General features: G+C 47.0%; 1 protein-coding gene across 1 annotated transcript; it reads right to left on the bottom strand.

The window, feature by feature from the left end:
* Positions 1–7,841: 7,841 nt before the first annotated feature.
* On the bottom strand, positions 7,842–56,610 carry LOC8052093 (dynamin-1-like protein). The gene is made up of 15 exons (XM_040207563.3): positions 56,329–56,610; positions 55,526–55,670; positions 49,215–49,336; positions 48,010–48,096; positions 41,493–41,655; positions 38,525–38,778; positions 35,558–35,671; positions 33,900–34,112; positions 27,210–27,362; positions 24,356–24,448; positions 21,452–21,634; positions 15,776–15,973; positions 11,897–11,954; positions 10,550–10,761; positions 7,842–8,329 (listed from the first exon to the last, which is right to left on the bottom strand). Exons 1-15 carry the CDS (start codon positions 56,428–56,430, stop codon positions 8,273–8,275), a joined length of 2,154 nt encoding a protein of 717 aa, XP_040063497.1. The 5' UTR covers positions 56,431–56,610; the 3' UTR covers positions 7,842–8,272.
* Between the last annotated feature and the right edge of the window lie 9,312 nt (positions 56,611–65,922).

Raw genomic sequence — 65,922 nt, 5'->3', positions numbered from 1 at the left:
GCAGACGAACTTGTACTCCACATTAAAACTCTGCTGGCATTTTTTTTTAAGTGATATTCTTGCCAACACAGGTTCTCTAAAACAGCTGTGCACCCAAGCCCAGTAAGGCGTGCTCTGTGCAAGTACAGCAAGCACTGCTGATCGCCCATTTACTGCCGACATGTTCCATCCTCGAGATTAAAAAATTCCTCCGAGAAAACTTCTGCCTTTACTCAAACCCATGGGCATCCAAAGAAGCAGTTTCTCTCAACCCAGCCCTCTGGGATAGACGGTAGCAAGCACAGTGCAGCTCATAGACGAAGCATTTCGTTCGACCACGGCTGGACTGCCATGGATATCCAGTGTAGCAGCCAACCCTAGTTTATAATTCATAAAAGCTTTCCTGAGCAGAGCGCAATACAAAATGTTTGGGGGCGCAGTCGACGCTAACTTTTTTTAAACAGGACCCAGAAATTGCATGAGAACACAGATCCCCTCCATGCGCCACCGAAAAGCGCCGCGATCATCTCAATCTCGGTGGGTCTATTCGATCCGACAGCGAGCAAAGGGCAATCGGATAATAAGAGGAACAAAAAGTACTTATGGAGGTTTTATCGATTACTGGCACTGGTGAATGTCGTCCTGTAGTGATTTCGAAACTGTCAAACATACAGACAGTGATGAAAGTGGCATTTGACTTCTTGTATACCAGGTTTTCTAGCAGGCGAAAAGTTGGTTTGGAGCAGCCATTTACCCTTTGGAGCAGATGCCAACATGTGTTAGCGCATCACTTGAAAATTAAACGATGATTGCATCGCTAAATAAGTCAATCCTTGATAATAATTGAGGGTTCATCTTTGATTTTTCAGGCATATTACTTTTACCTCTTAATCATAAAAAGTACACGACTTTTTAGAAATAAGGCTCCGTCTACAATGGGGATTAGGAAAAATATATTTGAAAACTGAATCGTAGCAAGACACTCCAGTTGAGATGAAATAACTCTCCCACTTCCTCTTTTACACTCATAGTTAAGGTAGCTTGTCAATATCATGCATTTAAGTAAAATGTCACAAAAACTAGTATATCTGCTAAAACGTCGATCAATGAAGATGCGTTCTACCAAGATTTATGAACCTACCAAACTCAAGTATCTAATCTCATAAACTGCAAAAAAAAACAAAAAGACATCACCGCCAAATAATACTAAAAATTAGTTAAACTTTGAAACCAACCCTACGACTCTGCGAGCAAGTGGCACCGGAGCCAAAGTTTAGTCGGAGGTCGGTGCACTTTCGATCAAGTGCTGCATTCTTAGTGCATGTTTTCTCGTGTTTTTTTAGATGCGGAGCATCTCTTGCTCGGGTCTATGTCCCGCGGTGTCGGCGTCCGCACTCGCACTACGCATGCGGAACTCTCCTCCTTCCCTCTCTCCAACAGCTGTGTGTTACTCTCTCCACTCTCTCTCTCTACCAGCTGCGTGCACTTCGAGTGCGTTCGCTTCTACTCACACCGCGCGCGCATGCGCAACTCTCCTCTAGTCTCCTCTCCTTCAAGTGTGAATATAAGCAGCGGTAGCGCGCTGCGCGCGTTCAGTTCACCCCGCTGTTGACTCCACTTCACTCCATTCTTCCGATGAAGTGTGATGGAAGCAACAGACCCGTCAGTTAGTGGGTTGGCGCAAGCAAGCGTCAGCACCACCCCACAAACTAACGTAATAACACGCAAGTTAACGTTACTAACACCGTTAATAACGATCCGCGATGCTCCGCATCCCCCCATGGTTCCCCTCAAAAAGATGGTGTAATTTTTTTTTTTTTTTTTAGTTTGGCACATTATGGCCATCTAAGCTTGCGCCATAATACCCACAAACAATGAGCGATCGACTGCTGCAGGGGAGCCACCTCTACTAATTGTTATATATAGGTCAGTTTCTTTTGTCGTTTTTCCTTTCTTGGCACAGCTCTTTAAAATCAGGTCTGCTTACAATCAAGATTAAAAAAATTACAAGACACTGAAGACTGCTTACATGTAGGAAGGCAAAAGCATTATAGTCTTGTGGGAGAAATGTTTTCCAGTAATGTTTCTACACGTATTAAAGTTTAGGAAGTATAGGACGACGTCCTAGATTGAAATCAAGTATGGCATCTAGGATGACCTCTAGGACGACGTCAAGGACGAGGTCAAGAACGGTGTCTAGGACGACGTCAAGAACAACTTCTAGGACAACCTTAAGGATGACGTCTAGGACGACGCCCAGAGGACGCTTAAAGGGGCCCTGCAACAACTTTTTGACTGGGTTTAAATTTGCACCGATCCTGAGCACACTGAATGTAGTAACTTAATGAAACTTTTCTTTTCTCAATTTTCGCTTTACTTTAAAAGTTATAGGCAAATTAGAATTAAAAAAACAAGCAAAAAATAACCTTCTTCATGACGTCGTAGGTCCTGGCTTGAGTGGCCGTGAACTAGAGGAGGGATAGCGATAGGGTGACCAGACGTCCCGTTTTGGCCGGGACAATCCCGTTTTTGAGGCCCGTTTCGGCCGTCCCGTCTTTTTGTCTCAATAAAGAATCATGTCCCGTTTTCGCAGGAGTGCATAATTTCGAAATTTGCACAAAGCGAGTTGAAGCAAGCGGAAACTATGCCAACTTGTTGCAAGTATATTTAACAAAAAAAAAAAAAAAAAGACGTAGGTACTTTAAATTATTTACCCACTAAAATTGAGAGGGCTGTTCTTGCCCACAAACACGGCTTTTTGTATTGACTCGTCAATAGAAATATTTTTTTTAGTTACTGAATACAGCAGGCATGTAATACGTTAACGCTTTGAAATAGCAGTTCTTGCATTAAATTTTTTCTCTAAATCTCAATCTAGTATGCTCCCTCCCCTCCCCCTCCCTCTCCTCCTCCTCTCTCTCTCCCCCCCCCATCCCATCCCCCCCCCCCCCCCCCCCCCCCCGCCACCTCCGGGGTGGTAAGTCCCGTTTTCTGCCTTGAGGAATATGGTTACCCTAGGTAGTGAGCTCATGGAGCGCTCATGGCTGCCGCACTCCGTACTTTTTAAACTGCACTTGTTTCTTTTCCGATTTAAAATACTGAAAAACTACTTTCATACATAATTGAAACGGTTTGCGAAACTTATATTTTGTGTCTTGACTAAAAAAAATATTTTAGCGGTTCTGACCAGTAGTAAGCACAGGACCAAAGATGTCACATATAGCGCGCTTTCGGCAACACAGGTCGCCCTCGTAGGTGCAGGAGGTTTCCGCGTCGTCCGATTATATTATGACGTACTGATATTTAGTTACTCTCTCCGTGCCCGCTGGCTTGCCCGAACCCCAAGAGACGTGGACACCGCAAAAAAGGTAGACGCTTAAATATGATTGCAGGGCCCCTTTAAGGAGGCTGCGGCATATTTGCGTGGGCAGCCACATTTGCCTGTGGAAGCCGCCGTAGGTGTAGACACTGCTGCCGGTGTCGAGGCCGTAGATGTAGACGCGGTCGCCTCACAGTCCATCGCCCGAAGCACACGGGCACAGATGAAGTTCAAAGCGCACCTTTAGCACACGGCACTCTGGCAGCGACATCATGCTCCTGTACTTGAGCGTGAGCGGCGCGTACTTGACATTTTTATGGCCATCGTTAGGGCACGATGTTGCCGCTCTTTCGCGTGATAGGACAAGTAAGGTCATCCTAGAGGTCTAGGATGACCACAAGGACGATGCCAAGGGCAGCGTCGTCCTTCATCATACAACTGAGTGGGTTGTGCCGCTCAATCATTATTTTATGGCCATATACGCCGCTTTTTTGCTCAACAGGACAAGTAAGGCTTTCGCCTTAAAAAGGTCAATCGTAATTTCCAAACCCATCACAGTAAACAATGGGTGTCCCCCTCGGAAGCCGCTTACCCTAGCACACCAATGAAAAGCGGTGAAGCTTGACGCACCCACGCCTGTGCAAGGTGTGAAGGGCCGATGCGTGTGGCACGTGGAGAGGCACGTGGCCAAGGTTATGATCGAGTGATCTCATTGGGAATTCAAGATTGGTACTGCCTTATCACAACCAGTCTTGGGTAGTAATGCGTTACTGTAATTTTGTTACTTTTTTGGTAACTTGTAACTGTATTCAGTTACTTTTTTAAAATGTAACTTGTAACTGTAGTTCTATTACTTTTTTCTGAGGTAACGATGAAAGTAACAACAGTACTTTTGTTGTTACGTTCCAGTGTTTATGAATAATATGTCACTGAACGAGTACAATTAAAATGTTTCCTTGCACTCTTCAAATAGTCTATTCCGACATTTACAGTGTCAAGTTGGCCTTGCACAAACTTGTGAGTACGTTCTTTCTCGCGAGTCATGACCCGAATATAGCCACGTGTAGATTTCATGAAAAAAAAAATCTACAGGGTGAAACAAGGAGACGCCAGGCTCTTGAAATCAACCGAAAAATTTGGTTTCTTAACCTATCGCACTACGACTTTGTGCAGCGTTGCCCGCAGATGGTGCATTTTTTTTATAAAATTTGCAAAGAGCGAACTTACCTGAGGAAAAAGTAAACAAAGAAAAAGGCTTAGCGCCTATGGAAACACAGCGATGCCACCTGTCTGCAAACAACACGGCGCCATTTCACACGGGAGACAAAAGATGGCGCAAGCGGTCGCGACGCCAACTGCCGCCAACGAACGAGCAGACGACGCCGAGAGCCGGCGTATTTAGCAGGCAAGGAACTGCAGTTCCTTGCTGTTACCGCGCCAGTCTTCTTTGTTTCTGCGACTGTCGCCGCCTGCGGAACGCGCCGCTTTTGAGTCGAAAAGATTGTCTGCTAAAAAGGCCTGCTCTCGATGCCGTACGCTCGTTTGTTGGCGGCGTATGTTGCGCCATCTCTTGTCTCCCGTGCGAAACGGCGCCGTGTTGTTTGAAGACCGGTGGCGTCGCTGCGTTTCCATAGGAGCTAAGCCTTTCTCTTTCTTTACTTTTTCCTCAGGTAAGTTCGCTCTTTGCAAATTTTACAAAAAAAATGCACCATCTGCGGGCAACGCTGCACAAAGTCGTAGCGCGATAGGTTAAGAAACCAAATTTTCCGGTCGATTTAAAGAGCCTGGCGTCTCCTTGTTTCACCCTGTAGTTATCTTTACGCACGCACTTCTACTCTGTGACTGAACACTTACATCTTAGTGTCTTGGAGCACTATCTATGCTGTGGTTTTTCTTTTTTTTGTAAAAACGCTTTTTAATCGGATGAATCAACCGTGAAACAATACACGCAGAGGGCACTGCGCATGTTTCGTATTTTGATTAGCGCCACAACTCCGCACTGCGCACGTTTCATATTTTGATTTGCACCACTACTCTGGTGTGGAAGCGTTCTAACATTAATTTCGAGAAGCAACTTCTGCTAAGTTACAATATGAAGTAAAGAGCATACTTTTTAATTTTATGCAATAAAGCTTGGTGAAAGGCGTTTTCTAGCTTTTCCCAATTTTTTTTTTGTTATAGAAAAGTAACTGAAAAGTAACGTTACTTCTTAAACTAATGAGTTACTCTTTTGTTGCAGTAACTGTAACGGTAACTTCGCTACTTCTTTTTTTAAAGTAACTGTTACTGTAACAAATTACTTTTTAAAAGTAACTTACCCAAGACTGATCACAACCGCCATGTTCCCTTTTTATCAATTTTTGCTCGCGACTTTTAGCTTTGTAACAAGACTGACATAAAGGCATGATTATCTGGAAGTTTAAACCCTACACATACGCTCTGTAAGGGCATCCTCCGGAGCAGATAAACGAAAAACATGGTAGTGCGTGGCTGTTGTTGATGTTAACAACCTGAGCTTCGAGCAACTCCCGCGGGTTGAACGGTGGAAAACACAAACAGAGCAATACTGGACATGGGCAGGCTTCGAAAGTCGAAGTGCCAAGCCTTTACTCTGAAGCTAGATCGAGAAACACGGCTATGCCTTCGGCGAGGACGCCGCAGGCGCATTAGAGTGGGTCAGAGCGGACAGCAATTAACTAAGCGGTGTGTCGCACGCCACAAAGGTGTCGCATGCACGCAATTGCCTTCCACGATCCTGGTGGCGGAGCAGGGGCAGAGGTGGATACGACAGATGCCAGTTCTGCCATACCTCACCCCGCAGCCAGACAGGCGACGGAAGCCGGAGCAGATGCGAGATGGGGCGCCACAACGACAGCGACCCAATACTCTGTCTCATGATAACTTGGCGAACTGCAGAGGCAAGGATCCCGCGACTCAATAAGAGCGTCGGAGCGAGGCACGTGACCCGGCATCACGGGAGCGTTTATGTCACTATACCAAATGCGAGGCCTGAGGCCTGAAGGAACCGGCTGTCGTCTGCTTGCTGAATCGTCTGCTCCGAAACCAACCAACTTCGGACGAATGTCCACCGCAGCAACATTTCCATCCACTAGAATAGCTAGCACTTCGGGAACAGTTCATGAAAAAACCATACTCCCAACTTAGCCACGAATCTGCGATGGGTACTAATGCCAGGGCACAGTGCAATGTTTAAAGAAAAAACGGCCGATTACATGGCTGTGATTGCCAATGGCCACGGCACTACAAGGAGAAAAATATCGGGAGTTCATACAGATGTGGCACCACTTTTTAGGGGCAAACCTCCTTAGGGTCTAGCCTTGTCCGTTTGGCGTCCGTGCTCACATCGATCTTGCTGGTGCTCGTGATCGTACTCGTGAGCTCACGTGCTCGTGTAAGGAAAAAAAAAATGATGAAAAAAAATGTTTGCACAGTCAACAGGATTTGAATCTGTGCGGGGAGACCCCAATGAAGTTCTTGCCCATCGCCTTAACCACTCGGCCAGGACTGTGGGACGAGTAGGGGGCTCCGAGATGTGGTAGTAACTCGAGAGCTGGGGATGTTATGGATGAAACGTTGCATGTAGCCGCTCAACGTCTATAAAGGAGAGGGCGCTGCGGTCAAATGCGTATATAATCGCGTTAAACTTTGCATGCATTGGCTCAACGTTTATGGAGAGGGCGCTGCGTTCAAATGCGTATATAACCACGTTCCATACCACACATTCTCTTTCTGACATGGATGAAAACGAACGAAAGGCTCGGCATGCTGCGGCTCAGCGTCTACGCAGACAAGCACCACCAGAGCTTCGCCCCAATCAACATCATTCACCACGTGGATATGCTTGGTTTAGATTTAATTGAAACTCATTAATTTGTGTAGTATTTATTCTCTATATCTTCTCAATAGAGATGGAATCGTTCAATTTCCGTTAAAAGAAAAAGAAGACTAGAACTATTTTTTGTAGAGGACGGCACTGTTGCTGTGGCAGTAACGAGGCCCCCGTGGCCTTGACCACGTACTGTTCTAATGTGCCTTGCTCCGGCGCCCTTATTGGGTAGCGGGGGCAGCAGCCTCCACAGTTCGCCAAGTTATCGCGAAAGAAAGTATAGCACTTAGCACTTTTACGACCAAGTGCCAGGGTCGCGACATGTGACGACACGACACGCTGGCCCCTGTGACACAGCTGGCTGCCACTTCGGAATCACTGCCGGTGCATGGGTGGGACAGGACAGAAAACCCACCAGTTAGACACATTCCACGCACCATAGTAGAATGCCCAGCCCTTTGTCCTCAATATGCAAAGTCCCCCTCCCCCCCCCAAAAAAAGTCCCACATACACTCATGCTCAAACCCCATGACGCACATTGCCTGCAAGTGAAGCGAGTGCTCCCCAACCCACTGAGGTTTCTGGCAGCAGCCCAACCCATCGAGTCGGCTGGGGTTGCATGCTAAGAATTGCTGGCAAGTTAACGAAAATGCCGCTTGCTGAAAAAATGACGAGTAAAGCACACCACGCACTTGAAACGTTCGGCGAAGTTTCGTCTTTATGCAGCAGGGAGCAAAACAGCCGCACCAACTTCCTTTCTAGCCACTACACGGCGCAAAAAGGAAACAATAAAAAAACAAATGGTGCATCGAATGCTCGCGTGCACACGGTGTCCACTGACAGACGAGATGTTTGGTCCGGGGTCCGTCACTAGCTTGGAAAGGAGGAATGCCCCAAAGCGACGGTGGTCGCGCTTCCTCTCGGCCGTTGCGGAGGCAGCCACACTACCTACCCCCCAAAGTCCCAACAACAAAAAAGAAAGAAGAAAACTGCACTAGGAGGCGCTGCCAACAGTTCCTGGGGCCAGCGTCGGCAATGGACGACAAAGCGACGTGTTGCCGACCGCAGTTCGCAGGCCCCCATCCAATGGCATGTCGCTATGCCGCGATATCACTGCGTCCTGACAATCACCACATGTGGGTCTCGCGAATCTCGCCTATTATCTGGCTGGCCTTGTGGAGTGCCTGCGAGCAAAAAGAAAATAAAAAAGATTTGCATCACTCGAATGCAAGGCCTTCACAAATTGATGAACAGCAAGATATGTGTAAGGCGAGCAATTCTGTCTTTATGGGGGGGGGGGGGGGGGTTGCAGAGGTGAGGGAGACGTTGTCCTTGCAGGGGTTGCAAAACTGTTTTCCCAACTGCCCCTCCTTGCAGAGAGGTTCAGCGATGTCACGGCGAGCTCCGATTAGAGGACATAGCGGCTAGATGTCGTGTCTACCCACTATTTCCTCCAATCTGAGTGAGCGAATTTGTCCGCTCTTTGCAGGGAGGGTGCAGTGGCGTAGGGAATCGGGATGGCGTCATCTGCCGGTCGTGGCAATGACTGTCTCGTTTTTCCTACGGCTTTAGAAAATCCACTGACTTTTTTTTAATCAAAACTGAGCCTTTGAGAAAGGGGAGTCGAAATAACGCGAAGAGGGTACACAGTTTCTGTTGACTAGCAACCACCAGATGTGCTACAATGAACAAAGGACCCACGGCCGAGACGCTGTTTGCACGTGCGATCCCCCTCTCCCCTTTTTGTCCCTCCTTCCCCATAGGCAGAGAGACACCTCGCTTTTTCATACCTCTCCTCTCGTGTGCGAAGGGACGTGTATTGGTAAATTTGTATGCCAAACATGACTTTAATTGCACTACATCAGCACTAGAATTTTTGAAATTTTCTATGTCTGATCTGCACCCTGCCCTGGGGTCTGGCAGGCAACGTAGAAGGTGCAGCCATAGCCTCCTCTATACTCACAAAGCCTCGCAGTTTGACAACAGAGCCATAGAGTGCCCGGTCGCAGATTTAGAGCGTGAGGATCTGGTAGCACAGAGCATTTCTCAGGGAATCTGGTATGGAGCGCAGAGCTTTTGAGTGGCGAGGACCCGAAACACACCCGTTTGCTAAGGAGAAATTGATGCGACTGGCTGCAGATGTCGGGGCTACGGCGATTGCGGCCACCGAGGCCTGTGGCAGAGGCTACATTGTCAGCGTGCTCAGCGGCTCAGCCTCGTCGTCGTTATTTTGTCTTTAGCAGTACAAGTGCGAGTTGCTCTCGCTTGTCATCGAAGTATAAAGTTGTGAGTGCCATGGTGCATAAACCGCCAAAAACTCCAAGCAGGGTATGATGACCTTTCGACGCTGTTCCCATGTACAAATATCTGTAGTCTGTAATAAATCAGCCACGGCAGTTTGCCGCACAATTTTGAGCGAAAACGAAACAGACGAAACAAAAGCGGAGGAACGGACAAAGGGGTGGCGTTCTATTCCTCGCCAACAGGAAAAAAACAAGTATAGTGTGTTTCGGCATCTTGCCGCAGCGGGGCGCCCGTTACATGCCTCTCCTCTCATCTGTTGTCTGCCGCTCTACTTCTTCACTTTCGGCGGCGGCGTCTCGTGGCGATCTGCCAGGCTTTGTCAGAATAGGAGGCTATGGTATTGCATTTCGGCCTCATTATTTAGGGCATGTTGAGCGAGCATGCTCGCACATATTGTGGGGGAGTTTGCAAGGGGGGAAGAGAACAAGCGCACACTTTGGAGGAAATGGGGAGATGCGAAAGAACAGGATTGAGGCTGGGGTATGCGACTACAGGAAATGCCAACTTACGTTCCACTAAATTTAGCGGATGGTGTTCACAATGCCACACGACACCGCAACGTGACGCCACAACTTGAAACCACAACATGATGCCACGGTTATGTGACACCGCATCATGCGACACCTTGATATCATATCATGCGACACCATGACTCGACAACATAATGCCACATGACATGGCCGCACGGTTGCTTGGTTGTGGTATGATGTAGAGTCAAGTCGCGCCACAACATGCCCGTGTGGGGCTAACCCAGCGCAACTCAAAACGTGCCGGACGCCCTGCATCTCCCAACTTCACCCGCAGGATTAAGAAGTCAATAGAACCCCTTCAAAAGTGTGCGCCACCTAGTAGCCGCTGCAGCAGTTACCCGAGTCTGCCATTGTTTGAGTACATACTGCAATGCCATTGAACACAAGGCCATCGTTCGGATTTAAATTGGCTCGGCTCGGCTCGCATTCAGAGGGGACTCTGATCCAATCGCGCGTTTTGCGCTCAAGAAACGGTGACCGCTGACGTCGCTCGATGAAGTACCGAAAAGGGCCTACGTCCCCCCCGAGACGCTGGTGCCTGCCTTCAAGCCTGCCCCCGGGAGGCCTCACCTTGACCATCTGGGCGGCCTCCCTGCGCCTGACGGCCACGTGCTCCGACTCAGCGAGGAGCTGGTCGAAGCAGTCGTGCTTGTAGAGGTGTGTGACCAGCTCGCTCTGCAGGTTGTCCTTCACGAAGTTCACCAGGAAGTGCATGATGGCCTTGGGCACCGAGTCCTGGATGTTCTTGCGCACGATCAGGAAGTACGACCGGATGAGCCGCTCTGCAACCCAGAGGCACGGGGTTCAAGAGGGGCGAGGGCCACACTGCCGTGACGCCCGACGGTGCCGCCGAACGGGCCAAGCTCGTGGCCGGTCGACATATTTGCACCCGACTGCGTCGCAACTGTTTTTGACTCCTCACAACGAGAGAACACGGTAGCACACTGCTGCCATTTGCCAGGTAACCCCCGGAATGCTCCTGGTCCGCGAATACCTAGACTGGTGTTTGCGAGATTAGATCCACGCGCCATCTACGAGAAATCCTCACCTAGAACAACGTTGTCTCAATTTCTTTAAGCGTACGGCGAAAGAATGATGCGTAAAGAAATGTACGCACGTCGGATGTGTTCCGGGCTAGACGACGGAAGTGTTATCTCGTCGCGACTGTCACGGGCAGTTGCGACGCAGCTGGTCGCACTCAAATGCAAGGGTGTGAACCGGCCCTTAGGGTATCGACGCACCATTCCCCAAGCGTTTCACTTTGGTGCCCGGCGCGGAGCGAAGCGCAATTGGCCAGAATTACGACTGGGAAGTGTGACCTCCCCAGCTCTGGATGTGGTGTCGGCACGTTCGGGCCGCTTTGCACCGTCATGCGTCGTTTTAACGTTTCTGGAGGGTGGGAAAGCATTCTTAATTACAAATAGCGCTAAGACAAAGAGAGACGAAGAAGTGGACAGGACGGGCGCTAACAGTCTTAGTGCTACAGAGTCTGCCGGCAGCTTCATTGGCAAACTCTGTCTGAACTGTCTCGTGGTGAGATTCCGTTTCGCCCGCCGCCAACACTGGCAACGGTGGTACCCACTGTAGTGAAAGTTAGAGCCACTAAATAGGCGACGCTTCGGAGTAGCGACGCTTTAGCCATCTTGTTCACTAAAACTATCGTTGCCAGCTAACCGAAACTGCGGAGAACAGTTTTTCGTCCTCCCGAAACGCAAAAAGAAGCCCGCAATAGAGCACAAAGATGTCCCCTGAGCTTCTGGACGTCATATCCGAAGCCTGGGAAGTCCCATTTTCGAATCCTAGTCGTTGCCGGCTGGGCCGGCTCTGCACTGGCAAGAAAATGGCAGCACCCTTGTCGATACCCCTAAGCGTAGCTCATTCAGTGGCTCCAAGCGGCGCAAAGCAGGAGAGTCTTACCAATGACCTCACAGTCCCGTTGCTCCCGGGGGGACAGCTTGCGAGAGCCCGCAGTCGGCTGCAACGAGAGGGTTGCCAATTCAGAATGCGTGCCAGGGTCAATGCCGTCATTCGAGTGCACGGTACGGTGCAACGTTTTTAGAACAACTCAGTTGGGAAACTGCCATTGGAGCCTGCTTTGGAGAAGTGGCTCCAACCCGTACTTAAAGGACAACTCCCGCCAAAATTCAAAATGAAATAAATTACTGTTATCGCTGTAGTGACAGAAAATACGACCCCAGCCAAAATATTACGTCCGTGGGGCGCCGCATTTTCAACTAATGCCGATAATAAAAATGCAAACCGCCGCGAGCCGCTACTCCTTAGCGGGCGGCCAGCAAGTTGCCGATCGCTAAAGCAACAGTGGGTTGTGACGTCAGGATCGTTCTCAATTTTTTTTTCTCCGGTCCGGGCGTTGCGCGCTTCTTTTTGAGTCGCTACCACTGCTACTTCGGCTTGTGATTGGCATGTTTAGCCGTTGCTTTTATCTGTAGCCCGTGTAGCTTCGGTATAGCCTTTTGTTTATTTGCTTGTGAGGACTCCAAGACTTGTTTTAGCGAGCAACTCAGTGCGCCCAAGACTGTCCAGCTGTTCCTCGAAAGATGCCGAGTGCAACTTGTAGTGCTGTGGGCTGCTCAAACAACCCGCTGCGCAGCCAGGAGGTGCTTTTTCACAACTTTTCAATGGACCGCAAATTAGAGAAGGTGTGGGTCAACGCTGTTCGACGAGTTCATTTTGGACTTCGGCTGTTACGCGCCTGAGGAAAAAAGAATGAAAAAACAGACGCGTACAGCCCAGCACACGTGTGTTCCAGTGCCGCGGCCCATGCCGGAGAGACTCAAAACTTTGTGTCTGGAACTCACAAGCAGCGCGAAAGCGAGAGGGCCCCCAGTACTGTACGTCCCTGGCAGCGCGGCGTAGAGCAACGCCGCTCCATCCACGGAGCCCCAATGACAATTTAAGCCTAGCGACGAGTACGGAAGACCGCACGCACGGCAACAGCCGCCGAGTACGGCACCGAACGAGTTCACTCGTTTTCCAGTCGCTAGCTTTTGGGTCTACAAGCGACGAGTACGGCATAGCGCACGCACGACGGCGGCCACCGAGTACGGCAACGAACGAGTTCACGGGTTTTCCAGTCGCTAGTTTCTGGGTATATGCACTAACTCTTGCTACATAAGCTGGATAACTACCACATACACAGAATAAGAACAAAATCAGCTTACCTCCTATCTTTAGATGGCTAGCACAACAGAGGTAGGTGCTGCTCGGCCTGCATACTCGTTGAACGAGAACGATCCTGACGTCACGTTAACATAGCGGCTGATTTCCAGTGTTTCCGGGGCCTCGAGCGGCTAGTTTCGGTTTTGTTGGCCGCGCCCCAAACAAAACTTTGAGGCGTCGATATCTTTAAAACTACGCACAATAACAAGAAAAAAATTACACCTTGCAATTCAGGGACGCTGACTGCACTAAAAACAGTCATAATCCCAGAATCGAAAGTATGAACCGGAGGTGCCCTTTAAAAACCAAACCATAGGCTGACATTTCTGCCGCAACAACCACATTGAAAATCAGGCGTGTCAGAGCTGTAAAACCAAAGTAAAAATACAGTTTACCAGCATCTGCAAAGTTAATTTTGCTGATCCCCTCGTCCCAAAACAGATTATGTATGTTTAACTAACCAACAATTTAATGGAACAAACTAGCTGCCAATGCCAAGTGGAGGCGCTTTTATTGAGTCTCATTTGCAGAAGCTCATTTCTGGTGGATGCTAAGGCTTCGCATCCCAAGGGCAAGTTTCTCAACTGAGTTCTAGTAACGTTGGTCAATGCAACCGGCCTCGAGGAACTTCCAGTTTTGAGGAAATCTGCACTGAACTGGGTGCGGCTTGACTAAGTTTAAACTCGCAGTCTGTTTTCCATATACCGTAAAATGCTGGGGGAATGCCTACACCACTTTTACTGAAAACTGGGTTAATCTAGACACGGGCGCTTGTCCGGTCATGTCGGGCGGTTAACGTATAATTTGCAAAATTCCCAAGTTTGGGAAATGCTAATACTGGACACTTGACCGAAGTGGGTGCTCCTGCGGTATTTTACGGTAATTGTTACCACCAGCTTGACTCCCCTACTGATTTAATAATAACTAACAAAATTCTCTCTCTGGAATTTTAAAGGAAGTTAGCTAGACTGAAATTTATTTGTCAATTCTGGTGCAACAAACTTTGACTTGAATTCTCATCCTATCTCCAGTCATCCTTGAGCACAAACTAGACATGACCCTCCCCCCAAAATAACTCTCGTATTTACTCGCACAAATGCTTCGAAATACACTTTCTTTCAGGGAACCAATACAGAATGGAACAACCTGCCTCACCATATATTATTTGCTTCCAACAAGTAGACACGTTGCAAAACATGCGGCACCGACCGCGGGGGTGAAAGGGGAATGGCGGGAACAGAAGGCACACAATTGGTTGTAGCAGACAATAAAGATGACTTAGGAAATTTAGGTAAGCGAGAGAGAGAAAGTAAGCGATTGTGCTACCGCCCTCCCTCTTCTCTTTACAGGACAAGCAGCGTACAGGACTTTACGGGCGGTGTTTTCGGATTTCTTGAATAGTAGTGCCTTTTTGATGAGTTTGTTTCGTGCCTTTATATTTTTCATTCCTTTTCTTGTTCTGGCGTTCCTGCGTAAACAGGACTGGAGTCTCTGCGTTCTTATGTAAAAAGAACCGAGTTTGGTGGTTCTGGTGCTCCCAGCCATGAGCTCTAGCTGCCCCACCAAACAGCCCGTTCAAACCAAAATCACACAAGCTCTTTGGAGAATTGCACTTCGCAGTACCGGCAATACCCAAACCGGATCTAGGCAGGGCTGCAGCCTGCACGGTGCTGCGGCATCACCGAAAACTGCCTAACCCGAGAAAGTGCTCCGCAGGAAGGAGGAAAAAAAAAACAAGAACTCAACCTGTTACAGCAAAATAACCTTCTGCTGGCAAAGGTTGATGCCGCAGCACCGTGCGTTAAGACACATACAGCCAACTAACAAGCTAACTAACCCACGCTCTCCTGCCTGGCTCATTTTCGTTCGAGAAAGCATTATTTTGTTTCAGAAAGGAAAAGCCAATTTGTAAATTTTGTCGTTAGAGATTGACACAAAATGGTCGTTGTTCGGACAAAGCGTTCGATTGCGGGCAAAAGAAAATCTCAGTGTACGTGAAATTGTTTTCATAAAACAACCCCTACTAGCAGCCAATCTGAATTGGCGCACTCAAGGTGGAGCGGCCAAAAACAAACTGCGTCAGCAGATGGCCCAAAACGGCGGCGCACTACCCAAAAAAAGGGAGTTTCGACACCTTAGAAAACTGTCTACAGCCCCTGCCAAGATGAGAACCTTGGCAGGGCATTCCTTTTCAATGTCGGGCATCCGACACACGCTTGTTGCCTTCTGACATCCTTTGGCTGCACACTCGAGGCATACGAGATGCCCAAGCGTCGTCCCAGGAGGGAAGCTTGCGCAGGAGGCGGGTCAACGAGGCTACTCCCTGGCGTTCTCATCCTGTCCGTACCTTCGCCCAGAAACTGAGAAAGAGGAGGAGATAATTAGGACATCAGAAAGCTGAGCTCTGGTTCGAATATGCATTACAACGCAGAATGCCGGCGTCCGGGCTTCGCGTTCGAATGCGTTAGACGAAAGCGGTGGAAACAAGGGCAGCTAGTTTCACGTCTACCCACTAATCACTCTAACCAGAGCTGCGCATTCCGACGACCGATCGCCTTCCCCTCTCCCTCAGTTCCTCAACACGTAGTGACTGCAGTCCCCCCCGTGCACAGTCACCTCCTCTGGCAGCAGGTTGACCGGCTTCATGGGGCTGCTGGCCGCGGCCAGCGACGGGTGGTGCATGGGGCTGGCCTGATCCGGGGTGTTGGCGCCGCTCTCGCCCCGACCCGCTGCAGTCACAGCCCCGACCACGTTGCCAATCCAGCCCAGCGCTTCGCTCGGGGCATTGGGACGCAGTGCAAGAGCCTGGGCAGTCTGATGGACGGTTCATTCGTTTATTTTAACGCAAAATATGTTTATCGATCGGAGAGAAAAAAGCGTCACACGTGGGCCGAGGCAACACAGAGCGTGCTTAGGCAACAGCAGGCAATGCAAAAACATACAAACAGAAGGCAGACTTAGTCACAATTAATCAGATGTAATCATAACTAGGCATAATTAATTTTAACGAACGACCTCAATGGGAATTGAACATCGTACCGCGTGACCTGTAGCCCAATACCTTTGCTCGACACCATAAGGAGGAGATGTAAGGGACTGCAAGCTGTACGACCAAATATGACTCGTGGAAACCTGCACTAGCTACTTACTGTTGGCACGTGCAAGTGGCTTCTGAACCATGTAGCACTTGATCTCCCGGCATCCCGGGGACGGACCGTATCGCACCGACAGAATGCTCGGCAGACAACCGACGTTCCGAATTCGCAGAGCAGCCAACGGATAGCGTAGCGGATGCAATAAACCAGAAACCCCTTGATTTGTTCGTCTTTGCCTCGTAAGTAGCATCAAATGCACCGAAGCAAGAGGCACATGTTTTGCACATTCGTGCAACAACGGTTGTTGGTACTCGTAAGAAACGCGAAGCCTGATTTTCATCGAGGGGCTTCAGCTAAAGCTCTCGCTCTCGTGACTACTTCAGGTGCTGTAAGGGTCTCCGTGGAATCTAAGAGCACTAATAAATCGGGGCACTACACTCGTCCTCGGTAGAAACGGAACGCACGGAAACATCTCCCTAAAGATATTCTCGCACGTTTCACTTCTGAATAAATTTAAACTTGTCTCAATCGCTCTGACGAACACGGGGGACACGAGCGCGTCGGGCGTGCAATGCACCCAAGTCACCCGAAGCTTTCCGTGACCAACCGTAACAAATCGTAACGCATGCATAATGTGAGCACAGCGCGTTCTGTGCTCTCCGGGTTTATCGAAATAATCGAGACAAGTTTAGGTTTCAATCACAGTGATGTGATTGGCCTAAGCCGTTTTGGAGCACCTTTTGGAGCAGCCAAAAACAGCGTTTTGGAGCAGCAGAAGTGACTTTTTGAGCAGCCGAAACAGTGTTTCGGAGCAGCAGAAGTGGCTTTCAGAGCAGATATTCTTAGAAAAATAAAAAAAAAAAAAATATTTGTTTTAAGTGACGGACAAACGAAAGGCACTTTGCTCGCCGAAATAAACGAATTATGGTCAAGTTCGACCACCTGGGAGTCTTTCAAGATGTAACTGAAATGTCAATGACATTGCACAATTTGCAATGCTTCAGTTAAATGATACATACATATGTACCCACTATACCGGGTGAAACAAGGAGACGGTAGGCTCTTTAAATCGACCGGAAAATTTGGTTTCTTAACCTATCACGCTACGACTTTGTGCAGCGTTGCCCACAGATGGTGCATTTGTTTCGTAAAATTTGCAAAGAGCGAACTTACCTGAGGAAAAAGTAAAGAAAGAAAAAGGCTTAGCTCCTATGGAAACGCAGCGACGCCACCGGTCTGCATTCAACACGGCGCCGTTTTGCACGGTAGACAAGAGATGGCGCAACGAACGCCGCCAACGAACGAGCATATGGGCGCCGAGAGCCGGCCGAGGTATTCCTCAAAGGCTCTTTAGCAGACGATCTTTTCGACTCAAAAGCAACGCGCGTTCCGCAGGCGGCGACAGTCGCAAAAACAAAAAAGACAGGCGCGGTAACAAGGAACTGCAGTTCCTTGTCTGCTAATTACGCCGGCTCTCGGCGTCGTCTGCTCGTTCGTTGGCGGCAGTTGGCGTCGCAACCGCTTGCGCCATCTCTTGTCTACCGTGCAAAACGGCGCCGTGTTGATTGCAGACCGGTGGCGTCGCTGCGTTTCCATAGGAGCTAAGCCTTTTTCTTTCTTTACTTTTTCCTCAGGTAAGTCCGCTCTTTGCAAATTTTACGAAAAAAATGCACCATGTGTGGGCAACGCTGCACAAAGTCGTAGCGCGATAGGTTAGGAAACCAAATTTTCCGGTCGATTTAAAGAGCCTACCGTCTCCTTGTTTTACCCGGTAGATAGATAAGAACCAAACTTCACATATTAAAATTTATTTGAAAATGACAAGCATAGTAGTAAATATTACAGCTTTAGGTTGACTAGTTATATAATATAATAAATGGAAGCAGTCTCCGACTGATTAAACACATAACTACTCCAGCGCAATGCGAAATTGTGCTCAAGAAAAAGGTGTATTACGAATGGCAAGTACTTTTTGCTTTACGAAACTTTCTGCAAGGCTGCTGCAAGCTTCGCTTTGGCTTGGGCTAGTAATGAATGTCCACTTCCAATATCTCCGAAGAGACATTGAGATATCCCACAAATGTAGAGTGCTGTAGGCATTGCCGAGCAATTACGAAAAACCGCTTGCCACCGTTTTACTGATTCCAGACGTGCCAGATTTTCGTCCAAAGTAAACGTAAAACAGTGAATTGCAAGCGTCCCAGCTGATGCTTCTGTCATGCAATCATGTTCATATGCACGTGAGGGCAACTTCGGCAGGCTTGCAGCTGCACGTGCTTCGTCGCACGAGCGGAAACGGCTGTTCCATCGAAACCGAAACCTAGTACCACTAGATAAGCTACGCTTCAGAGTAACGACACTTGGCCATATTGTGGCTTAAAATCATGGCTGCCAGTTATCTGAAGCTTTATCTGAAATCACAGGAAACACTCTTCCGGCCTCCACAACGTTTAAACAGTTCACGACAGAGCAAAGCAAGATTACATGAGCTTCCCAACACCGAATGTAATGCTGAGGAAGTCGCTCTTTTGAATTATGACGATCGGCAATTGCGTCTCTTCTGCACAAGCCCCAAAATGGCGGCGCCCACAACAATGTCGGGGAACGGAGTGCCGATACTCTAAGCGCAGCTCATTTAGTGGCTCTACACTAGATAAGCTACGCTCTACCAAAACCATGTCTCTCCACTCCGTCGCCAACTAGTTCCCGAAATAGTATGCAAAATGTAACTGCCCCAGCATGCGACAAAAACCAGTCCAGCGGCGCGTGCTTGCAAGGCCGGCAGGCGCGGTACAAGCCAAACCCACAGAAAAAAAAGAATCTGAGCGCATCGATGCAGGACCTCGCAAGCCAGGGTCAGAACGTTCTAGGGGCAAAGCTACTTAGGGGCTAGCCATGTCCGTATGTCCGTCCGCCGTCGGGTGCACGTGCTCCTATCCTGCTCGGGAGCTCACGCGCTCACGAGCACATGAGCACGTGCTCCCGTGCTCGTAAAAGGCAAAAAAAAGAAAAAAAGAATGCATTTCCACGTGGTGAGTGATGTTGATTGTGGCGATGCTCTGGTGGTGCTTGTCTGCGTAGAGACGGTGAGCCGCCGCATGCCGAGCCTTTCGTTCGTTTTCATCCATGTCAGAAAGAGAATGTGTGGTATAGAACGTGGTTATATACGCATTTGAGCATTTGACCGCAGCGTGACATGGATGAAAACGAACGAAAGGCTCGGCATGCTGCGGCTCAGCGTCTACGCAGACAAGCATCACCAGAGCTTCGCCCCAATCAACATCATTCACCACGTGGAGATGCGGTTGTTTGTTTTTTGAAGTGCTTTGTACAACGACTGAACCCGAGACAAACAAGCGCGCTGTGTGAGTTCAGCGTGCAGACATTGCCTTCTGTGCCTTTAGCTCACTTCACCAACTTTCTTTCGAGACAGATTTTTCAGGTTCCGGGGTTCCTCTCGAAAGGAAGCCCACCAAGAGAAATCTAGGTAATCAGTACTTCGCAACAGCAGTCTTTGAGTTAAAAAGAAATTTTTGTAGTAGCTTATGTTTTAAACAAGAACAGGAATGTCGATGGACTTGCGGCGGTCCTTATGTTTCAGTTTATAAAGCTCCATATCTGTATCGACGTACGGACTGGCTGGCAGAGACCAAATATAGTTTTCCCAAGGCCGCTGCTTTCAGGAGCAAGTGCCTCAGCTCACAAAGTACCTTCCGCCGCGCAAAAACGTGGTTTCGTTTCACAGCGTGACGGCATGGCTGGTACCCCAGCATGTTAGCGTCGGAGCGTCCGCACACGCCCGCATCTATCGTTGAAAAAATTTTAAAAAAGACGCGAGACGAGACTCACAAGACGCCGAGAGCGCGAAAGAACAGACGGCGGGAAAAACCATGCAAGACCGAATAGACGATTGATACAGGATATTTTGTGTCAGGCGGCCGCTTGCGCCACCTAGATCACGCAGGCTCAATTGCGGTACTCAGTTTAGTTTCGGTGTTGAAAGGCGACCAAAACTGGTCTTTTGGCGCAGGCTTGGCGCAGATTGCCCATATTTTGGCAAAATGCAGCAGGAAGTAGCAGGGTTGGCCCCTTGGCGCAGTTTGGCGCAATTGGCGCAGCAATCACATCACTGCAATCAATAGAGTACGCACACAGTATTTCAAACACGAATATTTCATGCTTTTGGTTAATTCAAACAAATTCAGAACGTTTTGTCGTCCCGCTACGTTTTGGATGTATTTAAAGCCGCTTAATTTGGACGACGTTTCTGTGCAATTCATACATCGAAGGATGTATCGACGTGATAGCGATGTGAATGGTTAGTTCAATGTTTTTTGCTTTTATTAAATAATTGGTCAAAGTGCGGCGCTTGTCCCGTCTATAACTTCCTCGTCTTCGTTATTTGTGCTCCGTTTCCAGTTGTGTCATGAACCAACTTGCCTGGATTGCCACTTTTATTCATACTTCTTGTTTTCGCGGAACCGTTCAGTGCACTTCTTTACGAGCGAGGAACAACACCCGCGGAGTTTTGCTTGTTTGCAAGCTAAACAAACTTCATTTTGTTTTCAGGTGTCATGTTCCGTCTATCGCAAAATCCCGCGAAGGCGTCCACCCAAAACGAAGAGATAAATGGCGAAAAACATGAGGTGGGCTATCATTGAGGATGAAATAGCGAAACCTTATCAAAAATTACTGATAAATACAGAGGCACCCGCTACAAACCACATGACACGGGAACTGACATCGCAGATCGCAAACACGGCAAATTCGGGTTTCACAATCCGATAAACACGCAGGAATTCACTACGAAAACTCCAGCGTCCCGAGAAAAGATACCACAGACTGTGGACGCAGCAGATTCCTGTTTCACAGTGCAATAAAAACGTGGAAAACGGCTACAAACTTTCGTGACACAGGATCCGACTTCGCGCGCACAGAACATAAGCAAAACAACTCAAAAACTCGCTCCGAAATCGCATCTACGGCAACCGACATTGCACGTGCAGATTGTGGACAAAAACGCGGGAGCCTGCTGCAAACTCGCCTCTCACAATCAATGTTTCTGAACTTTTATGTTGCATAAATTTAGCCAGTAAAACTAGATGGGCGATCTCACAGGGGAGGGTGCCCTTACGAAATTTTGTGGTAGTCTCGAGTACCTCGACCCGTCGACCGAAAGAGATAGGACGGCACGAACCTTGCCACTGGGTGCAGCCGGCTTGTCCCCCTCTCCCGCCGTGGCGGCAGGGAGGCCATTGACCTCGGCCACCTTGTTTCGCTTGGTCACCTCCTTGGCCAGGGTGCCGGCCAGCGCAGCGTCGTGGAAGTCCGGGTGCTTCGTGTTGATGTAAGACAATTCGATCGCCACAAGGTTTTCCACCTGCAGTCAAAGCCATTCATTTATTTATTTTATTATCCCCGGGCTTATTTATTAATTTAGTTATCCTAAAGCCAGGAGCATTACGGAGAAAGAAGAAATATATAAATAGAAAAAAGTAACAAAAAGTTGAAACTTAATTCTATGGATTAATATTTATTGAGACACAGAATATGCAGTGCATTTGGAACTGCACACTTGTTTGGGGGATCTCCAGAGCTCGGGAGTCGAGCTAAATTTCACTAAACGAGGATATTGAATCGTTCTATTTATAAACCCATTAAAGTCTATGAAGCGACGCAGGGTTTTGACCTTCATAGTGCAGTTCTTTCGTTTTCCTCTTTGCTTTCCTAGCGTTTTTTTTTTTTTGCTTGCGCTTGCAAACGCCGACTTTTTGGAGATGTCAGCTCTTGCAAAGCGGTGCCGTTGCTCTGTAAAGTGCTGCCAGATAAGTGATCACGACAGCAAGTCTTCCAGCAGCCATGTCGCCCCGGAAGATGACAAGCTGAATGCTATGTAGCCGAAGGAAATTGGGCGTTCGCATAGTGACAAACGTGTCCCAGGTATGTTTTCGTCGTTTCACTCCGGAGGCCTTCAAGATTCGCACTGGGTGCACCGAACGTTTGCGACTGAGAGAGAGCTGTTACGTAAAAGAACCTGGAACAGCCAGGTTATTACGTAACGACTGTCCGCAGAAGCCTTCGGACGTCCGAAATCTGCATAAGCCGACAGACGTTTTTTCTCGGCTTCCAAACCATCTTACGTAAAGATTGAATGTGTAGTGTACTGGTCCCTTCATACCTGTAAAGTGTCAACCTCCCACTACGAGTGGTATTCTCTCTAAAGCCGAGAACAGTGCAAACGCACTGTTATCGTAAATCCTGGCTTGTGATTGTACCTTTATAGATCATCTTATTCGTTTCGCTGCAGAGACGCAAACGACAGGCATAACAAAATCGTTTGTATGTTCCGCATACCCCGCAAAAGCCCTTCCCCAGTCACCTTGCAAAAAGCGCAAAACACAGAGTCCACACCGTCCTGACTTCCCAGTCTTTTACCTGCTTCCGAGCAGTTTGTACCTGCTAGTGGGTATGTCTAGTAAAACTGCAACTTGAAACTAGGGGCAGTCCCAGAGAGAGAAGAGGCAAAGTCAGGAAAGCTTGCTCGCTCTCTCCCCGATTTCTGAACTCTCAAGTGATTGTACCATAATAAATGCACCAATGCCTCTTCCCAAAATAAAGAAAAAGAACTTTATTCACTACGTAAAAAATGGTCTCAGTTCATGCATCTGTGGGGAGGTAGGAAATCTTGCCCAAATTTATTCACACCGCCATGATGAGCACAACAAACTCGCACAAGATTTAACAGGAAAATATCGGTGGTGACTTCAGTTTCCCTGAAATTCTGCATAACCGGTCGTTTGCAGGACCGAATCATCTACTCGAGCGCTGTGCGTCATTGTGAAAACACGTCGCTGTGCATACGCAGTCCAACATGCAAACGCAGTCCAACAACAGCATAAAAACGGCAGATTTAGGACAACAATCCGGAGTCCATTGTTCAATTAAAACGACGTAATTTTGTTTTGTCGTTTTGTCACCTTCTCGCAGTTCGTATTTAAAAAATCAAATGTGTTGTGTGATTTAGCCAAGAGTGCTGTAAATAAATGTTTGTTTTGTTCTTTTGCCCTAACTTTCCCCTGTTCCTTAAAAAAAAAAAAAGGGTTGGCTTATATTTTAATCATTTTTTTTTTATTCTCGGTGGGTTCAATAAATAGGGGTCGACCTATTTTCGGGTAAATACGGTAGTTGCGCGGACCCCCCGTAAACGCGTATTAACGTTCAAACCGCCGTCTGAACGTTTGAACTATTGACTGCTCTTTCGAACTCGTCTGTGCTTGTTCAATCGACAGGGATGCATAGATCAAACTTAGAACCGGTAATTGCAATAAGTCACAGGCCTCAAAAGACTCAAGTTTGAAGGTTGGGGTAAGTAGGCTCAATGTCAACAGTAGACACAAGGAGATGTGGATTATTGTTACCAGTGGCCATCACCGACTTGTTATGCCCATCGACGTAGAGCATTGCAACTACCGTTCACGCTTTTTTAGCCCGGGCAAAGTCGCGACTAAAAGTAGCGACCAGAATCTCATCAAGTGAATTGGGCCTTAGCGTCCATTCTGGGGCGTTCACGTGGAACGAATCGCTGCACGTCACATTATTTATGCGAAGTTTTGCGGCGTAATGAGCCTCATTAATATTGCTCGGGCCACTGAAGTAGCAAAACATTGCCAGGAACACATAGAATCAACAATTCTAACGTGAAAAAAGCAGGGGGACTCACACCGACACCGACAACGGCACATTCCAATGGTTCGCTCATGAAGGACGGCGCTCCTTGCCCACACTACATCATGCATGTGCAGTGCCGGTGCCGTGCCGCTAGGGGTGCTCCAGTTCGTTTGTTAAACACGCTAGACAAACTGTACATGCTCCTCAGGCAGGGAATATGCGGTTACCATAGTGAGGCCAAACACTCCGCTGATCTCTTTTGTTCCACCGTGCACTGAAGGTAAGTGATACCAAATTTCTCTGAAACTTGAGAGATAAATAACGCAAAAATAAGTATTATAATGGCAAAATGGGCCGTAGTGCCCATAATGCATGATGAAAGACCATTTCCTAACGCCCCGACACCCGGAGCAGCCGACGCGGGGGCACATACCATGGTGTTTGCTGCGGGCAGGCGTCGCCGAAGCAGCTGCGTCACCACCTCGACGATGCACTCGTGAAGCTTGGGGAAGCGGAGCATCTCTTGCTGAAACGGAACGAGTCCACTGCATTACAGCGTCGGCCGTCGAAGAGAAGGAAGCGAGCTCCAGCAAATTCACTCCAAAGCGTCAGTCCCGAAAAGACGACTTCGAAGTCGCTACAATTCGAGACATTCCTGTCAACGCCCCCGACACAAACCTTGGAGACAAGTACTGAAATTTGATGCAACTGTCGTGCCCGGTTGCCTACATTTCCAGTTCAAGGTCGGTGCCTTCCAAGGTGCTTTGCAACATGTACTCGGCCGAAATGCTGCGGGGCGGCATTACACTCCTGCCGCATGCAATGCCCCACACTCTAACACTTGTAAGATGGAAGCTGCATGGCTTCGGCTGGTAACAGGTCTAGATGCTCAAAGAATCGCCAGGAAAGATATAACAGAGGTCAATGGTTTCACATTTTCAAAACGCTCTCGGGCACTATTCTTATAGATGACTGGAACTTTTTCTGGCCTTTTTGGTGAGCTATGCAGACTAGAAACTTAATATGCTCTAAAACAACGGATCAGGTGCTCTGAAAACCCGGCGACGAATGACTTCACTTCGAGATATTTCCAACTCCCATTACGCTCCTTCCTACTAAGGTCCCAAACAATAGCAGAGGTTATTTCTGCGGCAAGGAAAATACGGTAGGGACGCAAAGCTATCAATAGTACTACCGCAAAATCCCGAGAGATAACCCGCCTAACATCAAGAGCAAATCAGGTGAAAATATGAAGTGGGCTAACTTTCAATGTACAATCAAGAAAAGTTAGAAAGATTGCTATTTTTAGATTGTGTCCCATCCAAGCTTGTTACGGCGGTGAGGGGCAACGAAGCAAAGATGACTGTACTTCCCAGTCGGCAATGTTCGCTTATATCCAGCCAAAGCTAATTAGCCCATTTATGCTGAGGCCATCATTGATCCCAACACTACTGTATTTACATCAATGTAGGCAGACCCATTTTTCAATTTTTGAAAATCTGAAGTAGGGGCGGGGGGGTCGACTTATAATCGAACCAAAGCATCCCGCCATCAACAAAAACGAAACAATCGCAATATCAAGAACACCTCGGCTTGTTACGAGTTCAGCCAACAGTACCTGTAGCATTGCGCCATTCTGTGCACTCATTTTACAGATTATTTTTTTTATTTGCACAAACGAGAATTAGTATTGATAGCCATTCGCGAATTAGCCCGTATGTATGGCGGTGAACAGCGCATGACGCGTCCGACTCCAAGGGGTGGCGGCACTTCTTGTAAGAGCCACTCTGGAGGCCGCTGGAACAGCCTTACGGCTCACTCCTTGTGGCTTCTCTTCGTAGTTTTTCGCATAATTCACAGTCGCACATTGTTTGATCGAGTGTCAAGATCATGCTGGAGAGCTATGTTCTTTTGTACTGACACGTGTGATCTGGGCAGCTTAGGTTTTCAATGCAAGCAACCAACAACTGCGCTGTTGGACGCAAGTTCGACACGTCGGAGCGGGTGATGCTCCGGTGGAGGCCGCAATGGCACGGGATGTTAAACTGCAACGGCAAACGAAGAGGCTTCCGCAGGCCAAAGTCTGGATAGTTGAGGATGCCTTCCAAAGTTGGAGGCCAGGCTTGCAACGTTTGCCGCAAAAGTGCACAGTCGGTCCCCACCCCTGAGGTGCAACGCAATCGCCGAGCAAGCGAGGAAGATGCGGTTGATCCTGTCATTTGCGAAGTGCGAGATTTTGGTTGACGCCGCCAACGACACGTATCGAGAACGTAGCAGCGATGACAACGGGACTGACGTCACCAGTGCGGACGAGTCATAGTCTAGTCCCGGACAAAGTGAGAACGACAGGAAGCAGCTTCAGTTTTTTTTCCTCCAGGGTGACGTTCCTAGTTTCGATAATGTCTGGCCATCTCATGCACCTCACGCGTGCATGTGCAGCCAAAGCACACTAGAAGGAATCAATCGCGTGTTGGAGGTTGGGCTTTCGGAACAGATACTTTGCCGTTCTCGCGTGTTTGCAAAAAAATGCACATCTAAAGATTTTTTAATTTTTTTGCTGACGTGCAATCCGTGGGGGTTGCCTTACAATCGAGTCAACTTACAATAGTGTAAATACAGTACTATTACTAGGAGCGGGCTAACTTTCGGTGAGCAAATCAAGCCAAAAATATGGGTGGGTTATCTCTTGGGGGTGGGGCATCTCTCAGGATTTTATGGTAATGATACTATCGATAGTGGAGGTCGAGTCCATTTATCAATATTAAAAAAATCTATCGATAGTCTACTATCATTAAAACTATACATAGTATCAATAGTGTACTATAGAAAGGGTACTGTCGATGGTGAACTATAACTATTTGTGACTAAGTGCCAATAGTTTTCGTTGGATGTCATAGTCAACGCTCGATTAATAACCTCCTGCATGTCCACCACCGTCCCCCTTTTCATGCTTTACTTCCGTTTCCCTAAGCCAGATAGTTTTTGTGAAAGTTGACGATCAATACTTCTGAAAAACCTATCGATAGTCAATTTATCGATACAGTCTAATCTCGTTAATTCAAACTCGAGGAAGACAAAAATTTGTTTAAATAAAGCACAGTTTGAATTATTAGGAGTTTCCTCCAATAGAGATGTATAGGATGGAAGCTGCATGTCAGTTTGAATTATACGCAAGTTTGAATTAATGAGAGTCGACTGTAGTTCCATATTCCTAGAAGACGATCCTCTCTTGTTTGAAACAGCCGGCGAATGCCAAGATGGCCTCTAAAGCAGGCCGGCGAACCCACCTGGACCTCCGTGCCGCAGTGCTGGATGATGCGCTGCATCTCCTCGTGCACCAGCTCCACGCAGCGCAGGCTCGGCTCCTCCAGGCGTCGGATCTGCCTTTTGACCAGCAGCTCAAAGGACACCTCGGGCACGAAGAGGGCCGGCCGGGGACCCTGGGAACGGCCGCAGGGGTCAAAACGCTCTCGCGATGCTGCACAACCCAGTTTTGCGACGGATTCGCGCTTATGTTCGTTTCGACACAGAACGTCCGTCCCTTCCCCCCCCATTTTGTGGTAATGTGAAATATATTGCACGTTGCATCGCGTCATCTCCATGGCACGTAAGAAAGCCCTGCCATAGCTGGAGCTTGAGCGAGAGTTGAACAGAAAGTTTGTGTCCCTTGCAGTCGTGCTTTCCAACTTTGGCCCGGCGACCTCGTACACTTCGAAGCACCCGCCTGTTCTCTTCCCCCTTGCCTGCAGCACGATCTGCCACCGTACGTGCGAGCGTGCACGCCGCCCCGTGACGACATTTCAGACTCGCTTTCGCCGCCTGCGATGTCGGCGCAGGTGGTTGAACTTCGGATTCACAACCGGAGGGACCCCGGTTCGAAACGGAGCGTTTCCACACTTTCTCCGGCGCTTTTTTATGCTGGTGAATTTTCATACGATGCTCCCCCGTTACAAGTGCGTTACGGGAGTCTGCGTCACGGGGAGTTGTTAGGAGTCAGCCACGTAACGGTCCTCTTCAGCGAACCAATATTTTTGCGATGGACCAAACTCTCTCAACCTGCAGCCAGAACAAGCAGCCATGTTGTCTGGTCTGCAGCCAACCCAATATTTATCGTAGCCACGCGCAAGAGTTGACAAAAAAACAAGGGACGCGCTGACTTCCAAACTTTAGGGTTCGGCTACTTCCATCGTTGCAGCGATCGGACGCAAGCTACTACCCGAAAAACGTCAACATTGCGACCCCCGTGCCACGTCCTCAAGTTCTGCGAAGACTAAAAGAAAATGCTCGCTTTCGTCAAAGAAGTTACACCGCAACAAAGAAGTTTCCGGGTCAGTGACGCTTTGTGCGAGAATACCTGGGTACCGTTCGAGCCAGTAAGCTTGCGTAAAGTGAAAAAATTCTAACTCAACATCATTCCACATTTTAAGAGGAACAATATTTTAAGTGGAATGCAAATGAATTAGCCAACTTTCTAAATATTAATTTGTGTGCAAGCCCTCCAATGCAAACGTTGAAGAGCCCATTGCAAAACATCCCGTCGAGGTAACCTCTGTATGCCTCATTTTTTCAGCTTTAAAGGGAAGATGGGGCACTTCTACATTTAAGAAAAAACGTTTGAATTGCATTCATTTGTCCTTTAGAATAACAGATACAGTGTAGACCGCATATAACGTATGTCGGGGGAGTCACGAAAATCCGCACTATAAGCGGTACCGTGCTATAACCAAAACATCAATTTTTTAGGTCAAAATGCATGCCATCAGGCAACTTACCTTTGTAAAAGAATTTATTTTACGTTAGATGAAAAATAAAGCTTAGTTTGAGGAAAGTCTTTATTTCACCAGACTAGTACACTTCTCTCTCAAGTGTATCACACATTTTGAAAGAAATGAGCGACTTTTGCCTGGCGTAGCCTTTCAGGCGGGCTGCAAATGGACGTTGCGAGCGTTCAGGATTGCTAACCCTAATCACTTTTCTCCGGCGATGAAAACGCGTGAAAATTCGCATCCTTTATACGGTACGCGCCATAACACCTTCAACTTCAGCACAGGCATGAAATGCTCCAAATAATAAATCCGGGCGATGTTCGAAAATACAAATGCTTAGAAAGCACCACTGTAGTTGAAGTAAACAAACACGACGACACGGGCGTTTCTGCCGTCTTGAGTGCCGCCACAACATCGCCGCACGAGTAGGTGGATCTTCCCTTCTAGTACGTGCTGGGTTATCGTAGCGACACACAACGGAAATTCAGTCAAGAATTGCGCTTTTACGCGGAACGATGGACTTCCACCACGCCGCCTACGTCGACGATCAAAACCGACGCCATGTTTGCGGATAGAAGCAGCCGGCCGGCCGGCCCGCGACAGGCATGCAACGCGCGCGAACACTTCTCCTTGACCCGCGATTGGTCTGTCGTTACGGTTGTTTCCAACGCACAAAGCGGAAGGACGCACGCACGTGAACGACATGTGCGTGCGTCCCTCCGTCCCTATGGCAATTGAAGCCTCACTCTTCGCTTCTCCCCGCTTCTTCGAGCAACCGCCTTGCCCTGCGAGTGCCGCTTGCGGCTCGCGCCATTATCTAGTGTCGCACAGGGAAGCGTGCTCTCTGCGTCGGTCAGTCGGCGCGGTCGCCGGGCTGTTCCAAAAACCGCACTATAACCGGTATTTCCCTTCGCGCGCCTGCAATTTAAGTGGTATGTAATTACATGGAGTTCTATGAGAGGCGAACCGGTGGTTTAAAAAAGCCGCGTTATACCCGGTCCTGCACTATAAGCGGTTACGTTGTAAGTGGTCTATACTGTATCATAATTATATTTAAATGCGACATGCCAGAGAGCCACAAAAGCAATTTCAAAATAGGGCTGAAGCCCCGCCTCCCTAGCCTTGGGCAGCCAAATTATCCGTCGGTGACGTCACGTACAGCGACTGTCTTTTTCTTTTGCGTTTTCTCGCGTTCAACAATACTTACACAGCAAATGGTTTGGTTATTCGGGTTCACGGGGTAAAAATACACTAGAATTCGCTTCTAACATATTTTAGGGGCGAAGCTCCTTAGGGTCTAGCCTTGTCCGTCCGGCTGGCATCCGTGCTCACATAAAAAGAAAAAATGTTTGCGCAGTCAACAAGGTTCAAACCTGTGCGGGGAGACCCCAATGGATTTCTAATCCATCGCCTTTATTACTCGGCCACGACTGCGGGACGAGTAGGGGGCTTTGAGATGAGCTAGTAACTCAAGAGCTGGGGATGTCATGGATGAAACGTTGCATGTAGCCGAGAGGGCGCTGCTGTCAAATGCGTATATAATCGCGTTAAACTTTGCATGCATTGGCTCAACATTTATAGAAGAGAGGGCGCTGCGGTAAATGCTCAAATGCGTATATCACCACGTTCGATACCACACATTATCTTTCTGACATAAATCGTTGACTTAAGCGGTAGAGATGCGTTCCCACGGCTTCTAGCGGATCCAAGCTAATCCGCTAGAAGAACCACTGGCTCTGCATTTCACCGACCATAAAGCAGTAATAATCAAGTCGAAACGCAACACGGAACTCAGCACTACCTATAAGCAATAAAAAAAATATCAGCACTACCTATGAACAATAAAATCAGTATCATCAACACCACCAGAGCTTCACCCCAATCAACATCATTCACCACAAGGAGATGCGGTCATTTTTTTTTTTTTTTCAAGAACCTCCATAGTTTTTTTTTAAAGATAGCATGCGAGATGTAGAGAATATATCACCAAGGGTCCTAAAGGGGTTATGACACGAAAATTAAACGGATAGATTATTCTTGAAATGGAATTCTCATAGGCTACTTAGTGTATACACCAAGTTATTCAATTTTTAGAGCTATAGTAATTGCAATAATGAATTTAAAAATTTTCATCATTTTCATCTGGCTACCAGGCAGCACTGCTCAAGCTAGTCACACCATGGTGTCCATAAACCACGTGCCCATGAACGCTCTCTCATTCTAGGCGCCCCCATGACCGGCCAAGCTCTCCTCGCCGCGGTACGATCAAAACCGCTCACGCAACTCGGTAACCTGAAAGCTATCTTGATCTCGCCCCCAGCCCGTTGACCCTCCACCCTGCATGCACCTGCGAGATATTTCCGGACGACGGTGACCACGTATATAACTCGCCGTCACTGGAGCTGGTCGCCAGCGGGTCGCAGTCAAAATGAACAGCTTCCAACATCTCTTGATAACAATCACTCTCATCGCTCCTGCGATCAATGTCAAACACTTTGACAAGGTGAGCGATGCCGTAGACGTAATCGTCATGGACCGCATGTTCAAAACGCGGAAGGTAAACGAGGAAGCTGAAGCTCGAGACGCCAAAAGAGCCAAGTCTGTGAGTGCGTGCAAGGGGATGCCACGCGGGAGGCTGGCTATGTAGCCAGCCTTCAGCTCCGCCCAGTCGGCCCCTCCGAGGGATCCGCACATAAATCGATTTATCCACGAAACTATTGCGGCATTTTTAATACAAATTTAGCAGGATTATAGAAACATACAATGGGTTTTAGCAGTAGCATTATCTGATATTTTATTTTTGGAGTGTCTAACCCCTTTAAAAATCGGTATCCTCAGCACCACCAGAGCTTCACCCCAATCAACATCAATCACCACGTGGAGATGTGGTAATTTTTTTTTTCAAGAACCTCCGTAGTTTCCCTTTAAAGATAGCATGCGAGATGTAGAAAATATCACTAAAGGTCCTAAGCTCACAGTTCACTAGTGAGATGTTGCGTGGAATCTTACTAAAATATCACGCACCATCTTTAAAGCTTCAAAAAGATTAGGCACACAAAGGCTACCTGGACGGAAACAGCACGATAGAATGTTTCTCAACACGCGTACCAAAACCGTGGAGCGGTTCGTAATAAGGCATGCGGTCAAGTCAAGATGCAGTCTTTTTCACAGGAATAAATTATTCACCTTAACAGGTCATGTGAGTACTGTAATATCTCGAGATAGCCCACCTAAAATCGAGAGCAAATCAGGGGAAAACAAGGAGTGGGCTAACCTTCGGAGTACAACCAAGAAAAGTTGAAAAAAGGCTATTTTTAGATTATGTTTTCGGGCCATACTTGATATTGCGGAGACGGAGAGTGAAGCAAAGATGACTGTACTTCCCAGTCAGCAATGTTCGCTTTATCCCGCCATAGCTACCTAGTTGTTTAAAAATTAAAACAGCGTAAGGATATGAACAAGGACAAGGCAGACGAACAAGGCGCTGTTCGTCTACCTTCTTGTTCTTGTCCGTGTCCTTGTGCTGTTTTAATTTTTAATCATGAAATACCAACTAGCCCAAACTTCTACGTTAGCCTACCTAGTTGTATTTACGCCAAGGTCATCATTGACCCAAACACTATGAATATTAGGAGTGGGCTATCTTTCGGTGTTTATTAGTAATATCTTTCAGGATATTACAGTAGTCATTCGTTAGCCTTTTAGTGATTTTTTTTATTTATTTGAAATACTATTGGTCCTACGCAGGACCAAGATAGCAGTGGATTTGCACAACGCAGAAACACACTCAAAATGCAGAAATCAGTAACATGTGTACAACTCAATGATGAAATGACAACTCTAGGTACTGCTGGCAGACATCTCTGAAACAAGGGAACTAAACTCTTTTCAAGTTCCATCGGTCATGACATGTGCTGGGAGCTCATTCCATCCTCGCATTGTTTACAAAAAGAATGAACTCCTAAGACAGTCCTTGGGAAACGTCTACTCTTCCACATACCAAGTATGCGTGTTGCGGGCTGAACGGACATGCTCTCATTGATATACTGTTGCTTTTTTTTTTACAAGAACCAGGTTATTTATTACGTTATCAAAGAGATTAATGAAGCACTGACAGGTCAAAATAATTTTTTTTTTTATTATTATTATTCAAAGCGATTAAAAACCATGCCTGGACATTACCCTCAAAATTCGAAACTTGGGAATTCAGTCTTTGATAACTAAAAAAACAATTTCCGAATGCCGAATTTTAAGTTCCCGCGCGAGCAGTGACGTCAAACATTGGGCGGCCCTGCGAGTCGACTTTCTTTCACGCCTCCGCTCCGAATGTGTGTGTAAGCATTGTCCGCCATTGCCGCCGCAACCCGAAGCAAGGAGGTAAGAAGCGGGATTGAAGGGCATCAAAAAAAACCGGCTCCCTCCGTGCGTGCCGTGCCGCCTGCCCATTGCTGCGAGCAGACGCTTGACGTCTTGCCGCTTCTGGATGAAAGGCTGCTCCGGCGGAGTCACAACCAAAACTACGATACAGACACCAAACCCAGTTGTTTTGACGATTTCCTTTTCAAAGTCTGAGAGGTCATCGGGCACCTAAAAAAACACCACTTCGTCCGATTCCCCGACTCACCGATTAGCCACGTTTTCTGAGGGAGAATAAAAATCCAGGAGGCGACATCACAACAAATCCCGAGTTTTGCAACTAAATTTTATAGAAATGTCGCCATACAGGGGGATTACGGCGCATGGAATGCAATTCCGACTAGTGTGTTTAGCGTCCCGTTCCGCCCATGCGTCGAAAGTTGACCCAAATTGACAACAAATGACATCAGAAATACCGGAGCAACGTACCATCGAATGTCGCGATACAGGCGGTTGGTTGCAGAAGTTTTGACAAAAAGCATGAGTAGATGCGAGCGTCGCCGTTGTCGCGGCTTCCCAACCCCCGGCTGCCAAAGCTTTTGTGAACCGCCGAGCCAGAAAGCAACCCGTGGCAGAACAGACGTCTGCCACATCTGCCACCGCTGCCGCGACACCCTAAGTGTCGGTGTCGCGGCCGATGATAGCACAACGCTTTTACGATGTCATCGGGCGGAAATCGACGGTTCACTTTTTTGGACGCAGTAAACGCACCGGTCTGATGCGTTACGGGAATCTGCATCGGACGCCACGCCACGAACGTTCTGGGTTCACCGGGCTTAGAAGCACCCCACTCACCGTGGCGTTGCGGATGGCGGTGAGGATGTCAAGGGTGCTGAGGCCCCCCAGGGGGTGAATCGAGTCCAGGGTGCGGCCAAAGGTCTCGTGGAAAATATAGCAGATGCGGGCGCCCCCACACAGCTCAGTCGTCTCAATGTTGCGCGCCGTACCCTCGATGGTCGAGCAGTACGACGACGCAAACTTGGTGATGATCTGGAGCAGTGTCTGGCCCTGCGAGCCGGCAGGAAAAGGACGCCATTACAAGATGCTGACCGGACGAGCTTTCAGGTTTCTTAAAGGGATGCCAAACTCCCCGAGAACGTTTCTTTTGAGTGCCCAAATACGACCGTAGTAAAGTGGTAAGTTGGGCGAGTTGGTAATGATTGAACGAGCAGCCGACCGGTCCTGCTCGTCTGAGCGACAGTCTGTCACTCGCGAGTGGCCGACAAACGCTGTTCGTTGTACGACCATAATCGTCGAGGTTCGGTGGCGCCGTTGGCCGTTCTGCGATGACGGTAAGTGCAGCGATCTTTGATCACTTCTTTAATATGCAAATCAGCCGAGCATGAATGTACTTGTGCCCCGATAGAAGACATACCTGTATCACAAAAAAAAACTTTGCCCCAAAAATGGCCTCTTTTTTCACGTAACGTTTTGGTTGCAAGGCCTATTTTGAATACTGCGACATGCTGCTATTTGATGCCAATCAACATCACTCGCCACGTGGAGATGCATTTTTTTTTTGCCCTACATGAGCACGGGAGCACGTGCTCACATGCTCGTGAGCATGAGCACCCGACGCCGGACATCGGAAGGACCTACGGACATGGCTGGCCCCTAAGGAGCAGTGCCCCTGAAAGTTTTCTTGATGGAGGAGGTTCCTAAAGGCCACTGAAAAGAAAAAATGTATTTTTTTTTCACAACCTGCTTGGGACACGCATTTTAAAAAATAAATTTGACGAAAAACATTTTTTTTAAAGCAATATTAACGACAGAACTTAGTCAGTAGTCACCTCCCTTCCACTTGTTTTCTCTCTTGGCATTTCGGGCACGTGAAGGAAAGAAGCTGTGGCAATGAGAAGCTGCGGCCATCACGTTGAGGTGGAAAGAGTGTACAACCATTCCGTGATATCATGGACTTTGCACGCATAATTCAGATGCAACTGAAATAAATCTCACTCAGTCAATATTTATTTAAAAAAAGAATTTTGCGCATAAACTTTATTTTTTCACACACGTGTCCCAACCAGACTGTCTAAAAAAAACACTTTTTTTTTTTTTTCAGTGAGCACTTCACAAAAGAATCGGCAGCCTCTTTGATCACTCACAACACAGCCTTCTGGTCACTGAAGTATGTAGGAAAGGGAACACACTGCACACACGAGTTAACACCCTGCCCAAGATTATATTGAGACGAGTACCATTACGAGCGGTGGGTTGCTTTACATCCGACAGTGCTACGCACCAATCGAGTTCCACAGTGAGGGATGTGCGCCGGCATCCCCTGCCACACATTTCACAGCAAAAGCACGCCAGAAGGCAGCACATGCACTGGAGATCGGGCACTTGAAAGAGACGACCTGTTGTTCTCACCTAGCAGTGACTTATTGCTGTACAAGATTTCTGAGCGTGCAGGGTCCCCCAAGCCGCAAACTGAGACCAAAAGACCGACTTGCCTGGTCCTGCACGGCTTCCCCGTAGGAGGTGAGCAGCGACTGGAACTGGGAGATCATCACGTTGACGCGCGTCTTCAGCTCGGGCAGGCAGTCCCGGATGTGGTGCATCAGCAGCTGGACAACGGCAACACAACACTTTACCGCAGTGCTTGCCATCTCATTTCCTCTCCCTCAATTCAGCGGAAAGTTAGACTCAATGTTCAGACTGCCGTGAAGTACAAAAGAGAATGCCCCGTCATAAATGGCCGTTCATTACTCTCACCAACACCAAGACAAAAAACTGGAACATATTTTAACTGTCACTCGGACCTTTGGTAAGTAAACACATCCAAAGAACCTGGCCAACAGAAAAAGGCTCAAGCCATTACAAGATTTTGGTTTTTATTTGCCACTTCAGAGTGAGGCAAAGATTTCCTTCAATATTTTTTGGAACAAATCTACTACGCAGCCTCCCTATTATTGCAAAATGTGGTGTTCCAGCATGCAAAGCTGATTTTGAGATTTAGTTAAGGTTGGTTAGATGCATTTAGTCCCATAAAGTTCATATATCAAATCTAGCAGAAAAGGGTTGCTATTTTCTAAAGTATTTCGGATGACTCGAAATAGCAGGGAATAGGGGGCTAAATAGGGGAATACTAGGGGGTAACCCTTTAATATACACAAAGCAGCAGCAAAATATCACTGGCAAGGTCAGTACCTCATCTTTTTTTAGCTTTGTTTTGTGAGAAAGACACGCATCATGCAAGCTACTACTAAAAAAAATTGCCCCTTTTCCACACTTCTGTTACACTACATAACACAGAAAGTGATGCAGTGTCAGGATAATGCAATCACGGCACCACCGTTTCTGCTGTAGCGGCAGCTCCAAGAACGAGATATATTGGAACGAAGAAAATAGAAGAGTCGTGTCCGGCCGTGGATTTCTAGTGAACAGCCCAAACTAGAAAGCGTGCCGAAGTAGTAATCATGAAGAGGAAGGATAAAAGAGTGCACACTTGGCAGGGACGAAAGCCTGGAGCTCGCATTTATCGTCTGCTAGAAATAGAGCGTCTCTCAACGGTTCATCCCATAATGTGGAAAAACAGTGGTCTGTGAAAGGTACTTAAAGCCGTGGTGCTGAATTTCGTGTAGGGCACCCAACAGAGGCCAGCACGGGCCACAAATCGGACACCAGTTTTGCATTCGGCTGGCACTCGCGTTTAATCAGTAAGGACACGAGCTACAGGGGAACGCTGACGCAGTACTCGCATGACAGTCTTCTGTAGGAAGCTGGAAATGGTTAGCTGCTGGCCATGTAACACATCCCGCATGATATGATTGTGTTGCGTGTATGTCTCGACAGCCAAAAGTTAGTCAGCCTCAGTGGGTGCCTGGTGTCTTGGCTGTAGACAAGACACCTTAATTGACGAGCAAATGTGTCGTTTGCCTTCTTTTTTCCACCTTCTGTCACTCCATTTCTCTCTCATTTTTTCGTGATTTCAGTAGTCAGGATTTTCTGTGCTCCCATCTTCACTGCCCTGTCTGGCCCAGGTCCGTAAGAGAGACCCTCTTTTGCAAGTCCTGCAAGGTCAGGATCACATTTGCTTCCATCTCTAGATCGCTAGCGCAGTGGGAGCGAAAGCTCGGGCTACAGATCCGAGGGATACCGGGTTTTATCTCCACGCCTGCCGGTTTGATCCGGATGAGCATCGTGCCAGTGTCCGGTCACGTATCATTTGTGCTCAATACACGGTAAAGATTACAGGCTAACAGCTACTGCACTGGCTAAATGTCTCACTTAGGACGTAGACTTCAGACGCACACGGGCAGACTAACTTCAAGCTGTCCACAATGTAAGATATATATAGGTGTGGACACGCTGCACGATGAATGCTGCGACATAATCGACCAGATAAAGTACTAGTGGCTCGCAACTAAGTAAGCTATGTCGACAGCATCTCATGGCCCCACAACGTAACTAAATGACAAAAAAAAAAGAGAAAAAAAATTAAGTGTCTTCTTGCCATGGCACATGTGCACATGCGCTTTCTGCCCGGCGCATCTGCTCCGACCTTGACAGGCGCTGGCTCGAACACTGCACCAGAAATCTCTTCACTTTGAGGTGTTCATAGAACTGTTGTTACTGCCACTGAGGCACAAAACAAGGGTCGATGATGAGGCTGCCAGGTTCTACATGAAGTGGCATACCCAAAAAACTACTTTAAAAACAAGCATGTCTCCCATAGGAAGTATTGTCACGAATGACAAGTGATGAGGCGGTGAATGACTGAGTAAACTGAACGTTTAATAGGGCAAACTTGTGCCAAAAATAAAGAAGGAAACCGAAGAAAGCAGAGCTTCGCGGGCGTCCAAGTCGGCGTGTCAGCAGAGTCGAACACTGAAGCGAAAACTGACTCGACAAGGTTGCGGGCGGCCTCTTATCTCGAATGAGTCACTATCTCGAAGATTCGGCGGGGAAGGTTCGAGCGTAGCGCGCTCGGCGCGAGAATGAACACGCACTTTCTAGAACAACAGAAACGATAGAAGTTATGTTCGGAGCAAGGATAAACGAGAACCTTCTGCAAGTCTGCGCGCGGCAGTATTCCCTTGCGGCCATAGTTGTGTGCACAGCTGCCGAGCGCGTGCCGATGGCGAGCTTCCGCAGTTTTTTTGCAACGTGCATTCCGCACCATCAAGATTGCCGGTCTTAGCAGGCTATTAATATGAGCACGTTCCGAGCATGCACTCTAAACATTGCCTTCAAATATGACATCCAGTGAAAAGCATGGAGAACTGGGCCTGCGACAGGCTAGCACTAGCCCCTTATCCAAGAGTCGTCCGGTGGCACTGCTTGCAACCAAGGCAAGGAGAGTACTTTAGCTCGCAGCTGCGACGCGCACGATGTCCACACCTGTATTTATCTCGCACCGCGAAATTGTCTGAACGTACACACGACGCAATAACTTTAATGACGGCACGTGCTCTCACCCGGTTGAGGGTCTTGGCAAGGTACTCTGTGCCGTTGCGGTTGGCGAGGGCGGGGTACTTGCGCTGCAGGAAGAGGGCCTCGTCCCGCAGGGCCTCCTCGATGGGCTTGCGGTCCTTGATGTCCTGCTGCGAGCGGTTCACCACCCCCACAATGCCCAGCTTCACCGGGATCACCCGGCCGCAGAGCACGTCGATGGCGTCCGTGCCCGCGTCCATCAGGTCCAGCTTGGTGATCACCGCCAGCGTGCGGCGCCCTACAAGAGAGGGGGGTCTGAAGCATTCCGTCAAGTCCGCGAGTCTACACAGAGCACACTAAGACGTCTACACGGAGCGAGTCTGGGACAGTCTTGTATGGCTACTGTTGGTGCTAAGCCTGGAGGGTCCATCACCGAGAGACAGCACGATTCATTATATGGTGACTGCAGCCTCTTCCATTGCTTTCTGTGGTTTTGACTGGGTACAGCTAGTGACTAAATAAGCTACGCTTCAGAGAAACGACACTCTGGTTGTGTAGGTGCTCAAGATCAATGTTGCCGTTTGTCGAGAATTCACGCCCGATGGACGACGCGAATGTTTTCTTTCGTTCTGTTTGCCAACACAGTTTCCAACAGAGCAGAACGCCACTGGCGAAATACCACTCAAGAAGTCACAATTAACAAAACCTGCAAACGGCGCCCGTGTGGCTCTAAGTACCAGAAGGGCGGTGGCCACGACCTGCTGGCATGCAAACAAATGTTGCACGACGCAAACGGGCGAGTGGACGATCTGGTGGCATCAGGCAAGGAGGAAAAGAGTACCAATGTTCCAAGTGCAGAGGCCAGATTCCCAAAAAAAATCTCCTTAAGACAAAAAAGTTTGTAAATTTACCTCACGACAAAGTTACGAACTTCTGAGTATTCCCGAAGCAAAATGTTCGTAAGTTTTCCGTAAGTTACGACAAAAGCCGTAACTTACGCAAAACTTACGAATATTTTGCTTCGGAAATACTTAAAGGTTCGTAACTTTGTCGTGAGATAAATTTACCAACTTTTTTGTCGTAAGGAAGTTTCGGAAATGTGGCCTCAGGTTTCTACCGACTATAAATACAACAAAAGAAGCGGCGAACCGGTACAACAGAAAGTAAAAAATTAAACGAGCTTAATCACGCTGACAAAGACAGAGCGCAGAATCTCTCACGGAAAAATCACGTTCCATTTGTGGTTTGTGCGAGATTTTCACTTTTTATTGTCATCCAGTAATTTACTTATTTATTTTCCTTTCATTTATTTATTTTAGATTTATTTTCCAGTTTTATTTTCTTTTATAGTTATTTTGTTTATTTATTTATTATTTTCGTCCAAAACCTGCCATTCTCGTTAAAACGTTTGCATCCAAAGAAGATAGCAAGCCCCTACAGACCAGCTAGTAGCTAGTGGCTATAGCATCCGACTGCCACAGCACCGACCCCAAATTGAGCCCCGTCGAGGCTTAAACTTTATATAAAAACTTTACGTATAACCTTTGCCATCCTTAACCTACCCAACGTGTAACTTGTTCATGACGCCCGCAAAGCCACTCGTTCATGACAATTTTCTAGCATTGTGCGAATATTCAAAATATTAAATAGTTTCGAATAATACGCTATTCAATATTTGCTTCGAGATAAACTGTGCATTTATATCTTTTTATACTCCGTTTACCTTTAAGGGGGGACACTACCCAGGAAAAAACAATTTCTACAAAAAAACAGTGATTTTGAAAAATGTCGTATTTACATTCACAAACATCTAGAGGGTATTCCCAGAAAGTTACATTAGATTGTACTGCATAGTTAATTTTTTATAAATTATTTTCGGTCCACCAACGCTAAAGAAAAGGTAGAGGTTAGAGCACTTTGAACACATTTTTCTCCATTTCATTTTCTGGCATAAATTTCACTTTAGGAAAACTATCGTTTTGTTATTACATAACTTGGATTAATTTTTATGAGTTTTTCTGGGGTGAAATTTTAAGGGGAAGATAACTATGAGCTTGTATTTTTTATTTTTGTAATTTTTCATGCTCAAGAATGAAAATTTTGGACAAAGGATGGAAATCTAAGAAACTGTATTTGTGTTTATGTGGCTTTTTTGTCATGAAAGATGGTATAACATAGAATTATAGCTCCATAGTTATCTGCTCTCAACTGTCCTAATGCAATATAACAGATGAAAATGAAAAATTTATAAGTAATTTCAAAACGATAGTTTTCCTACGCAGGCACGCCCACTTTCATCTTTGAACGTTTGCAGTTTATTTTGTACTTCACCCAGGTTAACAAAATTTGGCAGAAATATTCTCAACATCAACAGAAACAAGCCCTGTAAATATAATTTAAATCAGACAAGTGGTTAAAAAATTTACTTTTTTGGTAGTGTCCCCTGTTAAGCTGAGAGTGCAGCCAATGCCCCAAGCATGAGAGCTCGAGGTCGCTGCTTTGAAGCGTTCTTCGGTAAAATGAGCGCTCGTGCTTGAAATGCATGACCCAAAGCCAGGAGTGCAGGCTAGCTCGCGCTTGTAGCTTTGGCTGCATTCGCAGCTTAAGGTTGAGCAAAGTAAAAGTGTTGATCGCGGAGGCTTAGCTCTGTTGAGTGCGCTTCTTTTCGAGCACCGGTGCACTGCAGAGAAGCAGCATCCGTAAAAGCGAGCTCCGCGGGTGTTGCTTCTCCGCAGTGCACTGGTGCTTGGTAAGAAGTGCACTCAGTAGGGTAACACGCCACAATCGATACCTGGAAAAGTATGGATATCGAAAGTGTGTTTAGGAGAAAACACACTTTCAAAACAAGATGGTGCATGCGAAGGCCTGGTGCATTTAGAAAAGGAAGGGGAACTTTGTGAATATTGATGTATACAGTGGAATAAAATTTTCAAAATTAAACTGTGGCTATTATGCAAGAGTATATGTTAGGCAGAGATGTCTTGACAAGCCGGGGCTAAATGCGACACGCACCGTCGGGGTCCACCTCCCGAGCCAGCTTGACCGCCTCGGACGTGGCAAAGTCTGTGTTGGCCGCCGTCACCGCCAGGATCAGGGAGTTGGGGTTGCCAATGTACTTGAGTATCAGCGACCGGATCTGGGTCTCTATGTCCTCCGGCTGGTCTCCCACTGGAACCTGGGGGGGGAGGGGGGATCACGGGGCTGACAAGGAGACTACTGCCAAATCCCGATCTGACGCCCACCCGCGGCGAGGAGAGACTGTAAAAATCCGCATGTAATAGCTTCGTTTGATTTACCCGCACCTCCTGCACCAGTGCAGAAAAGTGTAGGGCGGTGTACTTCCGGTCAAATCTCAATACACATACCGGAAGTACACTGCCCTACACTTTCTGCACCGGTGCAGGAGGCGCAAGTAAATCAAACGAAGCTAATATTAAGCTTTTTTCCCCCAATTTTTGCCCGCAAAATTTGCTCTTGTATTATCGTTGGATCCTAATGATTCTAAGCTTTTGCAGGGTACGTGTGAAAGAGGGTTTACGCAGTTTCGGTTTTTAGCAACCGTCATCGCCGGCAGCAGCGAGTTGCGAAATTGCGTCACCACCCAATCCCGTTGGCGTGCGTTGGCATTCGCTGAAGTGTTTTTGTCGCTAAGCCGTGTGATGCAATCGTAGCGGAAGCGGCGCTCGGCTGCACTGAAAAGGAAGGTTATCTCAGTGGCCGAAAGTATCAGCAACAAAATGGCGGGACGAAAGTTAACGGCGAGCGAAAGCTGCATTCGTGGATGGAGGACACCGAAACAAGTTCTTTTATCGTCCAAGGGAGCGAGAAAATGTTTCCCAGGGCCGAAGTAAGGAAGTTTGCAGAGACCGATTTCGGCCAGACACGGCTCGTGAAGAAACAATGTGCTCTGGACTTCGCCTTAAACACCGAGCTGCTGCAGGCAAATACTACGAACCTGCATGTTCCTGGGTTGCATTATACGTGAATCAAACTTACTTTGTTTTTTTCTGGCAGGTCTCATATTCCATTTTGTATTATACTGGGTGATTCAAGGAGCGGCCAGGCTCTTTGAATCGACCACAAAATTCAGTTTCTTAGCCTATCGTGCTACGACTTCGTGCAGCGTTGCTCACAGATGGTGCATTTTTTTTTTGTAAAATTTGCAAAGAGCAAACTTACCTGAGGAAAAAGTAAAAAAAGAAAAAGGCTTAGCTCCTATGGAAACGCAGCGAAGCCACCAGTCTTCAAACAATACGGCGCCGCTTCGCACGGGATACAAGAGATGGCACAAGCGGTCGCGACGCCAACTGCCGCCAACGAACGAGCATACATCGCCGAGAGCTGGCATGTTTAGCAAACAATCGTTTCAACTCAAAAGCGGTGCGCATTCCGCAGGCGGTGACAGTCGCAGAAACAAAAACAGGCGCAATATCAACAAGGAATTGCAGAGCAGACGACATCAGTACCCTGAAAAAAACTGTCAAAATATCCCGACACACCATTTTTTATTCAATTATCTGTCAATTCAATGTTTTATTAGGAAGGATAATAAAATTAAGCATTGGCAACTGATATTAGAAAAGCCCGCGTCACTTTTGAGTCAAAACGATTGTCTGCTAGAGACGGCGGCTCTCGGCGCTGTATGCTCGTTCATTGACGGCACTTGGCGTCGCGACCGCTTGAGCCATCTCTTGTCTCTCATGCGAAGCGGTGCCCTATTGTTTGAAGACCAGTGACTTCGCCGCGTTTCCATAGGAGCTAAGCCCTTTTCTTTCTTTACTTTTTTCTCAAGTAAGTTCACTCTTTGCAAATTTTACAAAAAAAATGCCCCATCTGTGGGAAACGCTACACAAAATCGTCACGCGACAGGTTAAGAAACCGAATTTTGCGGTTGATTTAAAGAGCCTGGCCGCTCCTTGAATCCCCCAGTAGAGTCTGAATTGGTTTAACAGACCTTGATAGTGACCAAGATTTCAGTCTGCTGTAAGAGGAGTAATGCTCTATGCAGATACAAAGTTGAAACAACGGTACAGATGGGAAAACTAAACAAACTTAAGAAAGCAGCATGTTATATCCTAATGCCTGTTGTAACCAGGTCTGTTGTAACAAGTTTATACTGCATGCAGGTTTGCTTTTACTGTAAATGGTTAAAAATATTGGGTAATTAATCTCTAGAAAGGAAACAAAAAATTTTATAGAAAAAAGATTATTGTTTTTGTCTTATACTAGTCGATTGTGATATGTTAGGTCAGAGGACCTGGGCACAGACATTGAGGCATGATGGAGCAAACCTTGTTGTGAAAAATGTATTAGTTTATCATTGAGGGGTGGTGGAAAAATGGTGCGCAGCACCAGACGGCCAACGAAGTTGTGTCCTCCTTGTGTTCTAGGGTGTTTGGGGTGGTGACATCGCATGGCATCACATCCTAATGTGGAGTGAAAACAGTAGTATCACTATACAAAGTGTACTTCTTTAATTCAAACAGACCTATTAAAAAACTTTTAGCCTTTCCACTCTGATGAAGAAGGAAGACCAGCGAAGCTGTACTATGATGGGACGACTTCTTGGACGACCTCAAGGACGACGCCTAGAGGGCGACATCTAGGACGACGCCTAGAGGACGACATCTAGGACGACCTCAAGGACAACTTCTAGGACGACCTCGAGGACGTCTAAGACAACCTCAAGGACGACTTCTTGGACGACCTCTAGGACGACCTCAAGGATGACTTCTTGGACGACCTAAAGGACAACCTCTCAGACAACCTCAAGGACAACGCCTAGGACGACCTCAAGGACGACCTTGAGGACGATGCCTAGAAAAATTCAGCCTTTCCACTCTGGTAAAAACCGGAGTGGAAAGGTAGCTCTCCAGAGTTTTGTGTCAACATTTCTTTGCGGGGGACACGAACTAGCCTTTAACAACTCCGCTGTAAAATGCCACGAAAGGTAGATTAATCCAGTCCATGCAGGATAGTTATACAGTCAGGGAGACAAAACATAGACTGTCCATCATCATGAAAGGTCAAATCAGTGGCTTTCAACAACGTTGAACAAGTTTCGAATTGGTGCGATTTGTTTGTCTTTGCTAAGTTAAAGTTAATTAACAAATTTCAGTTAACTATTCAGCTCACCGTGACATTTAGCATCCTATATTTTGTCCCCTGGCCGTACAACTCGCCCGCACAGACCGCACTAGTGTACCTTTCACAACTCTTTTTGAACGAGTCTGCTTGAATTGAAAGTAAACACCCCGTACGTCTGTGGAGCAAAGTGCGAGCGTTTGCTGGACGAGCATTTACTCCTTGTCAGTGGCAGGGTGCTTCCAGAGCATGCCCCTGAAGGTATCTTGCCACCAATGGTGGTCACCGCAGTCACCGAGCACCTGGCGACCGTTTCCTTACCACAGCTGACCTCGCAGCGTCATAAGCGCACAAGCACTCCGTGAATGTTTTGTTTGAAGGTTCCGCGTTCTGCGGTGGGCCCGTGAGTGCACCGTTTGCACCAACGTTGGTTCGCACAGTGTGCAAGGCTACGAGAGGCAGTCGATTGAACAAACGGCTGACAGAACGCAAGGAATGCAGCGGTGCCGAGTCGGGTGAGCGCGTCGGCATGTTGAAAAACAAAGAACACAAAGTAAAAAGCAAGCGTGTTGGGTGGGAATGCTGAGGGTGCAGAGAGCTCGCTCGTTTAGCGCAACTCGTTTTAACACATTCTGCATTAAAAGGAGCAATAAACACGGGGCACCTGCTACGAAGCACGTGACATGGGAACTGACACTGCAGAATGTGGACACAGCAAACTCGGGTTCCGTAGTGTGGTAAAGATGTGGGAACTCGTTGCGAACTCGATTGTCACCTGTACAGGTACCTCAAATTGAGCGACTGACACGATTCTCGCGTGTGACGTCTGATGGGAATCGGGAGTAGGGTTTGTTCTGGAATCACTTATGTACGGATATTTAGCTAGAAAAATGGTATGAGTGATCTTTTGGGGCATGGAATTTACGCACAATTTAATGGTACTCCCATATTAACCCTTTAACCACCCGGCCCGAGCTGTGCTCGTCATGGAAGGTTGTACCAATATCGCCGATGACGAGTCACACTCGTCCAGCCAAAATGAAGGCTTGTTCTCACTGTCAAACACGAGACAGGTTTGTCCATCCATCCATCCATCCATCCATCGCGTATCTAGCCTTGTAACAGTGATCAGAAATGGCAGCAGGTTTGAGTATTGCCGGTGACAGCCCTCGGAAACGGGCTCTCTCTTGCGGCTGTTCGAACAGTAGCGACGATGAAGACATCGAATTTGTCTCTGGAAGTGAGTCGGACATGGATTTTGAATACGAAACGGGCTTAGACGACAATTACAGTGATGAAGAAGACGTCGTGCTGGGTAGTGTTCAAGTGTGGCAATGCGTAAACCGCGTAAACACTGAAAACCCGCCACCCGCGCCTCCGAGGTTTCCCGTTTTGTGCAGTGCCTGGGATTCTGCGGCAACCCACTGACGAAAAAGACATTCTCGGCTGGTTCGACGTTTTTTTGTTTTTTTTTTATTGGGACCTTGTTGACCTTATTGCGACAGGGACAAACCGCTACGTGGTCCCGCATTTCGCAGCGCGGGGTTCTTCATGGAAACCGGAAGACCGCGAAGAGATGATAGTCTTCCTTGCGCTAATAATTTTGCAAGGAATCGTTGGCAAACCGCAAGTTGAAATGTATTTGTTAGCGCTAGTACGGAGAAACGTCTAGGCACTTGATCTTTTGTTACGGTGTGTGTGTTCAAATAAATACTGCTCATTTCAGCACGTGCTACTCTATTACTCTTACATGCACTGAGGGAAAGCTTCTATAAAAATCAACTTTTTATTTGAAAAGTTTTGTGTTAATACCAATCACGACGTAAGAAACAAATGTGTAGAAATAAAATTTGGTAAAGTTTGTACATTTTTTTTTCGAAAATAACTTGGTGGTTAAAGGGTTAATATTCACTGTTGCCTCAAAACGTAAAACAAAATTTAATGTACTTTTTCTCAATACTTTGCCTATGTTGCAAGCTTTTACGCAATACTTTTTTTATAAGAATACCAATACCTGTTAAATCAAATATATTTACGAGCCTACTTATGCGTCAAATAGAAGAGATAGTTTGAGAAAAATATTTCATTGAATGCAGAATCAATATTTTCAAATGCCCTTTTTTCCCTTCGGTCTACCAGAGACTGAAATAGCTTGCCCATTGACACAATAGAAACGATACTGCCAGAGCTCTGTTTTGACAAAGTGCAAGCATATGTTCTAATACCTTCCCCCTTTAAAATCGTTGCATTTTATCTAAAATAATCTCGTGTTTTCCTGTAACGTATGGTTTATCTTTCAGGTGTATGTTCCTCTTGCCACAGGAATGCCTTTTTAGGCAATTAGCTACCTATAAATAACCATTGTGGTTGTTTTGGGGCACTTTGAAAGAGCACAATTATTTATTGTATTATTAATATGTGCCATGATTTTGTGTAGATCCGTTTCAATCTGTTTCGCCTGCTTGACTTTTGAGGTAATCAGTTAAAAATGCTAACAGAAACACACGACACGTTCTATGTCGGTCGGCTTCATACTGTGAGGCAGGCGGGCATCCTCACCTATCGTCATGCATTCCAAACATGTGTTGTCTAATAAGTGTTGCCATCTATTGTTACATGTTCAACCTGCTGTCAAAATTGTTATAATAAAATATATCTACCCAACATGCCATCATAATATGAATTTTCGAGGCAAGTTCAAATCTTTTGCAGCAACTCAAGCACACAACAGCTCTAACAACACTCATCCAAACCGCTCCTATGGCACAGGGGTGGAGCGTCGAACTAGGCAGCAAGGGATCCAAGGTTAAATTCCTGGCTTTTTACGAAAAATTTGCTTCGGGGCCGGGTTCTAAGTCTAGAGTGTCACGAAATCTCGTAACGAAAATGTGATGTAATGAGAAAAGACAGTTTCCCTTGCCTCACAAGAATGAAGCCACTGACCTCTCTTGCCCAGTGATCTGGTACCCAATCCTTTGCGCTAGTGGAGTGGCTTTGATTGGCATGTTTATGGTTGCTATATATCTGTACTTGTGTTGCCACAAAACTCTGTTTCCCCAATGGTGGGAGGAGTTCAAAACACGCTGCACATTCCCTATTTCCCAACATAATCCGTAGGATTAAGATGAGTTTACATTTCTTTCCAACATCTTCAATTACCGCGTCTAAGTACAGTTCAATTTCATCGTTGACTCTTTCTTCGTTCTTTACCCGGTAGTTTTTCAAAATTCTTTTCGTGGAGAAGGACAGCAGGGGTGGAGAAAGACTTGGTGCATTATCTTGTTTTTGTAATGACTTCTCGCAATGTTCAGGGCTTGGAAAACAGCCCTAAAGCGCCTTCGGCTCTAAAAGTGGATGGCTGGGGCCACAAACACACGTGCTGGGGCCACAGACAACGTTAACACAAACCTCTTCCCCCAAATTTAGAAACAAAAAAAAAACCCACCTTCGTAAGTCCGGGCAGGTCGACCAATCCCAGGTTCACGACGCGGTTGGAGTAGATCTTGAGACTGATCGGCTCTGGGCAGATACCCTGTGGAAGAGTGGCGATTAGCACGGCAACGAAAGTGCAAGATGTGCCCAATGAACTTAACTCGCATGTCTCCATCAAAAGTTCCGAATAAAACCTAAAATATTCCTATGGCTCGGTGCAGAACCTCTTTTAGATGAAGAGTGAAAAAGTGTTTTTGTGAGCCACTGGCACACTTTACTGGACAAAACAGAGAATGAGATCAGTGAGAATGATTTTCTTCATTCTCTTTTATTGAGGTTAAATTAAACATTCCAAACACCCACAACATTTTGTCACATTGGACTGAAAAAGGCTTAGGTAACTCAATGTTGGTTTGTCGGAAAATTATATCTTTTAATTAAGCCAGCCTGCTCTTTAAACTGGCCAACAAAGAATAAGATGCCCGAAGTCACCAATTAAATTATTATTAAAATCTAATACTACCTAAATGATCATTAAACTGGCCAACAAAGAATAAGATGCCCGAAGTCACAAAAATCTGCTAATTTAGCGGGCGACGTGCGGCGCAGCCAACGTAGTATTTCGGTTGTGGCTGACGTCTGTTGTATACACAATTTATTCTTGGTATTTTCTTTTCCAGGGAGAAGTTACCAGAGGGTGCTATCGGCACGCCATGTCTGAGCAAGAGAAGAAGCAAAAGAGAGAGAGGGGGTGGTACAGGATGTCGCATGTTATGTTTTGCTGACTAACTGCCTGGGTTGCCGCCTACATAGCCTACTTCGTCACCACTTGCGTTGCCTCTTTACCGCCGCCGCTTCGCCTGCCCTCCCTCCCCGCCCCTCCCCGTGCATACACGTCATTTCTGGGTTACTACAGGTAGATCACGTGACCCTTTTTACCCCACGTGGCTGCGTATGCAACTGACGTCGACGGTACAATGTTGCCCGGCTGTGCCGAAGTTTCGGTTTGTGATTATGGTAAATAACAAGATAGACCCAAAATATTTTGGTTTTCATGAGAGAAACGGTGTAGGGTTGTTTTGGAGTACTTTTCACGTTTATATCAGCCACTATCTCAAAGTGTCCAAAGAAGCGGAGTTGACCTTTAAGGAGGTTTAGGTCCACTTGGCCCCGGTTGCAGTGTGGTGCAACCAGGGACTTGAGGAATGTCCACCTCACCTTGTTCGTCCCTCCCATGCGTTCTGTCTCTGCCTCAATCTCGGCCCGGATGGCGTCAAAGTCGGTGTAAATTTTGTTTTTGGTGTGGAGGAACTTGGCCCACTCTTCCAGCTGCATGGTTCCTGTGTGGGAGAAAAACAGCCCTCGTTTATGCCACTTCCAAATGAGGTTCTGAAGCAGGGGCATGGAATTCATTAGAACCTTAAAAATCTTTTAACATCAACCAAAATTTCTGCACACCAATAAGCTTTTGTCAGATAGCAGACACTCAAGTAGAGCAGTTCTTTGCGACAAAATGTGGGTTTTATCTCGAAATTTAAGGCTTTAGAAAGCCCAAAAGAAACCAAGCTTGAGTCAAACTTCCCCTTCTTTGGCCAGAGTCTGGGTGTCTTGGCAATAATATGCCAAAAAAAGTGTTAAAGTTAGGTTTCACTACTGGAAGTTTGGCTGTCAGAATCTGGCATCTTTGGTCCAAAATCATCAAACAAGCACCAGACTTGGGCTTCATTTCTGTTTGTTCAAATTCATGTGGCAACTTCGGGCCTCAAACGCAGAAAACAAGTGCTCGATTTAGGCTTCAGGGCTATTTCTTCGGTTCATACGTAAGATCTTTGGCTCAAGCCTGGCACTTTGGCAAGTATGAGGCGAGCCAGAGAAAAGCCACTGAAAGTATTCTGACACTAACTAATGCCTTGGAGCAAAGCCGTATTCCGCTTTGCTCCAAGGCACTTGGCTCAAGTTAGGCCACTAGGATTGCACCAAGCTTGTGCCAAGTTACGCATTTCTCTGGCGTGCTACCTGGACACTGCAAGCAAAATCCCAGTGCCGCCAAAGATTTTGTCCTTTCGGCGGCTTCGTAGCAATTATTCCATTTAATCAGTAAGATTCATTCATTTGCATTTTTTTTAGAGGCGAAGCTCCTTAGGGTCTAGCCTTGTCCGTCCGGCATCTGTGCTCACATCGATCTTGCTGGTGCTCGTGAGCTCACGTGCTCATGAGCATGTGAGCATGTGCTCGTGTAGGGCAAAAATTAATAAAAAAATAAATAAATAAAAAATTATTTAAAAAAAATTGTTTGCACAGTTGACAGGATTCGAACCTGAGCGGGGAGACCCCAATAGATTTCTAGTCAATCGCCTTAACCACTCAGCCACGACTGCGGGACGAGTAGGGGGCTCTGAGATGTGGTAGTAACTCGAGAGCTGGGGATGTCATGGATGAAACGTTGCATGTAGCCGCTCAACGTCTATGCAGGAGAGGGCGCTGCGGTCAAATGCGTATATAATCGCGTTAAACTTTGCATCATTGGCTCAACGTTTATAGACGAGAGGGCGCTGTGATCAAATGCGTATATAACCACGTTCCATACCACACATTCTCTTTCTGACATGGATGAAAACGAACGAAAGGCTCGGCATGCTGCGGCTCAGCGTCTACGCAGACAAGCACCACCAGAGCTTCGCCCTAATCAACATCATGCACCACGTGGAGATGCGGTCAATTTTTTTACCCTTTTCTTTCTGAAGGCTATGTAAGATGAAACTGCCCTGAGAGGTGCATTTTCATCACTTGCCCAATGAGGATTTATAGATCGGCACTCAACAGTGAGCTCTGTTCGTTGAAATTGATTCGGTTACATACAACCATCTCCATCTTTCTTTCCATAAGTAATTTCCCAACAAATTCTATGTTTAAAACACACTTATTTTATTTATTTTGAAAATACAGCTATCTGTGAGACCGATGCAGGTTGATCGGTATGTGAAAAGAAAGAGAATCAGGTAGTAAATCTAATACTGAGAAAAGCACACAGATTTACACTAATCACCGCATCCATCGATAGACAGTTTCATTCGTCGCCACATTTAACAATGAAAGAGTTCAGAAAAGAGTCCTTGCTAAAGCGATGAGGCATGATGAATTTGTTGTTTTTCATTGTAGATGCATTATCGCAGTTTGCATTTGTAAAAGTTTCTGAATGTCAATGAAACAAATAATTTTGTGAACAATTACGTAGCACATCAGGTGTAGCAGGTTTTATGCTCTTCTAAGAGTATAGAAACTATTGCTGATGTGTAAGCAATGTAAAGAAGTTGCTGGTCACTAAAGGGGGGACAACAAAAGCTTCCTTTCTTCAATTCCATTTTATCAGAAAAAGTGTCAAGGAACAGCTGCTGGAATGTTCTCCGGAATGTCATTTACTGTACATCATACTAACTAATACTAGTCATCGACACGTCCTGCTCCAAAAACCTGCATTCTTTTTTTATAAAAGAACTCAACTGCTCATTGCAGCTATACCTTTTTATGGAGTATTCGATCTACGTTTTAAGTTCGGGATATGTCCAAATTCCTTCACCCTTGAATATTTTTTTCTGCTTTTTAGGTGATCATGAACCAACTGGCCCAAATAACCATTTTAATGAGGTTTGGGGTACTTAGCATAATTCTACTACACCACTGTTTCCCAAACTGCGGGTCACGACCCCAAGAGGGGTCGCAAAGTCGCTTGGGAACTTGAAAAAATGTCAACTTAGTTTCTCTGCAGTGGCGTCGATGAAAAGAAGGTACAGGTCACGGCACCGCCCCCAGCGGGAACCAAGGGTTGCAATGTCCAAACTCCACCCTTATTTTGAGAAACTGCGTTCTAACAAACAAGCTCACTTTAGTCATTAGGAACAGTCAATCGTGCTGGCATGCCTTTTTTTTTTCTTCTTTTTGCGCTGGCTTCTAGCCTGCCTTATTCACTTTAACAATACTGACTGCCAAATAAAACTTCAGCACCATGTTTGTACATTACTTACTGTTCATGCACTGAGATCAAGAGCTTGTGGCATTGCGAAAAGAGGGGTTTGGGGGGGGGGGGGGGGGTCGCAACACAATTTTATATTTCTGATGGGTCGCAGGTAAACACAGTTGGGGAAGCTCTGTAGCTACACGCCACACTAGCTGATAAAGTGAGTCCAAGCACTTTCTTGTACAACAGCGAATCTGGAGTTCACATCACAGCTTGTTGCCTCTTCGTTTTTCTCCAAATTGCAAAACATTCACAGCTAAGGATTGAATGGAGTATAGCGTGTGCACGAAATTAGTGCTACACACTGCGTGAACATCTGGGATTTTTTTGCGGAATTTGGCAAGCCCCCGGTGGTTACCTAGCCCTTTCAAGGAACCGCATAAATTACATTTTCTCTTTATTTTTTTTGCAACATTACCAGACGACATTGTAGTGCATATTACAACAGGAAAACGTCTGGAAGTGTTTACTTTTTCATTTTTCCACAATAAACTCCAGAGTAAGCCACCATGTTCTCTGACTGTTTCATTTAAGCTACAATTATTTCATAGGAAAAAGCTGCTCTTCCCTTGTCATTTGTTTTACATTGGTGATCTTGTACATCCATATTTTTACTAAATCTTAAAGGGGTACTAAAAAACAATTTTCTAACTTTTTCCTGTTTAGCTTTCCTCCTCAACTCATAAATCCCGCATTGTATTAAACAGTTCAAAAAGACGGAAAGGGGGGAGTCCCCTCTAGCTCGGACTCTTGTTTCTGTACCCGGGCACAACCATTGTCCCCCTAGAAGATTATTAGCCCGTCGCTCAAAATTCAGGCGAAAGTTGCTTTCCCCACCCCGTCCACCCCGAAGCTGACAGTGCTGTGGAAGCTATGTGCTCATTGGGCCAGCCACACTTTTGCCACGTGATGATGCCCTCTCGCACACACCCACGTGCAGAGAATGAGATCGGGTGATGAAAGGGAGACGGCTGATTGGTCCGGCACGCGCATAGCTTCCACTGCAATATCAGCTTAGGGGTGAAGGGAATAAGTGAGGTCTGGTGTCGTGCGTTTGGACCCGGTGACGCGTTTTAGGGACTGCGGATGTATGACAGTGAAAAGGCAGAGAGTTTACGAAGGAAAGGAGGTACGAAATAGTCCGCTGTGTTTTCAAACTTTTGTAACAAAGTCAGGCGGCTTTTGATTTTTTATCTTTTTTTTTCTTTTTGCCCACTGAACGATGCGCTATTAGTAAAATCCCAATCTAGATTATTTTTTCCCAGCCCAAAATTTGTTTCATAGGACCTTTAATGCACCTTTGTAACTAACTGCATCCCAATCTGGTAGAACACCGCTTTATGAAGTCTCTTCAGGGGGCCAGACTGCCACCAAGGTTGATGTTGTATGTTCTTCAATATCAGCAAAACGTGTTCCTGTATTTGTGTTTCTAAGTACTTTTTCGTTCATTTTCCTAATGTATTTTTGATGCGCATTGCAATACTTTTTTCATAGATGTATTTGAAGTATCAGTATTTAGCTGTATATGTCACGCAACTCGGGCTCCCTGTTTTAAAATAAACACTCACATCTGCAATTATCTATTCAAATTTATCAGAAAAACTCAACTTCAAGGTCACAATGTAAAAAAAAAAAAAAAGGATGCTTTTCTACAAATAAGCAATCGGAGAAAAGGGTCAGTGCTCCCGAGAGGGGACCCCTCCAGTTTCCTTTCGAATACCGGACTATTGACAAAAAGGGATTTACTATTTCTCTCGCTAGATTCTTCAGGATAAGGGTCTATTGCACTTCTGGGTCACAACAAAAGTCACTCTTCCGGTTTCTAGTTTGGACCATCTATTTGTGCTTCTCAGAGAGACAGGTTTTGTTTTGATAATGGTGCCAGCTATGAATATATAAATTTAAAAGGAAGCAGGTGAAGCTTTTATATTACTCCTAATTACTCTTTGCTCCACTCCCCCGAGCACAGCTGCAGGGTAAAGTGATGGAAGGGGAAGGGGAAAAAAATTAGCTTTGATTTTAAACTATAAACATTAATTGAAGCAACACTTGTTTGCAAGTTTTGTTGTGGGACAGTTGGTATTGCCAACTGCAAGGGTGCGAACACCAAATATGGCTGAAGAAATATTGATTGATGGAAGCGAGTTCTTATAAATTATGGGTATGCCCTTGTCTGGATATTATTTTTGTTTTGAATTTTGGTAAATTGGGAACAGTAAAATTAGACTCTGAAGCTTAGAGAACTGAGAATACAACAAAACTAAAACTATGAAAAGATAAAGGAACACACAGGGCCAGTCTTACATCATCAAACACCCTGGGCACTTTGGCCATGTGCCCCTTCCCCCCCCCCCTTTTTTTTTATACGCCCCTATCTACTAGGTACGACATCATGTTATTAGTAAACATGTGAGTAGTGACCAAACACGAGCGTTATGTGAGACGAGGACTGCATACCAAAATCTAACGGCAATTAAGCATAGCGTCGGGTCAGGTGCAGCATTCAAATAAATCAAAAAGATGAAAAAAAAAAAAATTCAAGAGGGATACAGCAGCACCCCTTTGAATGGCATCCTGGGAGACAGCCCAGGTCGGCCACCCCTAGGGCAGTCCCTGGGAACAGATGTCACCGTATTTACATTTCTATGTATTTTAGGACATTTCTGCCCAACCTTGATATGCATTGGCACAGCAAAACATTTTGACTGAGTACCACACTTTCCCGGTCTATAGTTTGCACCCGGTGGATAGTTTACATGGGCATTGCAAATTTCATTAAAAGAACAGCTTTTCCCTTACATAGTACACATCCACTGCATAGTGAACACCCGATGCCTAGTCTGCACATAAATAAGAATTAGACACAGCACTGCTTGAATAATGCCTATTTTATCAGCTCATAAGTGAGTGCAATACATAAATCATCATAAACATACTCTGTCAGTCACAAAATCTACATATCATTGTAACAACCAATCCAGAGAGAAAAAAAAAAAAAAAAAGTCCCCGTATAGTCTACACCTGCAGACAGTCGAAACTGCGGAAATTTTCAACTTTTAAGAGTGTATAGTCTATGGGCAATCGCTTGAAAAATGTGGTATTTTCGTCATGCTCACGCCCAGTCGCTCACAGCTCCATCCATATGCGTGCCTCTGACCGCCCATTCACACTGGAAGTGGATCCGCATTCGCAAAGCGGTGGCGAACGCGGTTGTATAAAGATCCAGTACAATTGCATGCGCACTTGATGTCATCGAGTGCGCGTGCAATTACACTGGATCTTTACACAACCGCGTTCGCAAACACGGATCCGCTTTCAGTGTGGATGAGCGGTTAGTGCTTGGGATCACTCCCAAGAACTTCTCAGGCATAGATCCAGGAAGAGCTTTCGAGGAGACAGGCAGCACGTTTTGTGCACAGCTGAAGGCAACTCTTGTCTCCAAAGTAGTATGCAACTGTGGCGATTGCGTGCAACCCTGCAAAATAGGCTAATGCAGGCACGAAGTTGCACCCACCTTCATCGGCAGAGCGGTGCTGAACGTCGTCCTTGGAGACATAGACCAGCTGAAGCACGAGCGGGCGCCTCGTCACGATGCCCGAACCCCGAGGCAGGAAGTCCCGCCCCACGAGGCTTTCCAGTACCGAACTTTTGCCCGAACTCTGTGACGACCAAAAAAGCGTTTACGCGAAAACATCAGCGTCTCTATGTCGCGAACCAATGTTGGAAACTGTTCGCCATCCTGACTTTGATATGACCCCTAAACAAAGTCTAAAAGAGAGAAAAAAAAAAAATCGATCGTTTATTCTGCGGTTGAGGCAGCAGTTGGCGTGTAGCGAACATCAATGAATGGCGCGATCGCTACAGCGGGGGTGAAATGTTCAACAGGCTGGAAAAGTATCGAATCGACAAAAATGCGTGTCTCATTTCGTGTAACGGAAGTGATTTGAAAAACAACCGCGAGACTTCTGAGTGCAAGAAGTTGGTCGGGTGGTTCGAGGTACATTGGTGAACCTGCAACTGCGGAGCGATGCACCAAAATCCCGAGTGTGAGCGACAAAAAAACATGCAAACTTGGCGCTATGCAAACGTCGTAGCAACGAATTTGATGAGCCACACGTGAGATTATGTACTGTATACACGAGTCGAGACCAAAATGTTGCAAATCTCGGCGGCGATTGCACACCGCCCTTATTATCGTTTTCTAACTGTTTTGCGGAGCACAGAAGCTGAGGCTATCGTCCGGCTGGGCTAAAGGGGTGACGAAAGGCGAACAACAAAGCGCTGGATAAGGAAGGCAGAGAGCCAAGATATTCAAACCTGGGCCCCGACGACCACGATTTGAGGCAGTTGGAGGGCATCGGCTCCGATGGTGTTGAAGACGTCCTGCAGCTTGTTGATGACGGGTATTAACGCCTCCATAGCGACTAGTCAACACGCCGTGCGCTTGGTGAAGTTGAAGAGCGTTAAATGAATTAACAAAAGACTCGCAAAAGCCCCCCAGCTAACCCCCTCACCATGACCATGACTGCTTTGCCCTCGCAGAGAAGAAAACGGAGACAAGGGAAGCCGTGAGCCATCGGCAACAACTGCCGGAAGCAAAAACAACAAAAATTATTTTCGAAGCTGGCTTCGCTTGGCTGGCTTTTGGCACAGACAAATCCAGAAACTGTGTACCGCAAACAACGAAACCGAAACTGCCTGCTTCAATCAAGAAATTCTGTTATGTTCGTCCGGTTTTGTTTCTTTTTTATCGTTTTTTTATTTTAGGGTTTACAAGATGTCGAAAATGTAACCTTTGTTTTCGGCCTGTATTAATACACTGCCCATCGCATAAAACTGAAATTGTCAGAATGGGCGCGTTCAGTAGCGGCCCCGGAGTCAAGGAGTCACTGACTCCTTCCACTGGACGGCCAAAAGTCACTTCCGGTGCACGTAACTCCGGGGCTTCGGAGTCAAGCTCCGAAGCACCGAGTCCGGAGACGGTGCACGTAGAGCCAAAATGACGTCATTTCCTAACTGGTGACGATTTCCGGCGCTAAAAGAGGAAAAAACAAACAAAATGGCGGGATAAGCTGCTTCGGTTCTGTCGCAGGTGTGCGGTTTGCTCGCTTTTGCTAATGAAAAGTGCTAAAGGTAAGACGAATAACGCGTTCGAATTTCTTTTTGAGGTAAGGCGCCTTCGGGAAATGCATTGGACTGTATTTTGTGTCGTTTGAATATGCTAATAAACAACGTAAACGTTCATTTGACGCCGTGTCTTGACCGCCGTTGCACGGAAACTCGGTGAATATCGACGATAGTCCTCTCCGCGCTGAACAGAGCAAGGCAGGGTATGAACGCGAATGCGGTAGCTGGTTGGACACTCACTCAGAGCATGATCCCGATTGATGTTTTGTTTGCGTAGTTAAATCGGGGTGCGCGTTGGCCGACGCTCGCTTCGACCGACAAAACCTTGATCGCCGAGCACGGCCGAACTTCCCGTGTGTATACGAATACATTTTATAGGAAGTTCGTTACGAGGGGCATAACAAACGTACGACCGTATAAACGTGTCGCAACCGGCGGCGTAGATTCGCCGAGCTCTATATTTTGCGTCTGCTGACGACGTTGCAGTAGCTGCCTTTGCACTGCCAAGCTAAGGGCTCGATCGCGTTGCATCGCTTCGAACAGCAGCGCTGATGTGTACAGTCACTCGCTTTTTCTTCAACGACCTTGTCAAGACGTCTTCAATACCGGCGTCAAATAAAAGCGATCGTGCTCGCCATCGTCTGCTTCCAGTTTATTCGGAGACCGGCTGGCACAGGGGAGGAAGCGGAAATTGCGTAGAAGCAGGTTTGGAGCCGCGGCGTTTTTTTGCCGTTCAGTAGGCGCTCCGATGACTCCGACTCGAACCACTCCGTTCGGGGGCAAGGGAGGCGCTACTGAACGCGCCCAATGGAATGGTAGCAGTGGTGACAAAATGTGACATTTTACGGAGATGACGTTATATGAATCAAAGGTACGAAAGAAAAACCCAATTTCTTTGTGAGAAAAAAAAAGGATGACCTGACTCAACGGGCGACGAGTTTCCCAGCTGTAGATAGAAATTTAGCTAGTGCTGTACAACCGCTAGCCTGGGGTCTTTAAAGAAGTAGGGAAACGAAATTCCAGCGCTCATGTTCTAGCTTGAATGCGTCGCATGTTGCACCCTAACCTCAAAAACACCAGTCTTCCATTGAAAGGCACACGAAAACTAATTTTAAACTTAAATAAACGATCTTTCAATGCGCACCTGGTGGATGCATTTGGGATATAATTTAACAACGTTGAGGGACTTGCTACGTAGCATAGGTCGGCATTTCCGAACCCACTCACTCACCATCACATCACTAATTACAGCAACATCCAAAAGTCACAGCCCTTCACATCACAAAGTACATCGACGTCCAAAAGTCACAGCCTTTCACATCACAGAGTACACCGACGTCTAAAAGTCACGGCCTTTCACATCACAAAGTACACCGACGTCCAAACGTCACAGCCCTTCACATCACAGAGTACACCGATGTCTAATATTCACGGCCCTTCACATCACAAAGTACACCGACGTCCAAAAGTCACGGCCATTCACATCACGGAGTTCAACCGGACAACAAACTCATCCCCATCCCGTCACCGCCATCTCTGAACTCACAAAGTCATTCACCGTTACTTCACGAATCCGTCAAGTTCACGAAGTACTTCACCGTCACATCACGAATCCTATAGAGTTCATGAAGCATTCCCCATCCCATCACCGCCTACTCTGAATTCACGAAGTCGCTCACCGTCCCATCACGAGCTCATCGAGTTCAGCAAGTCGTTCCCTTCACGTCCGTGAACTGATCCCGTTCATTAAGTCGTTCGACCGGTTCGACTTCACGGCCCTTCACCGAGTCACAGCCGTTCACCGAGTCAGCCATTCACCGAGTCACCGAGTCACCGAGGTCACGGAAAGCGGCGTCGGCCCCTGCAGCCGCGGCCACCGCCACTGCCTCCGGCTTTCAGCCATCCTCGAAGTTCTTTCGCAGCGGCGCTGACGACTCCAGATGTGTGTTTCAGTGTGTGTCTGTATGTGTGTGTGTGTTTGTGTGTGTGTGTGGGGGGGGGGGGGGAGTATTGGGCTGGACCGGGCGACGCACCCTGCTCTTGTCATTTTGTTTCTTTAGCTAGTTCCCTCTGGGGGGGGGGGGGGGGGGGGGGGGGGGGGGGCTTTTAGTTTTGTTGTCCCGTTTCTTTTATTTTCGTTTTGTTTCGCGCTTTCTTCATCGTGTGCGCATGCTGTGGAGAGCGAGCGGCTTCTTGACTTCCCTGCTCCGAACTTCTGAGATAAGGTGCTTGTTTCCGGGAGAGTTATAAGCCCCACGGATGCCCAGAACCAAAATGGCTGCTGGTTTGTCGGCGAGCGGTATTACAAAGGGTGGCATCACCCTAGCAAAGCGCACATGAAGGCTCCCTAGACTTCGCCTGGTTGTCGGCGTTGTGATTGTGGAGGGGACCCCACCTCAAAACCTTCTGGCCTGTCTTTTTTTTTTTTTTTTTTACTTTCGTTGCGCACGGTTTTTTCTACGAAAAAAAAAATAAGGCGCTTATATTTTTGCTAACGACCGCTCACCGAGGGGGCAAAAAGGAGAGACAGACACGAACCTGCGTGCACGATTTTTGTGAAACATCTTACAAACATTAATACGAGTCCATAATATATGAACGAAGACGTTTTAGCGAATTACATTTTAGCGAATAGAGATCACATACGCGAGTCGACGTTTAGGCATTTGTAGGGGCGGCAAACCGGGCATCCAAACAGACCGCGCCAGGCGGTCTGTTCGGAACGATAGCAAGGGGTGCTTTGCATATGGGCAGGAGATCGAACTATAGGGGGCGCCCTGACCCGTTTGTTTTCCCCACGCTCGGTGTTTACTCAACACAAGGCCTGTACACATGCCAACAGGCCTTATGGGCATGGCCATGTCATCTTCTACAATAGAGCGCGGGGCACAGTTTAATGTAAAAAATACTAACAATCGACGAAGCGACGTTAAGTGCCGGATCTATCTTCTGAGAATGCGAGCTTGACCCACTTCGGCTTTTGTGCTAAGCTGGGATCGTGCATGCTGCATTGTTCATGCAGGCCGTCGTGGAAACAAAAGAGCCCCTCCTCCCCCTCGCCGGAGAACACGAACTCTAGTCGAACGCTGACGCCGCGTTCGGTTATGTCGGCCGAGCGCTGCGTCATTGTGTTTGTTGTCCCCATCCGTGTAGTTGATAAGTTAACCGCTTGGGGCGTAACGGTCTGTCCTCCTCCCCAATAGTTTGGGGAAAATAAAATAAACTCAAGTTCGAGCGTCCATCGCCAAAGGTTCGGCAAGCTCGAAAACAGGACGGCGGCGGCCTCCATTATATCTATTCGGTCAAATGAACGCCGCCATTCGCTGAAGTGTCATTCGATGAAACGTCGTGGGCCAGGTTTCGCTCGCTAAACCGTCGTTCGATCAGTACAAAATTGTTTTGTGTGTTTTATCTTAATAATTATGATCCATGGCAACCAGCCTATTGTTGCCTACCTCACTTTACGTCGTAAAATAGCGCGATGATTTCACTTTCATAAGAGATACCATAATAACGCAATACTTCACAACCGACCGCTGAATCACCCGTGTAATATTTTGTCACGGATTTCATCATATATATATAAAGTAGACATTCCAAAACAAGAATCATCCATTCACAAAAATTCCAGTGGACTGGAACTACCTTCCCACATCTGTTGCCACAATTGCCACTTACTATATGTTTAAAATTGCCGTAAATAATCTATACAGCTCATACTGAGCTCCAAAGTGTACAGCTTTGTTCTATTCTCTTCTAACTCCTGCTCACCTCTGTAATGCCAATGGCCCTGAGGGTATGTCAGTTAAACAAATAAATAAAAAAAGTAAGTGCCTCCTCTGAAAAACCTCTTAAAGAGGCGACGTGCAGCTTGCCGAAGCAATGAAATCTGTGTTTTATTCGAACCCGTTGGTCCGAGTACACCTCATCATTAATTAAACCACTCATTGGATCATTCACCTCAAAGCAATATGTTTACTTCTGAGCGTGTTCGTGTCGCTCAACCTACTTTGAGCGAAATGCAGTCGAGATAACTAAGAATGGCGGTCGACTCCACTTTTCTCAGCTTTGAAGCGAGGCGAGGCGCGCGATTCACGCGCGCCTCGCGCTCGTTGTTTTACGCCGGGGTTTGGCTGCGCTTAGACTCGTATTATAGGTAGCGTACTGTGTTTTCAGAGTTCATTTTTGAATAGAATCGGAGCGTGTTTTTCGGAGTTTATTTTGTAGCGTAGGCTACACTGGCCGAGGTTGAGCAGTTTCGCGTGGCTTCTGGCGAGCCGCGCTGCGTCACACGTGTCAGTCCCCGATGCACGCGCCGCGCGCATCGACCCGCTCGAGATCATGGCTCGCGCTGTCCGGTTGTTCTGGGCGGCAGCTTGGTTGCTTGATACATAACACGGCGCAGAGCTGGCCAAACCAACGACGGGCATCTGGCACGCCCCAGCGGAGGATTAATTTGGACCATCTGGGGATCTTTTGACGTGCAACCGAAGGCTCGGTTACACGGCGCCTCCTCCGCAATAAGAAGAGCGGAGAAGCTTAACTCATCGGATCCCGAAGTAGTCACATAATCCGTAAACCGTCTGTGTCATTGAAGCAGCAGTAAGCATGATAATCAAGCTAATCGTAGACAACCAGGAAAGCTAAGAATAACCAGCTGAACCTAAGCTTATGCTGCGTATATCCTGGCATGGCCGAGCTAAGCCACTGCAATTTTTTTACAATAAATTCGGGGTGTTTTTCGGAGCTTTCTTTAATGGTATACAAAATTCGGAGTTTGTCGGCTTCTTCGGTGGTGCGAATTAAATTTAGAAAACAGCAGTTTGCGAATTTAGTAAATCATCCTTTTCATATGCGAGACTTCGACTGTGGTCGTAAGAGAAGCTACCTCGTTTCTATAATAACGGGATAAGTTCATAAGTTGCAACTAGAAAGGATAACAAACGTAAAGCTTGTTGTAAATTCCGGGGAAATATGAAGACCTGTCGGAGTTATTACTTCTGGCAGCCCCAAAATATTCGGGGTTTTTCGGATAAACCCGAATCGGCAAAAGTTTAAACGGCAAGTGTTCTTCGGATTTCATACGGTTTATTCGAAAACGCGGAGCCCTAATTATACTGTAGTGGGCTCACGCAAAATGCGGAGCTTACTGCATTCTTAACTTGGTTAAGACTGCAGTTCGAAGCCCCCAGCGCACACTCGCTCCCTTCCGCCGAGCATTCGCTGCGCTTGCAAGCTTGTGCTTTTCTGGTGACGCAGGTCCACGAAAACAACATGCATACAAAATCAATAAAAGACAAAGTTCCCGGGGCGCGCGGAATACGCATGCCTCGAAAGTCGAGGCACAGAGAACGTATACCAGCCCCAACAGTCGGATGCGCAGTGGTGACCCGGAGGCTAGAAACCTCGCGCTGAAGGCAGACCTTGCACTGCGGTCTTCACCGGTCACTGAATATAAGTACAATAGAGCAATGTGCTGAATGTACTTGGCACGCTACACCTATGTCGATACCTGTGGGCGGCATGTTTCCGTATTTCGTTAAACTCCTACGCATCCGAAGCTCCGTTCGACTAAACATGAAAGGAACTGCGGCGCAAAAGGACACACAAACAAGTAGAACAGCGACACGTGCACAGCGCTGTCTGTCCTCTACTTGCTTTCCTTGGGTCCTCTTGCGCCGTTTTTCCTTGTATGAACGGTCTTTGTCAAAAGTCCACAACCCACCAAGCAGCTCCGGCCAGGCCGGTGAGGGCTCCGAACTTGCTACAAAGACTGTGCACTATGCACCGACTGGCCCACCTTCAAACTTTACCACAGTTCGACTAAACATCTGTTGGACAAAGAGTCAACCAAAGTCCGACGGGGCGGTGTTCGCGAATATAATAGACTCGGAAACCTGAAGGGACGCAAGTTCTTGAAGTGGGAATCTCTACGAAGCGTTTTATTAGAGGACAGGGTCTTCCAGTTTCACCCCTTGGCATTGCTTTCAGTCAGGATGGCACGCTGTGCAATTGATTGGGAGCTAGTGCGCCACTTTCCGCGAGAACACCAGTAATGCAGGCGGCTGCTACCTACGGAAAAAACTCTGCGAATGACAAGGACTAAAGTATCTAGACTTATGAATTTTCTAACGTTATACTCACATGACGTGACGTGAGCATGTAAAACGTGGTGCTCAGTGGCACCTTATTTCACATCATTTTTCCACTATATTTTATACACCAACTCATGTTTACAAACAAACTGGAGCGCTCCTCGCCGACGCCACCGTAGCCGGGCATGCGCGATGGGGTGTGGGCAAGAAGCTCGCCGCGTCGCCGATAAACAAACCATTGAATTGCGTTGTTGTCGGCGGCGGTGTGAGTCCCCGTGCACTTTTCTGCGTTGGAATTGTTGATTCTACGTCTTCCTGGGCAATGCCTGACTACTTGAGCAGCCTCAGCGAAATTACCGAGGCTCGCTACACCACAAAACTTCGCGTGAATAATGTAACATGCGGCGATTCATTCCGCGTGGACGCCGCAGATGATACGCTAAAGCCTGATTCGCATGATGAAATTTCGGTCGCCATTTTCAGCCATGACGTCGCTCGGGTTACAACAGCGTGAACCGTAGCTGATATGTTCAACATCGATACTGAAAATCGCAAGCAGAATCGGGCCAAGTGAATGAGGCATAACAAGTCGTTGATGGTCACTGGTAACAGCGATTAACATCCCCTTGTATCCACTCTTTACATCGAGCCTGCTTACCAATTTTCAAAGTTAAGTATTTTGAGGCCTGCACTCACTTCTTATCGCAAGTACCGGGCCAACATTTGGTCCACGGGCCGGTGTCGTCTAAAAGAGCAGACGACGAGCAGAAGCGTTTGAAAGAGCAGACGACAGTTCGAGCAATCAGGCGGCCGTTCGATCTTGAAGACGCACTGAACGTCCGCATGCAGGCGGTCCCAACAACTTGGCGGTATTCCCGTTTTCATGACGGAACAAAACAAATAAATCTGATGACAACAAGTATCCGTGAATTTAACCCAAACTGCTTCCCGCCCAAGCAATCGTGGTCCGACGGCGACTGGTTTTCCATTTTCACGGCACATATCCACGTTCTCGGACGAACCGAGCACATGAAAACTGATCTTCAAACCTTTCTCGACTCTTTTGGTACAGCCCCCGCCGCGGCGTTTTGACGAGAAGGCAAGTTTTTGTCAGGTTTTTTTTTTTTAATACAACGCTAGAATACACGTCTCACATAGGGACTTCCGCCTTCAGTCGCAGACCGGAAGTGCGCCCGACGCGCGACCACCGCGCCGTGACGTAACAGAGACGAGTTCGTTGGTTCGTGTATAGCCAGAACATAATTTCGGCGACATATTAACCTATACATGAACTCATCTCTGTTACGTCACGGCGCGGTGGTGGCGCGTCGGGCGTAACAGAGATGCTCCTTAAAACAAAAACCAAAAGGCTCCTTAAAACCAAAATCGACAGACTCCGCACGTAACCCGTAACAAAAAAGAACAGGCCACAACGGGTCGACAAAGGACGTAAAAGGAAAAACCCGAACAGCGAACTTTTCCCTACACTTGGCAAGGTCAAACTTTGTACCTACAGGTTGCCTCGAGCTTGAAACACAAAAGTTTACCCCAAGCTTGAAACACAAAAGCGCTAATCACAAACGAGCGTGTTGGGGACGAATTAAGTATGTGCTTATACTTCCTGTTTACACGTCTAAGAAACTAGGGAGTTTTGTGTATAGTTCCAACAATTCCTGTAAGGATACCCAATACTCCTCTGTCGTCTTAGTGCATGCATAGTATCGTTATTGGGTATCGTTACCGAGCACAAAAACCGTCTACAAGAACTCCCTACCGTTTATCGTTTTTCTAGTGAAATTAAAGACGAAGTTGGCAAGGAGAAGCAAGCTAACTAATCTCGAAGGAAAGGGAAACAGAGGTCGTCTTCGCTCCTTCAGTTCCCCTTGATAACCGGTGATTTCTTCAAGCAGACAGAGCCAGTGAGGACGCCTTCAGCGAACATCAAACATAGTCTTTGAGATGAATAGAGGCAGGTTCTTAATTTTGTTTTTGTTGCAAAAAAAAAGGGTCGTTTTGGAACAAGGTCTGGTGGGAAATACAAGATGGGAGGACGGGTAAACAGCTCGTCCACACTTCTAGACGGGGAACACAGCCTGTCATAAAAACTGGACATGTCAGGCTCTAAAGAGCGTGGGAAAGTAAAAGCTCTTTAGTGAACCGACGATACGTGCCCCAGAACAGCACGGCGACGTGCATGGAGAAAGTTAAAAAAACGCGGCAAGCCCGGTTCAATAGTTTTCCATGTTTTAAAAATAACAGGCTTATTCTGCTCTTTGCGCACCTCGTGTGTTTGTTTACCCCTCAGACGCTGTGACGTACCTCTATTTACACCTCGTTTTGACCAATGACGGCGCGCGCTTTTCTGTCTCGTCTTCGCGCGTTCTGTGCGCGCCCTTTATGTTTCCCGATGATTGTTGTGCCATTCTTCGTATTTACTTCTTTTCAATAAGTCACGATAACGTTCGCAAGCGCGGAAGACACGTTTTGGTACCCCTACTTGCACGTCGTATAAACACTTCGAATTTGACTTCGACCTCGACCGCGCACCTTGTTTTTCATTGGTAGCCTGCTTGCAACAGCAAGATGACGGTGATGACAACGCAATCGCGGTCTGCTTGTGGTCCTGTGTGATGGGCTCTCACTTCCGATCGAAGTGAGAGCCATTCGTATCGCTCCGACGCTGTTGAAA

The sequence above is a fragment of the Ixodes scapularis genome, unplaced genomic scaffold, assembly GCF_016920785.2.
Source record: "Ixodes scapularis isolate PalLabHiFi unplaced genomic scaffold, ASM1692078v2 PGA_scaffold8__174_contigs__length_109621045, whole genome shotgun sequence".
NCBI lineage: Eukaryota > Metazoa > Arthropoda > Arachnida > Ixodida > Ixodidae > Ixodes > Ixodes scapularis.
Note: the sequence above shows the minus strand (reverse complement) of the source record. Positions and strands in the feature narration are given on the sequence as shown.

Bases quoted from the DNA above. Each gene is read 5' to 3' on its own strand.
- LOC8052093 (XM_040207563.3), bottom strand. From the start codon at position 56,430: ATGGAGGCGTTAATACCCGTCATCAACAAGCTGCAGGACGTCTTCAAC. The intron at 21,635-24,355 runs GTATGTGCCCCC...CTTTGACTGCAG, and splicing joins TGCCCGCAGCAAACACCATG to GTGGAAAACCTTGTGGCGAT. The intron at 11,955-15,775 runs GTGACTGTGCAC...CTCTCGTTGCAG, and splicing joins TCAACCTGCTGCCAGAGGAG to CCGACTGCGGGCTCTCGCAA.